Source organism: Zeus faber, assembly GCF_960531495.2.
Source record: "Zeus faber genome assembly, chromosome: 6".
Classification (NCBI taxonomy): Eukaryota; Metazoa; Chordata; class Actinopteri; order Zeiformes; family Zeidae; genus Zeus; species Zeus faber.
The window spans coordinates 24445525-24517613 of record NC_137201.1 but is presented as its reverse complement, the minus strand read 5'-3'; the positions used below and the strand labels follow the sequence as shown (position 1 = coordinate 24517613).

Here is a 72089-nt window from a genome sequence, read left to right as displayed (position 1 = left end):
CATACTATATGAGAAAATGTTTTTCAAAAGGAATAATAATGTTTTTTTGAATGGCCTTTTCAAAAGACGACTGTTTATGACAAATGATGTCTGACAAATGACAAATATTAGAGAATAAAAGATGTATTACCAATACAATTTCATTATTTTAAGAAGTAATGCCGTTTCCCCATCCCCACAGCACATATTAATAAAATATATAAACATTATTATTGATTAAAGTATGAATTATTTTCGCTCCAAAATGAATGAACTGTTGCTATAAGTGGCATCATCAAAAGTGTTCATAGGAGCTTTATAAATGATGATATTATTTATCGATCCACCCCGTCACTGATAATAGATGAAGAAAACAGTTTTGAAGTAATTTTTTTGTGATATTTATAAAAAAAAGCATGGTATTTACTGCTTATTAGTATATTATATAGTATAGTATTTTTTGCGTGGCGGCCATTCTAGGATGAAATATTCCCCCGTCACAATACATGTGTAATGGATGATAACAATAAGGCTTTTGTGCCTGAGGTGGGGAAAAAAAATTTTTTTCCGGGGAGTTTAACATTTATATGAAACGATGAAATGTCCAAAAGAAATTGAGACTGAATTAAAAAAAAAAAAACTCTGGCTGAAAAACCGGTTGAAAAGTGACTATTGTTATTCAACCGCCTGCGTTGAATCGAACTGCGATTGACACCATGCAAAACAGCATCGCCGTTCCTTGCTTTTGTTGTCACCGTCCCCGTGGCATCTCAGATTGTGTGTCTCCCCCCCCTCCTCACCGTCGCTCTACCCCCCCCGACAGCTTTCCAAAGAGCGCCAGCGTCTCCAGGCGATGCTGGCTCATCTGCACTTGCCCCCTCTAGACACCCGGCCTCCGCAATCAGACCCAGCAGCTGACCCGTGCGGCCAACAGGTAGGTGGCGTGGACGACCGACCCCAAGGCAAATGGGCCGTGAAATGCGCGGTTCTCCCGGAGTAACGCCGGCCCCCCGAAGCTGTAAGCAACAGCACGGACGGTACGCCGTGGAGTGTGAAAATAACACCTGCCTTGCTGCCTCCCCGTCTGCTTTACTCCACAATTTAGCGCCGGCGTCTCAGCACTTACCGCTGGCTGAGCTGAGGGAAAGGAGGGGGAAAAAAAAAAAGAAAAAAAAACACACACACAACACCGTGATGTTGCCAAGATTATATACCTGCCTGAGATTAAGGTCACAAACATTTGTATTCTTCGGCAATGTTTCCCGCATCACATTTTCCTCGGTCGTTTGACCGTAAGACGCCGTCCTCCCGAAACGATCCCCATTTCGGTGGCGGCAGAAAATCGCCGGCAGTCGAAATGCCAAGGCCAGATGTCGGCGCCAGCTGCTGCCTCTTCCAGGGAACAAACAGACAGGCCCAGATAATGGGGGAGCTAATCATTTGTTAATCTGCCGAATATTGTGCCGTAATCACGACACTCGCCGAACAATTTCACCCTCTGATTATCAATGCGGGCGAATCGAATCGCTGCGCTACACTCTGTTACACCCGGGGCTGACGATCTCCCCCACTTCCTTCCTTTCTTTCTCTCACCCGTTATCTTCTATCCCTCCCAATTTTTCCAACGAAAGTGTGAATTTCTTAATACAGAGCTGATTTCGTTTTATTTATTTTTTTTGCCCCCGTATATTGCCACGCTCTCCACTCTATTGCCATATTTTTATTTTTATAATTTTATTCTAATGTTTATTACGGCCTATTGTTTTTGATGGAACACGCTGGGACACTGCAATTTCCCTCTGGGGATGAATAAAGTATAGTGTCTGTCTGTCTGTCTCTCTCTCTGTCTGTCCGTCCATCCATCCATCCATCTGTTCTTTCCGTCCCTTTGCAGCTCAGCATCTCCAACGGCGTTCCGTCGCCGAGCCTCCCAGACCTCACCCACTCGACCCCCGGGGCCCCGGCCCCGCTGAGCCCCCCGGCCCAGGGTTTGGGAGTAGGGTCGCCCACCCACACAGCCTGCGCCGGGGCCGTGAGACGCCTCCATCATCCCTCCTTCTCACCTCTCTCCTCGGGTATAGAACACTTGGGCCCTGTTTACACCCGGCATTCGCATGCGTCTTGGGTGATCAGTTCACAACTGGACGGCCCTAAGTACGGGTGTAAACGCACGCAGGGCGCATTGAGGACACATTGAGATCCCATCGCTCAGACCACATTCAGAGGTTTTCTGGGCAACATATGGCCATATTCTTTTAGAAGTTTAAATCGGGTGATTGAGAAAGTCTCCCCCGTTACAGAAATGCAGGATTTATTATTTACAGGTAAAGTATTTACACAAAAGCATACAGTTTTTACTCAATTAACGCCCATAGCAACAGAAAGCAATAGGGAGACGTGCGTGACCCGGCACCGGACACACGGTGTTTTGTCTCGTTGAATTGGGAAACGGAGGAAAACAAATACATCTAAAATAAAAACACAGGAAAACCGTGTACAGCGTACCGTTGTCTAGAGGAAGAAAAAACTCCACTCCAACAAATTATGATTAAATCCCTGGAATTTCAAACATAATAACAATAAGTCGATTATTTTAGTCTTTTCAATTCATTTATTCATTTATTTATTTATATAAATATTTATTTATGTATTTATTTGTTATTTATTAATATTTTTCTTTTTTCTTTTATTTTATCTTTATTTATATTTTTAAACACATATATATTTATACATTGTTTTTTAATAAAAAATAATTAGCATTGTTAATGTGTAATAATAGAATAATGAACACAAGTGGTTACTGAGACGCATGTGGAGTCGCATTCTAATGCCAGGTGTGAACAGACGTACTGAGAGCTGTCCACTTGTGATCGGATCGCCCAAGACGCATGTTGATGCCAGGTGTACTTTTACACCAAGGGACTTTCAATGAGGTGTTTCGCGTGGTAGCATCACCTCCATGCCTTCAACCAGCCCCGTTCACATGGCTCTGGCTCATTCCTCAGTCGAAATGTGGACGGGCGGCCAGAGGCAAGCGTTTCGCACGATTGCCGCGAAAGTCCCTGATCGTCTTCTCTTTTTCGCAGAGGACGAATTCGAGTTCTACAAGAACACCGACGTCCGACCCCCTTTCACCTACGCAACCCTGATAAGACAGGTGGGTATCCCCACTATTCCACCGTGCGATCGGCACCGATACATTACCGCTGTCCAATCGGACTCCATGATCTCACGCCGACATTTGTTTTCTTCCCCCCAGGCGATAATGGAAGCCTCGGACACGCAGCTAACGCTCAACGAGATCTACAACTGGTTCACGCGCACGTTCGCGTACTTCCGACAGAACGCCGCGACCTGGAAGGTATCACACCGCAAACCACGTCGCCGTTCCCGAATGTACGCGATCGGTAAATCGTTCGGCGCGCAGCTATTTTATCCTTTTTTTTCCGCGCACGGGGCCGTCTCCGCAGAACGCCGTGCGGCACAACCTCAGCCTGCACAAGTGCTTCGTGCGCATCGAGAACGTGAAGGGAGCCGTGTGGACGGTGGACGAGGCGGAGTACCAGCGGAGGAGGTCCCAGAAGATCACCGGGTGCGGTTCCTGCGGAGTTATCCGCCGTTATTTCCATCCACGTTGGGTCAATTTACCGCGTATGCAGCCCGGCACACTATTTGTTCCTTAATGATTGAGCGAACGCCGCGACAAATCAGTAGATCAAAGATGAAATGAGTGAATGAATGGAGAGATGAACGACTGTGACAAGGCTGCTGCAGTTTTCCTGCTTTTCTTATCTTATCTTATCTTATTTTATCCATTCCAAAGTTGTCAGATTGAATCAGTGCCATGGTGGTATGGTGATGGGTGTAGTAAAATAAACAAACCCGGCGTGGAGCAGATTTTTATTCATGCGTGCGCACGTCGTTCTCCCCGTTGTTGTGCAGGAGTCCGTCTTTGATGAAGCACATGTCCTCCAGCCTGGCCTTCGGGTGTGCTTTGAACGCCGGCTCGCAGGTGAGGATCTTTCCCTCAAACATTCATGACGTCTGTTGCATGTGAACACAGCCCCGCAGTGAGTCACTAGTGTGGAGGACTTTTTGTTCTAGACGGCATTCGCGGAGGCGTCTCTTTCGAGATTCAACAAGGAGGGTGCGAGCCGGGGCTCGGCGGGCCACGGGCCGGAGAACAGGACGCTGGGCTCCTCTGCGCCGGTCCAGCAGTAAGCTTGAGCCATCCAGCAGTCTTGATGCTGGACGGGAATTCTGATGAAATCCCTGGAATTTTAAGCATATGAACAATAAGTCGATTCTTTTTGCCTTTTCAATTCATTTATTCATTTAGTTATTTATATATTTATTTATTTGTTTGTTTATGTTCAAGTTCACGTTCAAGAGATTGTTTGTCACATACATATACATACGCAGTGAAATGTCATGACACCCGGTGATTACGCACAATAAGCTCTATAAGCTCTAAATATACTAAAAAATACCAAAATGTGCGTAATCAACACAAGGTGCTCGCGCAGTGTATTTATTTATTTTTAATTATTCATTTATTAATATTTTTCTTTTTTCTTTTATCTTTTATTCATATTTTGAAATACATATATATTTATATATTGTTTTTTATAAAAAAAACAATTAGCATTGTCAATGTGTAATAATAATAGAATAATGATAGAATAATGAAAAAATAATGAAAAAAAACAAAACCTTTTGCTGTAAGTCACTGCAGGTTTCATTCGCACCTCTGCAGGTCTCTGATCCTTAAAGAAGAGCCTCTGAGTTTAGAAGAACAAGAAGCTCTGTTGTCACTGACAAACCCGACGGCGCCCGACAGCAGCGGCAGCTGTGAGCGCGGCGCAAAACCTGTGTGATCTGGGACGACGGGGCCAAAAAGAGACACATCCATGACATATCCATGACCTTTCCATACGCAAAACGCAGTTGGCTCATCATGGCAGGTAACGGACCAGTCGTCCAAAACAGACGCTGACGTGAATGTTGTTCTGATTTGTTCTTAATACGCGGCTGGTAGATGATCTCATCCATCCAAGCCGCTGTGTGTTCATGACATCGAGAAGATCTTTAGTTATCGGCGGCGCGTCACTATTCCATGAACCAAAGTAGAAAGCTGGAGCGCTGCCGTCTGTAAATATGTAAAAGCACGCGTCGTCTTTTACTGACTCAACCCTCAGAGGGTCCGAGCGGAAACGAGGGAAGAAGCCGTGGAAATGCAAATGCAAGGATTTTTGCAGCGTTTCGTTGAGTTGGTCTTTGCATCGGAGCCACGTTTTGAAAGTGTTCTCTTCTTTGTATCGTCCGTTGTCGTATCGCATCAACCTCCCGTTCCCGAGGGTCGCGCTCTTTGTTCCGTTTGATCTCTTTTGGGGTTTAAAATGAACTCTTCGACGCTGACCAACCGTGAGGCCGAGCCAGGAGCGTCACGCCCCGTTTGAACAGCGTATTAGGAAAATGTAATGTTTCACTGTAAACATTATCCACTCGCAACATTTAATAGTGATGGTTTTTTTTATGTGGAAAATAATATATTGGGGGAAAAAAAGGAAGCTGATAACAAAATACATTTGTAATTAAAAATGTGGTGAAGGAAATGTGTTTTGATGGTTCATTGTGACAACGTGCAAGTAAGTGCAGAACAAGGGTGAATATAATATTACTGCAAAAAGTCAAAATCAGTTATTTGAATTTTCAGTTTATTTATTTTAACATAATAGTGAACATAATATGTACAAATGTCTGTGTACAAGAAATTTGTAATAATATTATTATTACAAACAGTGGTCAGTTCTGTGCATCTAACCATATATGTCGTCTTTTTTTACATGCAGCGATTTTAGATTTGAGGTTTTAGAATGTATTTAAAATTGGTTTATAATTCAGTAATTTACAGCAGAGACCTCTTTCTTTGTATGTACAGTCTGCTATTACATTGTAATAAATAAGTTGATGTATTTATTACTGATTTACAGTGTGTCGCTGCATTTGATTTCATTTATAAATTATGAGTCAAATTAAATACATGAGCTTGCTGTTTATTTGCTAAAATGTCTAAAGCATGAGCAAAATAATATGAAAATAAATAATAATTTTTTTTATTATTATTTTATTTATTATTATTCATTTTTTGGATCATTTTAGTCCAAAATATAGCTGTGGTTTGACTTAAGTCCCCATCACTGTTTATTGATTAAATCACTCTGTTGTCATATTTAACCCAGACGGTCGTTCATGAATCTAAAATAAACATGTATTCATTTTTATGGATCGGAAATCCTTAAATTGTCCAGCCTTGACGTCCTATTTTGCACGTGTGTGTTAATGCAGGGGTTCTCAAACTCTCTTCAACCAAGGAGAGAATATAAAGCAAGGAGCCCCTCGTACGTCCCAAATAATAGTTTGATATGATTGGATATTTAATATGGTATTTCTCACACTGCTACGTGTGGGGAAAAACATTCAAGGGAAATGTATTAGAAATATTTGTATTGCACCATTTCAAAATACAGAATATAAAAACAATGTATTGAATTCAATTGACATCAATTAAACATAAGTAACATTATAGCGACGCAGAATATCAAACACAAATCATGAGAAATTCACTATGCAGGAGGAGGAGCACATGTCGGGATTTGTTTGTCTAAAAGGAGATAATTAGAAATTTATATGTTGTATAAAAAATAGTATTTTTCTGTACCCCTCCAAAGCACACAAAGAGAAAGTATTATTATAATTTTTTCAAAAACTTTTAACAGACGCCCCCCCTCGCTGACGCCACGGACCCCTCGGGGTCCCCGGACCCCACTTTGAGAATCACTGCCTTTAATGAAAGTGAGAATTACACCGTTTATCTCCAGGGATTTAACTTTGTAAAACGTAGAGTATAAAAACAACAAAAAAAAAAAATTTGCAAAGCTAGACAAGGCAACCTCTCCCCATCCCACAGGAACACACACACACACACACACACAGTGGAGCACAAGTCCCAGATTTTCCGAACTTATTTCATCTCTGCTGCATTTTGTTGTGATCAGTGTCATTAATTGTCGGGGCCGATAAGGAGCTGGATTTGGGGCTCCCTTTGATTCGCTGTCAGCCCATTGGATGACACCTCCCGACTGCCTCGCCTCGCACGGCGTGTTTACTGAGTGGAAGTTAGCACGCCGCCCGACAACTGGAACAGCTCCACTTACGCGGCGCTTTGATGTGCCACGCGCTCAGTCAACATGTTTGTGACAACGCAGCGAGCAGCCGCCGCCGCGAGGCCTCGTCCCCGCCCGTCTCCCCACCGACACAGCAGCCACGCCCGCCACGATCCTCGTTGAAGAATCAATTGTTTCTGCGATACACCGATTTAGCGGGCGGAGTTACTCGCCGCTTCTTTCGGTGTTTTCGACGTATTTGGAGCCCTGCACAGTGAACGGGCAGTATCCCTCTTAAAAAACAGAGGCTGGGGGTCATATGACGTAAAGGGGTCCAAGAGACCGGGAAAAATATGTTATTTTAAAATCTAAATCAAAAATAATGGTTGATTTCTTCTGGTTGAGCGTAGGCTTCGTGATATCCTGCACGCTAGGCATCTGCGAAATTATTACAGAATTTATAATAAATTTAAAAATTGATGGACAGCACTTTAACATCTCGTACATCCGTGGTGTTTCTGCTCACCCTCTGAGCTCACTGTGCCGCCAAAATCTGGACTTTTCACAATTATAGTCTGTATTTCCAGATTTTTCATACCCCCCAAAATCCCACGACCCCCAATGTTTGGTTCCATTTTCAAATTTTTCTATTTGTATTTTCGCTCATGAGGCCTCGTTAAATTCAAATTTTTGCCCATTTTCCACTATAAGTGCGTAAACAACATATTTGATATTGATATCTTCATCTTCTCAATGAGTACTCGTACTGCCATGTAATATCAACTGGTAAAAAAAAAATCTAAATGAAGAAGACGTTTTTGCCTCGTTTAACCATTTAACATTAAGCCTCTATAATGTAATATAAGTAAGTATGTCCTACTTTTTTTTTTAAGTACTAATATGGAAGAGACACTCATCAATTGTCAATCCAAGGAAGAAACAAAAGAGAAAATAGAGATCATACATCATTCTGATTGATACCTGTATGCAGACGGGGTTTATTCTAAGATAATTCTACTAAATTTAATCCAGAATTTAAAAATGCCTTTCTGAGAAGTTGCTTAATATGACAATAATTAGTTCTAGACTAAGAAGTCCTAGACTAAGGATTGGAAGGACTAGTCGGCTCCTTCTGTCTGGTCTTGGTGCTGGTCTTAGTCCAGATCATCCATGTTCCCTGTTGTCCAAGTCGACCTGGAGGCCGCGCCCATTAATCCAAAGTTTGAATTTAAGCTTCACTTAGACCTAGATTAGCTCTAATCTTCCTTCTGGAAATCAGATTGTTTCAACCAGGACTAGGACACGTCTGAGACTATTTCAAACCGTGACTGAGAGCGGATTGACACTGACACGAAATGAAAACCGTTCTGTTGGAGCGTCGTGTCGGAGCCGCGGCGGTCACGGAGCCGCGGCGGCGCTGGACTCCCCCTCCGCACGTGGGCCGGGGTGTGGAACCTGCTCTCGTGTTCCCCCGGACGCCTCGGAGCAGGGACCCGCCTCGCTTCCGGGTGGTGTTTGTGCTCCTAAGAACATGTTCTGATTCGCGCTGGAAAAAAACAAATAAATACATAAAACTCAAAGGGGTTCACGAATTCAGAGCAAAACAAAAGTGGAAGAGGATTTAAAAAAAAAAAAAAGGCGGGGGGGGGGGGTCTTTTAAAACACGGCTGATTTGCTGTTTCGCTTTCATTTGCGTGATGATGGTTTGACGGTGACTCAGGCAGGTTCATCAGCAGAGTGCCAGTGTGGATGTGTGTGTGAGCTCACACACTTGTGGGGTATGTGTCTCCATTGTGTTATGTGACTAAAAGCAGAACAGGGGAGGGAACCCAAAGTCACACAACTGAATCACAGAGGCACAAGCGGTGGAGCTTCCCTGGCTCGACAGGAGCGGGACCAGGACCAGGACCAGGACCAGGACCAGGACCCGGACCGGGACCGGGACCAGGACCGGGTTTGACGCGGGACGTGACGGTCGAGGGGATGAGCGGGTGAATGAAGAGAGCGAGTGAGCGGAATCGACCATGCGGACCAGAGATGTTGCCACGGAAACCTTCACCTGAGGCCGGCAAAGCACAGGGACCGGGCCGCTGTACCCAAGGCGAGTGGTACTGAGCTGAAACCTTTCAGAATGCCGTCTAACTGCACCAAGGTGCGGCCAAATGACATGGTAGCGAAGGAAAAAAGGAAAACACTTTTGGAAATTTAATTCATAAAATACTTTTTAACACAACCCTGTTATCACAGACTGTTCTTGTTGAGTATTAGAGAAGGTGGCAGTTAACAACGGAAATGCATTCACACAGCCCAGTGTAAAGAATACATTCAAAATAATATAATAACAATAATAATAATAATAATAATAATATTAATAATAATAGTACAATAACAATGATAATAATAATAATAATAATAATAAATAAATAAATAAATAAACAAACATAAAAGAACAATTCAATAAATAAATGAGAACTGTAAATGCAGATTTCAGAAAAAAAATATTTTGGCAGAGAAAATAAAATACCCAAAGGTTTACATGACTAACATGTAATGAAGTCTCACAAAAATATGAGCTCCAGCATAATGGGTTTTCCCGTCTATATTAATATTAACTGAACATGCATCCACAATGGGGGTGAGTCTCGCAGGATTGTTCTTGTGTTTAAAGGTGGAATGTCTCTCCATCCAGTGGAAGAAACGGCAGCAACAACAACAACAACTGCATGAACAGAAAGAAATGTCCTCCCTATTGGCGTCATTATCATTAATCACCTTCATCATTAAAAACCTTGACTGACTTTACATTAAACAATTCAGTGAATTTTGCGGTCGGACCGGAGTATTTGACACGCATCGATGAGGAATCGAGTCCCGGGTCAGAGAGAAGGAACGTCAGCTTGAAGCAGGGCAGGCTCCCACTCCTCGAATCAGACGTCAGATAAATAAACAATCCGTCGAGTTGCAAAGGATGGCATCTGAAAACCTTTCTGCAAATGCATGAAATCGTGAAAAGTTCTATTTCAAATTCTCGGGTTCAAAGTAACAACAACAACAACAGCAACAACAATAACAGCAGCAAAAACAACAGCAGCAACAGCAACAACAGCAACAGCAACAACACAGCAGCAACAACAACAACAACACAGCAGCAGCAGCAGCAGCAGCAACAACAACAGCAACAGCAACAACAGAAACAGCAGCAACAACAACAGCAATAACAACAGCAACAACAACAACTCATGAATTAAATCAAACATAAACTTTGAAATAATCAACAATAGAGCGACACCAAGAGCTAAAGGGATGTCGAAGCTTTCCAAATATTCTGCTTGTTTTTTTTTTCCTTCAGAGCAAAGTGTGACCGTTGACGCACAAAGACAGGGTTATCAAGTCCTATTTCAATGAACTGGTCAATATATGGAATATATGGGAGTTATGGATACAGAAGGTGGGGCTGGACAATGTTGGCAAAATCAAATATCACAATATTTTTTCACTGACTGTGAAAAAAATGCAGTGCTTTCATAATGTATTTACACAAGAAATATTTGAGAAACAACCATTAGAAATGTGGATATTGTGACCAAACAGGGAATCGATCAGAACATGTAGAACAGTCTATGAAGTTCAGAAAATTTTATTAATTTACCGTAATGCTCCTTAAAGACATTTAACTACATCGTGATACAACAGTAACCAAAATTCCACATGATTTCTAGTCTTATATCACAATATTGATAATATATCGATATATCACCCTGCCCTGACAGAAAAAAATATGTATACAAACAGCCAGATATTGTCTTGTATATATAGAGGCTTTTTGGCTGCATGGGAACATGGGACACTCAGGTAATTTAATCTCTTCTCTAATTCTCTGCAGCTCAGCCTGTGGCGGCTGCCGCCTCATCTCTGGAGCTTTCAGGGGGAGCGGTGGAGCTCAGCGAGGCTGAAGGCGGCCCCCAGGAGCCCTGCCCGCACTGTGGCAGACCACCCCCACCTGATCTCCCTCCACGTCTCCCTCCAGATCTCCGTCCAGGTCTCGCTCCAGGTCCTCCTCCGGGTCTCCCTCCAGGTCTCTTTCCAGGCCGGGCGAGGCCGCCGGGATCCAGTCTGTCTGTCAACAGCAGCAGTAAGAGGAGCAGGGAGGGGCTCGACAGACCTGCTGCTGTTGCACGGGACGGTGGGTGTCTCACTCGCACACACACACACAATATATATATATATAAATATATACATACAGTATATATACACTGTATATACAGTATATGTATATATACACATTTAAATCCATCCAAACAATAACACGGTAAATGACCTAAAAGCAGATGCTGTGGGAGTTTTTTTTCCAGTCGAGGACCTTTTAATCAGTTTTTAATGTGGACTCAATGCGGAACACCGAAACAATTCAAAGATGAACAACAAACAACATTTAAGGATGTCTGTTTTGTCTAATTCTGACAACCCAGTTGCAAAAAAAAAAAAAAAAACTCCCATGAAAGACAAAACAGTTTTCACGTCTGAGCGACTGACAACACCCTCTCCCCGAGAGATTCCTCTGATCCCAAAATATTGGTCATTAAAGGTGAATCCTTACGCAAGAAATATGGAACAGTAAACATTTCTGATACATATCCCCTCTTGAATATGAAGTTGATGGGTGATTTCCATATTCTTAAAATGCCTGTGTGTACGCCGGCAGTCACTTTAACAAACAACGTGACGGCTTCCAGGAAAACTGAGGAAGTCTTTCATTCCAACATTTGGGACAGAAAGCAACGTTGCCCGTTTTTCATCTCGGCGCAGCGCATGGTGACAAGCCGGTCATTCTGTTGACGCTGCCCTCGTTTCAAATGCGGCGCCTTGAATCTCAAGTTGCATCCAATATTGTGACCGGGGGTTCCCAACCCGCGGTGCTCGACCCCCACACGGGTGCCGCCAGAGATCACAGGGTGGGTCACTGGCGAGGCCTTGGACGTCTCGCGGCCCAAGTTTCTTAATTGTTAAATACTGGGTAATTTTATAACTCTACCACAAAAATAGAATAAATTTGGACAAAAATCCACCCCATCGCCAATAAATACATGGAAAAAAAAAAGTATGGCATCTAAAAAGGGAGCTTCAGATTAAATCGGTGCACGGCGACACGCACATCGCACATATACCATGAAACGTAAATGCGATAATGATGATAAACATCTGGGGGAAAAAAAACAAAACTTTCACCCGACGTCTGTCGAACCAGTGCGTTTCCAGCGCCGTGGCAGCGCGCGGCGGAGCGCCTCGCTTGCGTTGTTGCGGCCATTAAGCCACACACGGAGCACAACGCGCCCGTTTTATCGAAAGACGCACGTTTGCATAAGTTGCGCGTCGGACTCTAATTACGGAGCGATGCCGAACCCGACTCTGTGGGGAATTCACTTACTTCCCGCGGTAAAACACGATAAAACACCTTGATTTGCACGCGCCCGTGCACGATCCCGCACAAAAAACAAACAGCCGCAAAGCAGCAGGCGCCGCCTGGACCATGAGGGAAAGGGAACGTCGTGCGTAACCGGGGGTTAATACATGCAGTTTCATCCGCGCCCAATTTGGATTGGGAGGGAAGACGCAGCCGCTGACAGCTCCGCCCGCCGCGCCCGTTCTCCGCCGGCGGCCTCCCTTGGCCTCCTGTTTTCATTCTCCCCCGAGGACTGGAGCGGCTCCTGTGATTAGGTAAACACAATCACACTTGATCAGCGCAGCCCCGTTAGTTCTTCTTTTAAGTCCTACACGGCGAAGCGGATAAACATGCGCGGGACTAATTTTGGGTTAATGGGTTTGTTAATCCCTGTTGGTGACAGCTTGTTCACACGCCGCGTCGCCTCCGCTGCTTCCGAAGCGACTTCAGATGTTTTCTCGCTAAACAGAAACACGCGGCGAGGTCTCGAACTAAAGGAGCGGGCTGTGGGTGCGTAGGCCGCCGGAGAATTAGCTTCCATTGGAAGGGACACTACACTTTTGCTCCAAGACATTTTGAGGTCAATTTCTGAATTTTTTTCCCACTTTATTATATTTATCACTCACCCCTGTTCATAGTAATTGTTTTTTTTTCCCCTATCCAATTTATACCAGGGGTTCCCAATCTTTTATCCTCAGAGCCCCCCCCCCCCCCTCTAAATAAAACCTAATTCAATCTGAATCCTGGTAGAGAGTGAAAGGTTTTTAGGGCATGCAGTACATTATAACACATAGACTTTTAAATAAATATTTGACTATAAGGGAACATATTGTACGTCCAAGGCTTCGCGAGCTTCCTGTGCTCTATGGTGACCCAGGAAGTAGGAACCCATGAACCCAAGTCACTGTTTTCCAACAACCGATTTGTTTTCCAATTCCTCTTAAAAAAAATTACAAATAATGGGAATAAGCCTGTGTTGCAAGACCAAAATCGCAAGGTTGTGCAAATTCACGTGATTCATCAGCGCCGGCCAGCAAGCTTCACTGAAATGGACGAGTATCCGCAGTGATGAAAGGCTGGACTCGGTAAAACAGGTCATTCGCTTCACTCTTCGTTCATTTTAGTTTTCCCAATTGAAGATGAAGTCGCTCGGCCACTCTTGTTAAGTCCTTGCCTCCCTATGACTAGGCCGCGGCAGATGGGGGAAAAAGGTTTGGGGGGAAAAAAAAGGTTTGGAAACGGCGCTCCATCTCTCCCGCAGACTCCTGCCTCCACCTGCTGCTGGCCTGCCTGTCGTGCCAGTGCTCGGTGCTGGCGCTGGGGCTGCTGGAGGCCTGCTCCTCCTGCCTGCACGCCCTGTGCGCCTCCTGCTGCCGGGGCTGCGCGCGCTGCTGCGCCGCCCTGCGGGAGGCGCCGCTGGAGGAGCTCGACTGCCACGCGCACTGCCACTCAGTGCTGTTCGAGTCCTGCTGTGAGCACACCGAGTGTCTGGAGTTCTGCCTGGAGTGCTGCCAGATCTGCCACCACAGCTAACATGGGTGGGTGCCGAACGTCAGTTCTCCCGGATTGGATTATGTGCAGGGCGGGGTAAGGGTACGCAATATCTTTAAGGTATCCACCGAAATAACCCAACACCAAGAAGTATCGAAACTTCTCCAGTAAAACGATACCTGCATCTGATCCTTTTTGCACCCAGATTTAGATAAAATGACTTTTTGTACAGTTTTGCTCGCAGCCAGTCACAGCAAGCGTTCTTCCATTTAATGTGACGTGTGATTGGCTCGCTACCGTAGCAGCAGCTCCGACACTCTGTCAAAGGGCAGGTTCACAATTTTCAGGTCAGGTGTCCATACAGAGGTTTTCCTCACCGTTATTATTCCTTCTGTACTGGCTGTTTGTTTAAAATGACACTCCCCAAATACTTCGTTGGACATTTATTTTGCAGAGTTGTTCAATAAATATTTCAATGATTTGAACATTTTCAAAAAGTATTAGTGTAAAAATTATTTGGATGGGGAGGGGTGGTGGCATTTTACGCAGCTGTATGCTTCCAAACACATGATGGGTATAGTAGGAAAAAAAAAAAGAATCGAATGAAGAACTCTATTGGTATCATACAACTTCAAGGTACTGGTATCATCATTTTTTTTTTAAACAATACTCAGCCCTAATTATATGTCAATCATAATGTTGACTGAAACGGGTGGTCCGGGTAGCAAAAGTGAAAAAAAAAAAAAAACGAGGTTCAAAAAGTGAAACTCCACTCCGGGATTTTGAGTCAACTGCCAACACCGACCCCGAGTCCGACTGAAGGGTGGAGGCGGCCGGGTCGGAGCTCGGCTGGAGCCAGGACTTGGAGATGGGAGGTGCCGTCGATGTCCCGGAATGGGTTCTTCGGCAACTGAGAGCGGTCGTTATTTGTCAGCTCGTCCCTTTCTCAAGGGCCCAAATAAGAGCGTATCCCTCAAGCCCGAGTCACGTCGGGGAGGGGGGCCGCTCCGTGGGGGAGGGGGCCGCCCCGTGGGGGCAACAGAGGTCACGGGTGAGAGAGTGGCCGCTCGCCCCGGACGCTTGCCTGGGCCTCTCCGCCGTCGCGCACCTTCTCTTGGCAGGAAATTCGGAAAACAAAGCAAACGAGACGGACGTGCAGCCATCTTTCAATTATTAACTTCGCCATGAATATTTCAGAAGGCGCTAATTAAAGCGAGGACACAAACAGGCGCCTCGTGTTCAATTTTGCTCGGCGCGCTCGACGCCCCCCCCCCCCGAAACGGAACCGCTGTGGGAGTCATTAGAGCTTCGAGGAGACGGGGAGTGACCCGAAACACGGCCTCCCGCCGACCAAACCACGGCCGCCCGCCACAAACACAAACAACCGGACATCTGCCGGCACTCAAGTTCCACAACTGGAGTGTTTTTCAGCCCTTGGTGAGTGATTCCCAGATAAATTAAGGGGAAATGGCGTCACAGTAGAATGACTTTGAGCCGTCGGTCAGTTTAGAGGGTTTGGTCTAACTTATCCGCAGTTTCCACGAAACCAGCGAAGGAGCCGAGGAGCTTTAAAAACGCCGTGCGTGCGATAAACGCGCACCGAGGCGCTCGCAGCTCATTGCTCGACCGAGGAAGGTGGAAAACATATTTAATTCTGTGTTTTTAGGGGAAAATTTGAAATAATCGAGGGGGAGGGGCTTTTGAATATTAATAGGTCTCGGTCAAGGTCATTGGCTCTCTCTCTCTCTCGCCCTGAAATCTCTTTGGATTACAGGAAGTAAATAGATTCCATCCAATGTGAGACATTAATTATAGTGTTTTCCAGCTGAGGTCATTGTGCCTCATATTATTAAAGAGAAAACCAACAACCAACGGAATCCGCCCCGCCCCGCCGCGTTGTGTTGCCGTGTACCACCTTGAACAATGAAACGTTGTTTATTCCGCATCGCCGTGCCCACAGCACTTTATCTTTTAACGACGTTGACCCCTCGCGGTTCTCCCGGTGCGGGGCCGTCCTCCTCGGCGGGCGGGGTCACTCCGAGCAGCGTTCCCGCTTTGACGGCCTCCTCCGCCGCTCTTTGCAGCTAAGGAGCGGGTGCGACACGAGACGCGTCAGACGCTTCTTAACTCCCTTCTTTTACACGCTGAGATGAAGCTCCGGCAACATGAAAGGAACCCCCGGCTCGTTCACGCGCACGCACGCACGCACCATCTTGAAGATCGAACGCCGGCTCTTTTCAGATCTTTGCGTGGGATGACAGCAAACAGGCAGAGTAAATAGCCAAAAATAAAACAAAGCTCCACTTAAGGCAACGCTGTCAGCTCGCCGGGACGAGTGAAGAGGCTCATTTAAAACGTGTCATAGCGAGGAAATCAAATCAAAGCGTCTGTTTTGCCCACAACACATTTGAATTCTGGCGGCGACATGGAACGGCGGTGACATCTAATTTAGAGCACGGCGACCAAACACCAGCAAATAAACACTCATGTTTGTTCCGCTTGCCCCCATCCCATTTGTTGTATTTCGTCATGGCAACACTCGGGCCTAATGGCTGCATCCAAAAAGCATCACCTCCCTTGTACATAAGTACATTTGAAGCACGATGTGTGGACCGGTAGCTCTGAAATTATGTTTCGCCTTGGATGTATTTTTCCTCAGTCTTGATATACTAGAGATAAAAAAAAATAAAATTGAGATAAATCCAGAAGCAAATTCAAAAAAAGCCCAAGATTATAACTATGAGAAGTAGGGCAGCGCCGTCCAGGCCACAATGAAACAAGATACAGATCTTAATTAAACCTTTTATTAAGCTAAACGTAGATATGCGTTCTAACATTTCTGTTGCGGCCTCGCTGCAAAAAAAAAAAAAAAAAAAAAGCTACGAATAGGAATCGCGAGGGCTGGAAACCCCGCCCTGTGCTCCTCCAACAACGCGGCGTTTCTTTTTCTTTTGTTTTTTGGACTGGCAGGCGGAGACATGGCAGCGTGACCCGCTGATGAACAGTTTGTTTTAAATGCACGTCGCGTCTTGAAAAAATAAAATAAAAAACAAAAAAAAACCTTTTCCTTTCAAATTGTTTCCATTTGTATTTCCTCGCGCTCCAAATCTCAACGACAATGTTCGTAACCTTCTCAATCAAAACGGGGCTTACACGCAGCCTATGAAGTGGCGTCGACTTGAGGGGAAAAAAAAATAAAATAAAAAATGGGAGAAAAAAAGAGAAATAATAAAACAGCTAATAGTCAGTCTGTCAGATGTGCCCATTTGCTGTAAAGGAAACAAAAATAAATGTAACCAGATTTGAATATCTAACATTTGAGGCTGACAGAGAGGACAGATCAAAGGGAGGAGAGACACGTGCGCGTGTGTGTGTGGTGGGGGGGGGGGGGCGGTGGCGGCGGCAATCGTAAACACATTGTCTGATTTTAATAAGTGAGGGGAGCGGCTCCGAAGATGCCGCACGTCATCCAGCTTTATGTGGTGGTGGCGGCGGGGGACCCAAACTTAGCTAATGAGGGCTGGGTTACAAATGGGTGTGCATGAATTATTGATGGAAATCGCATTTCATCCAGGAGTGAGCGGCCTTGAGTGCACGGCCTTGAGTGTGCGCCAAATAATTGCGTCAGGAATCAGATTGATGCGCGGGGCGATCCCGCAGTGCCCAGCGATAAATATTAAACAATGAGACGCAGCGCGTTTAGGAATCACAGACAAATCAATAACTTGCCGTTATCCACCTCGTCATTAATAAATACTATTCAGACCAGTGACTCCGAAACTCGACAATTTAAAAAGTTTAAAAGTTGACTTTTTATGGCAGCCCCGACTTAACAGAAGCCATCTTGTCATTCAGGGTTTTCGGAGGTTTCATTGGCGACTCTCTTCTGCACAGGCGTGAAGTGTTCCCTTCCATATCATGCTGCATCAGCTTTCAGAAAGAAGCAATACTGATATGTTCCTTTTGGTGAGTGCAGAACTGACCCCTTCAACATGACTGTCTAATAATAAACAAACAAACAAAAAGAGTTTGAGTCGTCTCATTTAAGTACAGCATCATAACAACAAACAACATGAGACTGACGACGTGTGATGAAACCGACCAAGACAGATGTTGCACCGCTGGACAGCACGGATCAAGCGCAACATCTGGGCATTACAAGCCATTACAAATACATCCACACAGCTCATAGTTTCTTGGAATAATCACAAGTAGTTTAAACCACATTTCTACATACTGTATAGCGGAGGGCTATGTTGGAGACCCAGTCTCGGGAAATTCCCGAGAACCGTTTGGAATAGGCCGTTTATAAAAATAAACATAAGAGGAAAAAAAATAAAAATACCCGGACCGAGTGGTTTTCCACAGCAGCTCTTCCATACGTTCCTCTGGGACCCCCTCGGGTCTTACACATAACGACACGGACCCGGGACCCAAGGTAGGAGAATTGGCCGATTGGCCGTAATAACACGTGGACCGGAAGCCGCGCGGGTCCCGGGTCGGGGGTTAGACCCCTGAAGACCTCGACCGTATATACACACTGTGCTAAAAGATACACACGGACTGCAGATAAAACCGATCATTCAGGAGAATCTCTCCCTTCGTACCCACCGATAATACGGTTCATATTATGGCTTAACAGACTTTTTTCAAGGACAATAAAAACATCACACCGTTTTGCTCCTGAGTGGGTAAGTGCAAAGTGCATTGTGTCCGCTTTGCCCCTCGAAACGCCAGAGGGAGCGGGTTTAGAAGCTGTAGTGATGGCAGAACAGTGGCGTTGGCCCTGGGCCGGGGCCGGGGCTGGCCGCGGTGGGTGAACCCACTCGTCGTACTGGGTTACACTCTGGGTGGGTCGTTCGTGAAAGATGACGTTCGGGCCCGGACGCCGGCCGTCAGATCATGTAGTTCTTCTTCAGGACCTCCAGGTACTGCTGGGTGGCGCGGCTGACGGAGTCCAGCTCCGCCCGGGACGCTGAGCCCACCGGGGACATGCGGGAGGGGCCCTCGTCCAGCTCCGCTGTTAAGAGCGAGGGGCCAGAGGACCAGAAATGAGCAAACGACACCATCGAGGAGTCGGGAGATCACTGAGAAACAAAGCAGGGCGCCTTGCAGGGCCTTGAAAGTCATTAAAAAAAGGTCTTTACAATTAAAATGTGTTCTGTGGGGAAAAATTATAATAATTGTTATTTGTTTAATTATATTCCAGTTTCTATTCACTGCCCTCATGGAAGAGTTATTAGACTGATCTGGTTCACTTACTGCCTCATACTTGCAACGATAACAGGGGTCATTTGTACAAAGCGCAGCCCTAAATATTGTTAAAATGTGTCTTAAAAGGTCTTAAAAAAAGAAACCCCGTTATGAACGTCACGTACCTTTGTCGAGTTGCTTTGATATGTTTCTGTCCAATTCGCTCTGCATCTGGACAGATACAGGAAACAGGGAGGAAGGTTTAGTCAGGCGTCAGTTGCAAGTTTCACTGTAGGTTATTTATTCATCGGTCTAACATACACATTGTTACACCAAAGGCCAGTTCTATGGCTGTGAACATGCGGCAAAACATGACAATATCACAAATGACGTTTCATGTCAAGCATTAAATAAAAGATAAAACTGTCAAATAAACCACATGGAAGGCAGTTTATCTTGGAAAACAGCAGAACATGCAACCGCACCAACGCTGCTTCACTAAGGGCTCTACAGGCTCAGCGGCTTGTCACAAAATATCTCCATGATCATTTCAACGATTCTTTCATTTGATTTCTAGTAAATGTGTTGAATAATCTCAACTCTATGATATAAGCCTGTTACAAATATATGAACGTCATAATTCATCATGTCGTGTCTCTTATCTAAGCTGAGTGTTGTATTGATCAATTTCAAAGCAAAAATACAAAAAAAAAACAACAACACACCAGTCGTGTATCCATATTTTGAGAAAACGACAGACTCCAAAATAGGAATCATCTGTTTCCACAAATGGTGAACTACAAAGTCCATGGAAAGTTCCTACACATTCCTAAATTCCTCTGGCAGGATTCCCATGCTCCTCACTAAACAATTTTGCAGAACATTCTCACAAACAAACACCCTGTGCACTCGCGTCTTTTCACTTCCCCTGTTCTCCGTCTCCCTGACTCTCCGCGGCAGGTTTGTTGAACCCGTCAGGGCGGGACAACGCACAGCGCCCTTCACCGCCGACTTCCCAAATTCTGACCTCAGAAAGTTGCAGCCAATCTCTAGCCAGTCCAATCGCCCAAAACATCCGGCGGAGGGTTCCCGGAGAAGCAGGTTTTCTCAATAAATATGATGAAGGAGTATTCATTCTAAAATTTATATTGCTGGATTTAGGGGGAGGCGTTTCGCAGACGGGATTTAATTTAAATAAGATAATCCTACTGAAATTAATCCAGAATTTAAAAATGCCTTTCTGAGAAGTTGCTTAATTTAAGAATAATTAGTTGTAGACTAGGAAGTCCTCGACTAAGGTGATGAAGGACTAGTCGGCTCCTTCTGTCTGGTCTTGGTGCTGGTCTTAGTCCAGATCATCCATGTTCTCGGTTGTCCAAGTCGACCTGGAGGCCGCGCCCATTAATCCAAAAGTTTAATTTAAGCTTCACGAATACCGTTTTCACGTCAAAATCTCACCTTCACCGTCACACCTTTCCCACTGTCAGGTTCCAGTGTGATTGGGAGTAAAAACAGTAGAGGAGACAGCAACTTAAACAAACATAAAACTTGAAAAAAAAAAAATAATAATAATAATAACAAAAAAAATATATATATATATATTTCTATCCGTTCGAAGAAATCGGATCATTAAATTAACGTCCCAACACAACAGTGGAAGCAGCACGGTGCGTGCACCAGTCCTTAGGCGGCGGGGGGCTGGGACCCGGTTTGGGTGGTGCTGGAGTGCCTTGGAGCCCGGCGGGGAGTGTGGGGGTTCTCCGCTGTGGTCCACGCGGTCTGATCTCCACATTCACAACATTTCACGGTCCCCCATGCCAAAAAAAATAATTAATTTTGGATTCTAAGTGGGATATGAAATGATGGAATGATAAACGGACATTCTGTCTGCTATTTATGCAGCAGTGTCTGGAATTTCAATGCGCAATGGAGCCGATTAAAACCCGGGTCGACTGCAGGGTCATTTGTCCCAGGACTGAAACCCGGGTTTTTACCTTTCCCACTGATGACAATTCCCGGATGTTGGTGGGTGTTACCTGGTTTTTGGTGTAGTGGGAAAGTGGTTTTAGACCTAAGTTAACTCTAATCTTCTGTCTGAAAATCAGATTTTTCGGACAAGAAAAGCCATTTCAGTTACTCCAGATTAAATCGAAAATTATTTGACGACATAGATGATTTGGTCTAAGATTGGGCTTAATCTGTGTCCGTGAACCCGCCCCATAAAGAATTTTGTTGCACAGTGAATGAACTTTTCTTTTTTCCTCCATGATATTTTGGCCAATTTTCTCATATGCCATGCCTTTGCAATGACTGGAAAAAAACATTGCAAGATTGAAGGTTTTTCCAGGGCGTGGCGGAGGAATGACGAGGAGATGACAACGTCTTTTAATTGCAGTCGAGTCTGAAGATGACAGACCTGCCAACCTCGGGAAATATTTTGAATACCACAATAGTGTAACGCTTAGTTCACATGTTTTCGCACCAGTTGTCATCAATAACAGCTACAGACACTATTTGTTATCAAAAGCAGTGTACAGTGTGTGTGTGTGTGTGTGTGTGTGTATATATATATATATATATATATATTTATATATATATATATATATATATATATATATATATATATGACAGAAGTTTGGTAAAATGTAACTGAAACACTGATGTAAAGTGTCTGTAGCCCCTAAATCCAAGTACTTTAACCGCCAAACTGTGCTCAGCTGGAGTACTTTAGTACATGTATTTACTGGAAATAATTTATAAATTATAATTTATTTTCAGTGAGGCGATGTTAGTTGTAGTTAGGCAGTCAGAGGACCACCATGGGGGTCTACGTGGGGTCCTAGAGTCAGGGCAGTCGAGTACATAAAAAGAGTTGAGATGGGATTGCACACAGAGTTTTGGATGTTGTAATAAACGAGCAGTTAAATGGATATCTTATAAACCTTGTCATGTTGTCACACATGCCACCTTCCAGTGGCATGTGTGACAACATGAGCTCTGTTAGCTGTTACCAGCACAGCATATTTGCGAGGTCCCGCCAGCAAGGGGATGGATGGAGGGGATAGATGGACCGGACCCGCCAGTGATAGTAACTATAGTAACTGCATGTAGCCAGCGCTTGGCTGAGTTTGTCATCTGCTAAGCGGTAGTTACACATACTGTACATACAAACGTCCCTTTCGTCCCGGCGAAAATCTGTTCGCCCCGAACACATTTTTTTTTAATCGTCCCCGTGGAACGAGGCTTATCGCACCGTATGCAAACTACTACGGCTAACAATATAGACAAATTGATCTCATTAGGGCATTTATCTGTTAGCATTATGATTATTAATCCCCAGCTTCCCATTTCACCCCAGCAATGCAGCGTTAGGCCTCGGTGGAAAATAAAGTACTGCTGCAGATCAGTGGATGGTGAGAGAGTGAAGAGGGAGGAGAGGGGTTACAGAACCCACAAGCACAAGGTCGTAGCATCTGGTCCAATCTGAGGTTTGTAGTTTAAATACCGAATACACGTATGGTACTGCTTTTTAGTCAACTGATTGTGTTCTGGCATTTCGCACCTGCGTATTTTGACCAAGAATCGCATGAAAGGTACACAAAGTGCGTGGGGGTTGGCAGGTTGAAGAGTTTTGCGACAAAATATGACTGTCGATCAGGATTTCATGCCTGGAAACGATCTCGTTTCTCAATCTAACGGCTTCCTCGCCTGCTTTCCTCAGACTGTAGGAACCCCGTGAAGCACGAGGAAAGACGGGGCAGCAGGCTGGCCCGCTAGGCCACGCCACTCTACACACCTACACACCTGGTCACCAGTCTGGCGGGCGAGAGGAGAGGCGAGAGACCGATTTTTGGGCAAGAAGCTAAAGGGAAGTGAGAAATAGAGGAGAGGTTAGGAACAAAGCCACTGCTGCAGAGACACAGCTAGAGAAGAACGCCCGAAAGAGAAGAAGCTCGGGGAAACGAAGCACAAGAAGAAGAAGAAGAGGAGGAGGAAGAAACATATAAAAGCGCTTAGACGTGCAGTTAGAGTAGGAATGAAACTGTTAAAATAATATTTTAGCGAGCCAGTGTTCTGGTTTAATCAGTTTGATAAAGTCCTGTTTTTTTCCAATCTGAAATAGCAAATGAAAGCACTTAAAAATGATATAATTCCCTGGATGACATCCTACCAATGTTCACAGGCTTGTCACAGATACTAGGGATGGGTAAAAATATAAAAAAATAAATGAATAAAAATAAAAAAGGCGATTCTCCGACACTTCACTTCAATTCTAGTCATTGTTGATTTTAGGAACAATTTGTGATTTGTAATAACAAAACGTTGTTTGGATGATACACAACCATTTTCTGCTTAAAGGGGACCAATTACGTTTTCACCCACGTTAACATAGGTCTCTAAGGTTCCCAAAACATGTCTGGGGCGTTTTTTTGTTTTTTTTCCTGAAAATACCGCTCAGATGATGCATTCTAGCCATTCTAACATGCCTCTATAACCCGCTTGTTCCAAAACAGGTTCTTTTTTTTGTGGGAGGAGCCGCCCACCCAAGGCTCCGACATGTGTGAGCCAATGGGGTTTGAGCACAGCTTCAGAGTTTCGTTCTATTTACCTCGAACTTTCACTAGTTTCACCTAAGCAGGCCACCAATATCTGTTTCAGAACAAATTTGAGGCGAGAAATAAGCAATCCAGGTTCACTCATATTAGATCTACAAGGCCGCATTTAAAAGTGGGAGACACGGACACCGCACAGCAATGCACTAAGACTCGGACACGGGGGTTTATTGTTTCATGTAAATGTCGGAAAATAAAATTAAATAAACATATACATCTACAATAATTGTTTTCATTGGTTTTGATTCGAGATACGCACAGGGGATGGGATGGAGCAGATGACCATATAAGGAAATCCGTGACGAGCTGACGTCACCTCGTGTAGAGAGTAGAAATAACCAGTGTTCAGAGCGGTTGGAAGCCTGAGCGTTTTGCTCAAAACGATTACTTTGTCATTAGTTTACCTCATTATTTGACACTTTGGTCACGTCTAATACAAACATCCGACATGGTCACATTATATATATGGAAGAAAATAAGAAAAAGCATAATAGGTCCCCTTTAAATTAAATAAAACCATAGTTACAAATTAATTGAAATATTTACTTTCATTTGCTAAATTTTTGTAATGTACGTCGGAGGTAAACGGTAACAGTTGGTAGCAATTTTCATTGTGTATGAAATGTCAATATATCGATATAGAATTGCACCATACATCCCTTTCGATCGAAATCAAATCGTGAGATCCTGCCCAATACCCAGCCCTAACAGACAACCATGCCTAAAAAATAAATAAACAAACAAACACATCCTGTAAATTAAGACACTATGAAGAGGAGTTGTGAGTTATGAGTCAGCGGTGTTGCGCTGACTCATAAAATGGCCCAAAACTGCCCCAACAGAAACAAATCAACTGAGCGTGTTGCTGCATTGCTCACCTTAGCCAGGTAGTCCTCCACCCTGCCACTCTGTCCGTCCGTCATGGGGTTGTGGAGGGGCAGGCCCAGGCTGCGGTCGAGAGGCCCCAGAGACGAACCGTAGGAGCCCACATCCAGCGAGGGCCCGCCCAGGCTGCCGTTGAGCATGCTTCCGCCGATGAGCGACTTGCCGCGATGGCGCTCGCTCAACAGCTTGGCGTTGGCTTCTGCCAGACGGTTGTTGGCCCTAGAAACGGAGAACACGGTGGTTAATTCATCAAGTCAGGGATAATGGCCAGTGTGTCGGTTATTATCAGCAAAACAACCCCGACAGGGTGGTTATTACTTCGAAGGGGGTTATTTTGTGGTAATGACCAGCTGACTCCACATTATCCCATTTATTACACGGCTACCAACCAAACAAATTAATACATTGACACAGAACTTAGATTTGAAACAAGTGTATATCAGGTTTAACAAAAAAAAGTAACACAAATAGCTAACACAGCAACAACATAGCAAACTAACTACAAAAAATTCACGCTATATGACCCACATAAATGTAACCTATTGATGGTTATTAATGTTCAATTTATTTCACATTAATCATGAAGTGAGTCATGCTGAATGGGGCACTAGGGATTTTGGTATCAATGCCCACATTCACCTCGCCAAGTCCATCTACGTAGGTTTCTCCCCTAGTGAGTCTTAGCAAGAGAATGTAGGCAGAGATACAAGGGATGTCAAACCAGATGGAGAACTGGTTGCCCCTGGCAACGATCATTATTCAGATAAAACTGACCGCTGATCATCATCTGAAATAATCCAGGATAAAACACTGTCTATGTTCCAAGTTACTACCACAGCACAACTGCTGGTCCTTTAATAGACAACAACACAGAACAGAGCTGAATCTGCTTCATCCAGTCGTTACGATGCATTATGATCGCTACTGTATAGACTATAATATAGTATCCCAACTAGGGCTGGGTGATTCTGACAAAATCAAATATATCAGTTATTCATTGACAAATACCTCAACATCGGTAATTTGGGGATACTTTGGGGTGATTATTGTTGCTTTCATGAGATATTTACACACAAGAAATACCTGAATAACAATCATTAGTAATGTCGATATTATGACCAAACAGGCGTTGACTGTAACAGCTAGAACAGTCTGAAGCTCTGAAAATGTCATTATTTACTGTAATGCAGCCTAAAGACAACCTCATATCGCACTATATCACAATGTTACGATAACCAAAATCCCACAGGGTATCTTGTCTCGTATTACAATATTGATGATGATCGCCCAGCCCTAATCCCCACCGTACATCCAGCAGTATGCATACCACACTCAACGCCCCTTACCTGGTGAGCAGTCTACAGTCCAGAAGAGAAGGAAGAATTTGGTTACTCACACAATGTGTATTTTGTTTGTACTATTTATCTGTACTGTTTACTGTTCATTTCTGCATCCCAATTTACGTCTCTAAACTTGGCACAGGACACGGCAGGCTCACCTTTCCAGTTTGGCCGCTAAGGATTTGCGGAGGCGCAGTTCCTCCGTGTAGAGATCGCGGTAGCGTTCCAGCTCGGAGCGGGTGGAGTCCCTCTGGCTGAGGCTCTCCTGCTGGGTGGAGCGCGCCCGGCCCAGCTCGCACTCAAGCTCTCGAATCTTTAGCTCCAGCTGGGAGCGCAGGTTGGCCTCGTTTGCCAATTTGATTTGATCCAGTGCTTCCTGCGAGGCGGCCTGGGTCTGGGAGACAAACATCTGCATATTTACCAAACTGCAGTTATTTATTATGTTTTAAAAAAAATTGTATTTATTATGTTTTCCTTGTATTACATTTTCAATAGGTTACGTTTCCATGAAATACGAAAAACGTTATGTTGCTGTGCGTAATTACCATTGCATGGCTTCTATTTTTCCGACGCCTTACTGGATCTTGAATGCATCACTCAGACACACATTTCAGTGTTTAAGGGACTTGCCGACAACATTTATAGTTTTTATTCTTTTTATCCATAAATACACCAAAGTTATGTGGATCACGGATTTAAAATATCAATCTAACGGATCGAATGAATTCTACCAGGTAAGAAGCTTTATAAATTCACATGTAAATCGATAGTTTGGTAATCTCTAAAGACTACAAAGTGACCGAGTCCACGCCGCACACTGTCCAACTGGACATTCTCGTTCGGAATCTGTACATTTATATTAAAGAATATGATGACGTCCTCAAGCGTCTTACTGTAAATCTCATCTGGTTCATTTTAGAACAAGACGGGTGACGTGTCGGCTAACCAAAACCAACTGAATATTTTGGGTGAAAGTTCTTTGATTTTACGCTAATATCTGCTCCGTATGTGGATCGATTTGGATGACACTTCAACCATGAGGTCTTTCTCACAGCATGGTTCATACAACTAAGTTCATACAACTAAGTCTAAACCTATCTTCCAGATAGGTTTAGACTTAAAAATTCCAAGAATTTTTCCCGAACAATAACAATAAAGGGATGTCGAACATAACAAGGGGTCCTGCGGGAGGGACCCCTAATAATAGTAATAACAATAATAATAATAATAATAATAATAATAATAATAAGTGCAAGCTCAAACCCTAATAAAACAAACATATGAAATAAAAATTGTGACCTATAAAAAATAAAAATAAAAACAGGACAGTTTTTTCCTTGATGCGCAACGAGGCCCCCCTCGGAGAAGACAACCGGCCAGTGGCCCCCGGGTCATTAACTTTTGAGACCACTGACATAGGGCCACCAAAATGAGCCGGTCCTACCTGCAGGAAGAGGTTAACCTCCTCCAGCTTCTGCCGGATCTCTTGCCGGGCCCTCTCCTCGGCCTCACGGCGGTACTGCTCCGCCTGGGTCTGGTCCATCAGACCGGCCTCCACGTGGCGCCTCATGCCCGACAGCTCGTCCTCCAGCTGCCTGTTGCTTTTCTCCAGCCGCTCGTTGCTGCGACCCAGGCTCTTCAGAGAGGCTAGCTGATCCTCCAGCTCCCCGTTCAACCTTTCCAGATGGTTACAACGACAAGCCTCTTTCTCCAGCTGCACCATCAGCTCCTCCACCTGGTGATGGAAGGAGGACAGGGACAGGGCAGGGACATCCCAAATGTAGAATAGGAAATCAAATGTCAATTGCGGTGCAATGTACGGCGGACAAAACAAACAAAACCAAAATAATGTGCTTAACCTACCTATCACTATCGTCACAAATAAATCAAAATATTATATGTCTGTGTTAGACTGAATTTGTGCTGTGAAATATTTCCTAAATGTACGTCAGCTGGTTGGTAGCAATTATCATTGTGTAGATTCAGAGAGTTGGAGGGCTGTGCTGAAAAGAAGATATTACAATATTGGGTGAATTTATCTCATTACAACAGCTAAAAAATACGCTACTCACAAAAAGTTAGGGATATTTGGCTTTCGGGTGAAATTTATGAAAAATGTAAAAAGTTCACGCTACAGTGATATTATATCATGAAAGTAGGGCATTTAAGTAGAAGCATGCAATGGTGATTTCCTCATCTCAAACAATTTAATGAAACAAAAGCCAACAACAGCGTTGGGTTTACCACAACAAAAAATGTCAATGTCTCAATAACTTGTCATGTGCCCTTGAGCATCAATTACAGCTTGACAACCAGGTCTCATGCTGTTCACAAGTCGACTTATTGTCTGCTGAGGCCTGGCACCCCACTCTACTTGAAGGGCGGCCCTCAGGTCATTGAGGTTCTGGGGTACAGAGTTACGAGCCTCTACACGGCGACTCAGCTGATCCCATAGGGTTTATATGGGATTCAGGTCTGGAGAAAGTGCAGGCCAATCCATTTGAGGTACCCCAGTCTCCAGCAGCCGTTCCCTCATGATGCGACCTCGATGAGCTGGAGCATTGTCGTCCATGAAGATGAAATAAGGCCTGTGTTGTTCATGCAGGGGCACAATGTCTTGATAAATGATGTTATTCAGGTAGTATGGCCTTATCACTGTACCATTCACAAAGTGTAGGGCAGTTCTGTATTGACTAGACACACCTGCCCACACTGTAACACCACCACCACCACAGACTCGTCTGGTGACAACAGCGGCTGATGCATAGCGCTCTCCTTGACGTCTCCAACATCGTTGGTGGCCATCATTTCTGCTCAACGTGAATCGACTTTCATCATAGAACAGCACTGAGGCCCACTGGTCCCTCGTCCAGCGTAAATGCTCCCTGGCCCATGCAAGACAATGATGCCTGTGCCTGGTGGTGTGGTCAGGTACCCTTGCAGGTCGTCAAGCACGCAGACCACGCTGATGTAAACGGTTTTGAATGGTCTGACGTGACACTTGGTGCCTCTCAACTCCCTTTAATATGCCTGGAGTTGAGTGGCATTCATCATTTGCTTCCGCAGGGCACTGTTTACAATGAAGCGTTCATCAGTGTGGGATGTGGCCAAAGGACGTCCACTTCTATGCCTTTCTGTGACTCTTCCAGTCTCTGTATCTCTGTTGCAACCTGCTGATGACACTCTGTGACACTCTAAGCTCAGTGGCCACTTCCCTCTGAGAACATCCTGTTTGAAGCCTCGCAATGGCGAGGTACTGTTGATCAATTGTTAGGTGTCGTCTTGGTCTCATGATGTCAAAATGTGAACAGCATGATGAAGAGGACTGTTTAAATACCAATTCTAATTGAACCAGGAAATGTATTGGTCGATTCATGGATCAAACACCTGTTGTGAATTTTGCCGTTCAGCTCCTTGTTAGAGAACAGCAAGTTGTGCAAAAAGTACTGAAACATTGAACAGTTGGACATGTGCATTCACAAGTTTAGAGAAGGTCAAATTAAGTTCACCTGTAAAGGTTATAGTGCATTTTAGGTTCTTCCTGAAATTTCGCTCGAAAGACGAATATCCCTAACTTTTTGTGAGTAGTGTATATATATATATATATATATATATATATATATATATATATATATATATATATATATATATATATATGTTCCCCAGTAATCTTGTCAGAATTCAGAGGACTACAAAGCTAAGAGAACAGAGGTAAAACAAGTGAGACTTTTACCTTTGTCAGTCCTACGCTGCCCCCCGCTAGTCTGTACTTGCTGGTGTCCACCACCAGGTTCTTCGTTGGAGAGCCGAGCTCGGACGCGCCATTGTCCTGCTCCCGAAGCTTCCTCTTGGCCGTCTTCAATAAAGTACGCAACCTTAAAACCACACAGGTGGGAAAACAAACAAGTTGATCTCAAGTCAAAAACAAAAGCCTTAACACAGAAAATAATTTAATTCACACATAGTAACGACAACTACGATAAAACTATGCCACGGTCTGGTGCCAGCGGCCTGTTCTTACTTCACTTGCCCGACAGGTTGGCAGAGAGAACCAGCAGAGTAATTTCACAAGTTACATTTTGCCAGGTACGAGCTTGGTGATAGGACATGAACTCTGCTCATCTGGATGTGCCACCGCACAAACAACAGATTTTTAAGTACCGTCAAAGTATTTAAGTTTGCCCACAGTCGCCATGGCATTCTCTTGAGTTCTGCTTTTCCCGTACCTACTGTAATAAGATTAAAGTCTAAGTAGGCTTTATCGGACAACATTTTTGGGAGAAAAATGTAAAAAAAAAAAAAGTTTAGAAATAATAAAAAACGGACAAAACTATGCGATTCCAAGTATGACACAAACAATATCTTGATGCTCTAAACTGTGCATCCAAAACATGTGGTTATCAAGGATGTGATCAGAACTAGGTCTGGGTGATGTATCGATATAATATCAATATTGTGATATGAGCCAAGATATCTTCTGGGTTTTTGATTATTCTTAAATGTTGTCTTTATGGTATTAAGTCATCACATTTAAGTAAAGCAACTTTCTGAACTTCATGGACTGTTCTAGCTGGGCATAGACGTCTTGACCTGCTTGGTCATAATATCCACAATACTGATGATTTTGCCTCAATTATTTCTTGTGCGCAACTATCTAGTGAATGTACTTATATTGATCAATATCGTCAAATTATTAATATTGAGGTACCAAGTAATATTGTTAGTCTGTGTGATTTGAATTTCCTAATATTGCCCAGCCCTAATCAGGGCTGGCCACCAAAAAAAAAAAAAAAGTCAAAGACAGGACCGTCTCCTTAGATATTATTGAAAGTTGTTTTGAAAATGGCCACTGAAATAGATAGCGAAATAATAAAAAAACTTGCATGCTTGTACCAGAAACACAGAGGGGTAGATCAAAACCACTTGTGCAGGGAATGGCTGCGCTCTACTGGAATCCACGTGGAGGGACAAAACAGGAAGTGGTCTGCCACAGGAGAGGAGGAAGCTGGGAAGGAGGAGGTAAAGTGTCACCTGTACATTTCTTTTTGGAGTTCAGTGTTTCTCTTCATCTCCTGGTCCAGCCGGATGTCCATAGCCTTCTTGTGCTCTGCCATCTTCTTGGCTTTCTTCCTCTCTATCTCCATCTGGAGGACAGACCGCACATTCATTCAAAGCCCATACAGTCACTTAAAGCAGCACTATGTAACTTTTGGTATTTGGCGCCCCTACTGTTTTTGAGTGCAATTGCCTGATGAGCCCGATGGTGGAGAGCAATACGGAGAGCCGCGCCCCGTTCCTCCAAATAAAACAACTATAAAACAGCGTGGGGGCGGGGGATGGAAGAAAGGGGCACGACTCTTCGACTCGTTATGATTATTTTCTGCGCATGGCGCATGGAGAAGTGGGGGATCGGGGAGAGAATCACGGAGAAAGTGTCCCCGTTACGCACGGTTTAGTTCTATATGCAATAGCTTTGTTCCATAAAAAGACTTCAAATAAAAGAACCAACATCTAAAATAAAAACACGCTGTTTTGGCGCAGCAATCACGGGCAACCCATCACTAGCGAGCGCATCGTCGGCGCCGTTGGAGCATCACCGTCCGCGGCACCAAGTCAAAATCCTCCATCTGCTTCCTCGCTGTTGCACCTCTGCGGTCATACGTCCACATACTGTACATCTTCTCTGTGCACGCATGTGAATGAGCTCCGTCCGTCACTCCCCATGGTCCCACAGACGGACGGACGGGCGGGGGAGGCAGGTGAATTAGATAAAGCAAAGTAGCAAGTTGTGGTCAGTAAACTGTCGACAATGATGAACATTCACAAAAAAGTACGACACCTTCGGGAGAAAGAAAATCCCCACCAGGGGACCATGAAAAAGAAACAAATCGTTCAAATCAAAAGGCAAACTTTGGAGAAAAGAAAGTGACTAAGGGTGCTCTGACCAGGGTTTTTGGGGCCAGTCACTGGAAGCAGTATCGTGCCGATATCAACACGGGGTCTATTTGAAGCCTTCTATTTATCGTGTAGCTTCATTAATTAAAATATTATTAACAACGTTGTATATTAAGTATTAAAATCAAGAGATGAGAATGTATCCTCAATTTACCACTGTTTATATTATACTATTTATGTGTAACGTATTGCACTCACTCTCTCAAGCTTGAAGGGCAAAGCTTTGGATTTAGACCCTGTGTACGCCTGGCATTAACATGCGTCTTTGGTGATCCGATCACAAGTGGACAGGTCTTATGCTAGGTGTAAACGCATCCAATGCGTCCTCAATGTGGTGAGAGCCGGTCGCTCACACCACGTTCGGAGGTGGCTGCGCGCCAACCACTTCATATTAAAGTCTGGTCGGGAAGGTCTTTTGTTCTTGTTTTTCTTATTCCTTTTGATGTCAAGTCGCTATTTTCCTGTCTAGAGCTGCCTGGTTTAATGAAAGGTTAAATATCTCAAGGGAGGAGGTCACCTGGCTACTGAGCTCTCCTTTCTCCTTTTCCAGCTCGGTGAGGCGCAGACCGAGCTTGGAGCGGTTCTTCAGCTCCTCCTCCCACAGGGCCTTGGAGTCCTGAGCCGTGTGGGAAAGCAAGCTCTGCTTCTGCACCTGAGAAGACGGGCACAAAAAAGTTTCAACAATATGGTTTTGTAGAGATGATCAGCTGGCAACTAATCTGAGGGAAACATTGTCAAATTGTGAGGTCTGAAAGGTACAATTCAATTTGATTGTTTTTTCTGAATCAATTTGAAAATGTTAATATCAAAAGCGAATTCGAGCAATATATTTATTTATTTTGAAACACTGGTCAAATAAAACATTTGCTAAGTGAGTATTGCGTTTCAGTTATCTATTTTATACATTTTATATCTTTTCATAACAATAATCCGTTGAAAATATTTTTGTAATGCACATTAGATGGTAAACTGAAAAGTTGGTAGAGATTCTCATTATGTATAAAATATCAGTATATCTATACCGAACCTAATTGTGAGCATTTGTATGGAAATCCTATCCAATACCCAGCCCTATAAAATAATGGTGCTCGGATCAGGGTTTTTGGGGCCGATCACAGATCGATAGAAGCAGTACCGGCAGATACCGGTCACTGGGTCTATTTGAAGCCTTCCATTTATCCTGTGGAATTATTTATTCAACTACTCAACTCATTAAGATCCCATGTGTGATTCTGAACGGATTTCTGTCATTCAAATTTCTCTGTAATCTGCAAAGTCTGTTTGTTAATTCCTTGTGTCAATTGTGTTTTTTTATCACCAGTCAATCAAAGGTTATGATTTGAAATGTGAGTGTTGGGTTTTTTGCTGCCTATGGCACCATATTTACGTTGCGAGTCTTTCTTGTGGAAGTAGGCTATTCACCAAGATCCCGCACGTAATTATGGAGAGATTTTTGTCATTGAAACAACTCTGAATGAGTTTACTTATAAACAGCCGACTTACTAAGAAAATTTAGGTTTTAAAGCGGGCTTGGGCTCGGACAGAATGTACACATGCTCGTGTCGGGCTGATTTTCTTGGGCCTGATCTAAGCTCTAGTGTGCACGTGCTGTGCTATTCACAGACATAGGAAAGAAAATAGAAAATTTATACGTAGTGGGCTGTATTGATATTGTGGTGGGCCGCCACAAATAAATCAATGTATGGGAAAACAGTGCCGTGCATAAGGGGAAAGAGTAATTGTCTCGCGTCATCTGATGGGCCTTTATACTGATCACACTATTTAGAGCGAATATCGGCCGATCACAATCGGTGGCCGATCCATCGCAGCACCCTTACTATAAAACATTACTCAAGTTCATATTTAAAGAATAAATTACACAAATTGCCCAAATAAAACCTTGCTAAAAATGTCTTTGATCAATCAGAAAGCATGTCACACACCTCTCTGTTTAACTGGTCTTCCAGATTCATCTTACTGCCTTGAAGGTTCGTAACCAAGTCTTCTAAACGGCCTCTGACCTGAGGAAATATTAAAGAGAAATGTTTGAGAAGATGATACAGCTTGGTAAGGTTTCAAAATTACACATTTCTGTGAGGTGAGGAAAGTGCTAAGAAACGAATCAAACATAAAGAAGGCGCTCATCAGTGCTTGAAGTGGTTCCGTGCATCATGCAGCTCTATATACTGACAGGACAAAAGGCTCTCACACACCAAGTTCATGCTAGACGAAAGAAAAACACATGAGGGGAAACCATCACCTGGAAAACCCAAAGCCGTACAGGTGGGTCAAGCATTCTGTATATCTGTAGTCCCGCTGAACCGGACAGTTAGTCTAGGTTGATTTTCTATGTTGCAAAATGTGACACCTCCAACAATTGAAATTGAAAAGGATTTTTTGAGAGGTTAACCCACACGGAGAGACTACGCCTAGATCTGAAATACAAACCCCGCTTCCAGGACAGTCAGATGGCTGTGAAAAAACATTAAACACCTTGTAACAAAGCTAAAATGAGTAAATGGTAGAAATAACTGCTAAACAGCTGATGCGGTTCTTCACATTTATCCATTTTGAGTTGCGTCAATGCAGAACTGACACAGAACACCGCTGATATTTTGAGTAAAATAAGTGAGATGCTTGTTGGTTAAGTGTCACCTACCACACCTGCCTCCTGGGCTCCTTTTTGGAGAGCATCAATCTTGTTCGCCTGTTGCTTGGCAGCAGCCTCCAGCCTTGCGTTCTCTATTTCCAGCCTAATAGGATGAGACACCGACACTCAGAGCAACCACCCCCGACTCAAATATTTGTCGCATGCCTAACCTTGTACCATGTGCAGTGAAAGGCCGAAAGGCTGCGCCAGGCATAGCCGAGAATAAAGACTTATATACAGTGCGCAGAGAAATAAATACACTATTTACAGCTGTACAGTTTACGTAGATGTTCAGATTTGAAATTTGAATGCAAAAAGAAATGCGACCATGCACAAATACACGGCCTCACATTTTTACCTCTTTTCCAAATTTTTGTAAAATATTTTATTTTGGTCGATATTTCTTCAATTTGTATATTTTTACTTGAAACTATCCATGTGCATTGTTGAGAAATTTCACAAAGCATAAGCATCTCAGCGCAAACATGACACTTGCTGTAATGTTTTACGTTGACGACGGATTTTATAATAACCTGCCCCATTTTGCAATCTTGAATGAAATACATAAAGTTTTCTTTATTTTGTAAAACCCAAGACCTAAAGTGGTGGTTATGACATATTGTGGGTGATAACTTTCTATGATTCATAAGTAATAATTCAATTCAATTCACACCAAAATTGCTTTCTTCATTTATATCAAGTATCACACTTGTAGTACTGGTACTACTTGTGTAGTTCACTAGACAAAACCTGTTATGGTTTGTATCCAAGATGTTTATGGCAAAATTCAGCAATTCATTACAAACCGTCGGTGCACATTTGTAAAAGGTCAAAAGATGAACGAACGGGAGAAGTCAAGGAGGAGACACCTTGAGTAAGAGCGGGTGTATGTACCTCTGCACAGCGTCCTCCAGCTGTTTGAGGGTGGCGTCGGAGCCGGTGGTTGCCGACAGCGCCTCCTGTAGCCTCTGAGCGGCGCTGCTAAGCTCCCTCTCCCTCTCGTCCAGCGTTCCCTTCAGGAGGTTGATGCGCCGCTCGGCCTGAACGTACTGGTCTTCACTCTCTTCCAGCTACAGGACGGACAGACCGTCCCACAGGTCAGAGGTCGCCAGCTCGGTTAGAGCGTATAGTCCAACTAAACCCGAGCTCAGACTACACAACTTTAGCCCCGACTTGGCTGCTGGGGGGCGGGTTTTTGAGATCGGCGACACCCCCCGGGACCTTTGTGCTGTGAGACGATGGCGCCCCCGGCTGATCCGCCGCCCCCGCCCAAATAGATCCATCTGTAAGGGGATGCCCGTGCGTCTTCACGTTTTCTTACCTTCCCCCTGAGTCTCTCCATGTCCTTGAGGAGCCGCATCTTCTCCTCCTCCAGGTCGTTGCGGTATCGAGTGTTGACTTCCAGCGAGGCTTCACTCATGGAGAGCTTCTTCAGCGAGTCTGCGAGCTCCTGCTGCAGCTGCCGTATACTGACCTGGGATGGGGGGAGGGTCCACATGGTGGTTCAAAAATAATACAAATTTTCTCCGGGAATTCCGTATTTCAAGGTGTTTTAGATGACGTGAACTCATCATTTCTCACACATTTATTACATCACTTAAGATAACACCCCAGGGGGATTCTTTATAATTACGTTTTTTATTACACTTTTATTAATCCCCACAAGATTAATAAAAGTTTTAAAATATATAAATAATTTGTAATTACAGGTACTTTGTTACTTTCTACCACAGGTTAAGACCGACGGAAAGTGAGCACAGAAGCAAAACATGCCGCTGGAGGAGAGAGGTCGTCTAATCCTCTTTACCTCCTTTCCCCGCCCCTCACCTCTCTGCTGTTCCTTTCCTCCTCCAGCTTGTAGACTTGCTCTCTGAGTTCAGCCGCCTTGCTGGCCAGCTCCTTGCTCCTTTCCTCCACCAGCTGCACCCTCTCCTCGCAGTCCAAGCGCAGTTTGGACACAATGTCGCCAAAGCGCTCCTGTGCGTCCGTCACAGCGCGCTCCTTGGCCACGCCTTTGTTCTGCACCTCCTCCAGCTGCTGCCGCAGCAGCATGGCCTCGCTCTGCGCGTGGGCCAGCCGCTCCTGCGTGGCCTCTTGGCGGGCACCGCTACGCGTGGCCAGTTCCTTCTCCGACCGCAAGGCCGCCTCCAGCTCCTGGGCGCGAGCGGCCGCCTGGTCCTTCTCGCGCTGGAGGCTCTCCAGCAGCAGGCTCTTCTCCGTCAGATGCAGTGTCGCCCGGTGAACCTCGTTCTCCATGCTGTTTGCGCGGTGCTCCGCCTTGGACAGCTTCTGGGACAGGCTGCTGGTGGCCTCGCGCTGACTGGACACATGGTCTGGAAAGGAGGAGTCACTCAAGATCAAACCACAAACTGGAGCCATATCGTGTTGCACATCTAACCACATAATCAATACAAATTAGACACACTGAGCTGTAGGTTGTTTTTTTAATATATATATATTCTTGTGTTTCCCTAAGAATTGTGAGGGAATCATTTAAATTCTAATTGAGCTAGGCTTGGGCGATCGTGTAAAATTCCAATCGCGATATACGATTTTATCGGGGGAACGTGCGTGCACACGGTGGGAGTCGCCCGTGCATAGCACGTTATGTAATGTGGCAAATGCGGTCTCTATTTCTTTTCTATTTCTATTTTTTATTTACAAGTAAATTATTTACACAAAAAACAGTTTTTACTAAATTAAGTCCCATAGCAACGGAAAGCAACGGGGAGACGTGCGTCCCGACAGTGGGGATGTATGGGTTTTCTTTGGAACAGTACCGAGTAGGGACTTGGACAGTCCCTTAACTCAGATATGTTTCAAAATAGAGTTTCATACATGTAGGAAAAAACACTAAAATAAATAGATTTCAAATAAAAAGACAGGCACGGGAGCCGGCACACACGGATGTCTGGAGGAGAAACCAAAAAAAAAAATCTTTTAAAAAACGAAGGAAGTCGATCATCGATAAGACAATTTAATCGTAAATCGGCCCAAGCCTAAATCGAGCAAATTGTGATTCTCATTTAATCCACAACCGTGCAGCCCTTGTTGGCTAGCAATTAAGCAGAAAATATAATTACACCACCTACTCCTCACTGAAAACCTATTTTCTGGAACAATTTGTATTCTGACAGAGTAGAATTACATAAAATAGGATGAAATAGTATTCTCTGTTATGTGAAAGACCAACGTTTCAATGTTTACCAAAGTTGAAGAGTCGGGGTGACTAAATCTCACTACCAACTCCACTGATTGATCTAACATGATATTCATCCTCCTCCTTACTGGTGTATTTGTCTTTCACGCGCTGATGCTCCTCCTTCTCTCTGAGCAGGGCTTTCTCCGCATCTGTGCGCTCTGCCTGGCAGCGCTCGGCCTCCTGCAGTGCCCCAGCCAGCCGGGCTCGTGCCGACTCCACCTCCATGTCCAGCGTCTCGCGGGCCTGCCGCTCGTGCTCCAGACGCCCAGTGGCGACGACCAACTCCGACTTCACGGTGTTCAGCTGGCTGTTGTACTGGAAGATAGTCTGGGCGAGGGCCTCCTCGCCGAGTCGGAGGTCACGGCGAGCGTCCTCCAGCCGCTCCTTGAGGGCCTCCACCTCCTCGCTGAGGCGGCTCTCCTCCAGGGTGTTGTTGGTGCGGGAGTGATCAAACTCAGTCTTCAGGATGCTCCGCTCCTCTTGCAGGGCGGCGATCTGCTGGAGCAGCTCCTTCTCACGGTCACTGGCCTCGGTGAGTTGAGATAAAGCCTGCAGACGGCAGGATGGAAATGAAAGCCATGGCTCAGATTTCCCAGTCTGTGGCGTCCAGTATATAGAAAAGGCTGCACTGCTGTGAGAATGAAACCACCTACTAACTACATGAGGGGTGAGTATAAAACAGGGATAAAGTTCCAAAAAATCAGAACTATTCCTTTAAGGCTAGTTATGGGCAAAAAAAATAATAAAAATACAAAATAAAACACTTTTCTTTTTAAAAGTGCTGAAGGTGGAGGCCGACCTCATTGCTTCTGGAGATGCTCCTCCTGCTCTCCTCCTCAATCTCTAGCTGCCGGCGGAGGTGACTGCTGAGCAGATTTTCTTGCAGGGCTCGGGCGCTGCGCTCCTGGGTGAGCAGCCGCTGAGTCTCATTGCGATCCTCTTCCAGCTGGATCAACGTTATGCACATCAGGAAAAACATTGTTTTTGACTAAACATGCAAGGGTAAATATCTTACAACATCACTTGAAACTAGTTTTCATTAAAAACTAGTTTTCATTAAAACTTAATGAGAAAAAAAAAAAAAAAAAAAATTGGTTTTCTTATCTTTTTGGCTGTCAATTTACCGCGTTCATTTTGTTAATTAATGATAAAAAAAATAACACAATTAATACATTTCCCCCTCACCCCGTGATGGGCAGGTTACACCTGCACAATGCCCGCGCAAAGCGCTGATCGCTGAAATATCTTCATTTGGGGGCAGTTCCCAGCAAATATTGATATATGCCATTATTCGTGATTAATTTGATGAACTAAATATATAATTAATTTGATTACATTTTTAATCAATTGGCAGCCCTATTGCCCTATGGAATTTCTGAGGATTACTTGAGGTAAATTGGATAAGAAAGCCATACATTTAACATACGCTTGGACACATAACAATAACAAGCTTTATTTATTCAGGAAGTGTCAAGTGAAAATACATGCCAGGCCAAGCTCGTGCATTTTAACGTGCAGGTTTAAATTTCATGAGCTTGACATCGCCGCTATGTGAGCACAAGCTGGATCATTTGTGATGCAGCAATACTCAAATAATTGTACGATAAAGACTAAAAAGGAGTTAGAATTATGCTGTAATTCAACTACTCGGCCATTTTTAAAACTAAGCTCAAACAATAAAGAGAGAAAGCCCTAAAAAGGTTGAAGAACAAACCTGCTTCATGTTGTTAACCAGCGTCCTCATCTCCAGCTCTACGTTCCTGAGGGTGAGCTCCACCTTCTGTCGCTCCTCCACCTCCCCCTGCTGCTGCACCTCCATCCTCCTCAGCTTCTCCCTGCTGCTGTTGTACATCATGGTGGCATTGCGACGGTTCTCCTGCTCCTGTTTCAGCTGGAAACTGGAATGGGCCCAAAGGGCGGATGGCGCGTTCAAAAAAATGTCCGATGTTCAGCTTGAACAAACCGAAACGTCGACAGGCAAAAGCACGAGACGGAGGGAAGAGGAGGAGGAGGAGGGAAAGAAAAGTGGACGAGGCCAAACCAGGACAGGAGGTTCCGTTAAGGAACCCTCTGTCCCAAATCGTCCCCTCGTTCTCACCCAATGCTCTAACCCCTAAGCCACCTCATCAATAGCAAATTTGATCGATATTGAACTGAATCGTGAAGCTTTGTGTCTCTGAATCGATTCGAAAGATCCTACCCGATACCCACCCCTATTATTAAGTCCGCAAAATTTATGTTTAGTAAATGCGAAACCATTGTATGCTCGAATAGTATTTGGAAAATACCAGTATGACGTACATAAAATGTCATAGCTGGTGGTACTTGTACTCCCCTCCTCCCTCAGCCCTTCTGCCCCTCGTGTCCCTCTGCTGCCGTTTCATAACAAGAACAGCGCTCCAAAGCAGTGGCTAGATCTTTAAGCAGCAGGGGAGACGGGTCCTCACTTGAGGTTGTTCACTTCGGTCTGCAGCTCCAACTGGTGGCTCTCCAGGGCCGACTTCATGCCTTCCACTTCCTCCAGAGTACTCCTCAGCTCGCCGCGCTCCAACTCCAGCTGGCTCAACTTGTCGGCCAGGTGCCCGTGGCGACTCCTCAACTTCTGGATGGAGTGCTCGTACTCGTGGAAGATGTTTTGCAGCTTCACCATGCTCCTAGAGTCTGAGAGATGACGCGGGTAGGGTTATTGGTAAGGGAAGTCATAGCAAAATTGACTTTTTTTTTTTTTTTGCGCTGAGGTGCAACCTCTGTCTCTCTCTATGTCATAGAAAAAGCTCTTTCAAAGCTGCACATACCAAAGGTAGCGGAGTCCAGCTTTTGGATGAGCAGGGAGGCGTGGTGATAGCCTGACATGGGAAAGTCTGTGTCATCTGTGGCTGTGTCGGACGACTGGGTGAGCTCGTCAAAGTCTTCTGCGGTCTCAATTTCCACAGGGTTCTTAATTCAGGGAAAAATGTCAAACAAAGACCTCAGCATTTTAGGTGTCATTTATCAGATACACAAGGTAGAGACACACAGTCCAAGCCCGAGTTTGTGCGAATCGATAAAAGACAAATCCACTAAATAAAAATGTAGCAGAGGAAGGACAGTGATTTTTACCTCATCGTTCTGCTCAGGCCCTGGTGAAGACCTAGCACAAGACAAAGACAGGACAAAATGAAAGGTGTTGATTGTGAAATTAAAAACAATGATTGGCATCGGGTTATTTTAAATTAATCCGGTATAGAATTGCCAAAAAAGTGAAGCCATGCACCCAAAATTGACACTTTGAAAGTTTGGCACAAAAATGACACATCAAAAGTTTTCCTTTAATGAGACAATCTACTCTTAAAACAACTGATTCTTTTGGAGATAAGTGGGGACATTTATCTCCAAAAGAATCGAAGGTAAGTCATCAAAATATATATATAAATATTTTTACTAATGCCATGATTTTATTCAGATTCCTTACAGCTATCTTGCACTTATAGCTGGTGGAATTTAGAAACAGGAGCTCATGCACTTAGGCTGGAGGTTGCTCCAACAGTTGACGTATGCTTTGATTGTAGCCCCTCATATAAGTCGCTTTGGACAAAAGCATCTGATAAATGAATAAACGTAATGAAAAAGAAGGAAACTTAGTCCTTCAAACAATTGATGAGGTCCTGATTATATCCTGCCACAGATGAGCGCGATGGGACTTGTTCAGGAAAAAAAGGACATTGATTACAAAGAGCAGAGTACTGGAAACGCAGCATAGTGCGTATACCTTCCTTCATCATCTGACGCCTCACTTATAGTGCTATCCTCAAACACAGACAGGGGGTCTCCGTTAACGCGGGCGGGGGTCTGAGGGGCTCTGCTGCTTCGCGCCCCTCTGACCAACTCCAACTGTGGGGTCCCCTCTACTGCCCTCCCCTCACGCCTGTCCTTACTGGGGGTCTGCTGGAGGGGGGCTTGTAGTAGCACCGGTGCCCAGTTGACACTATGGAAAGCAATACACTGGGTGGTGAATGGTGAAGCCCGTAACATTCTACACCTAAGCCTGCGGTCGAGCAGGGCCTCAGCACAAAAACAATCAAAACTGCTTCCTCATTTAGGTTTAAAGCAGCACCTCAGGAAGAGCAGCAAACTGATGGAATATCATTAGCTCACTGACTTACTCTCTCATTCCTTATTTCAGAAGACGTGAAACAAGTCATTACCACTACATTACAATTTCTCTCCTAAACCAGTGAGTGAGAATGTCTGCATTATAAACCAGCAGGGTTATTTCATAAAGTGGTCCAAATATGGAACTATTGTCTTTACAAATCCCTTTTTGAATTCACAAAACCCGCCAACTCTTTAAAGGTAGGACACCAAGTTTTGTAGCATGAAGCAAAAATATTGAGTTGGTAGACCCACATCATGCAGTGTTTCTCACATGGGGGTACTTTGGGGTACTCCAACTCTCTACGAATGCCACTGAAGGGGGTACCCTGCTGAAAAAAGATCTAAGAGGGGGTACACTACTTAAAAAGTTTGAAAACCACCAATGTAGCGTATACAACAAAGAGTGGAGTTGTTCATGTAAAACTAGTCAACCAAAGGTTAAATAAAACAATTACTGTAAACTTATACAACTTAAAGGCATTTTGAAAAAACATTTTTAGTCTATAGACCTCTGATAAACAATAACCAGCTTGAGTGACAGAGTCTAAAAGTTGCGTGCGTACCTCTTTAGACTTCTAGACTGCAGGCCTTGGGTCATGCTTTCATCTGCTGTGGCTCCATTTCTGCCATCATGCTCCTCTAGACTTCCCGAACTAGTTTCGAGTTTCTCAGACTCCATGACTTCCTCTGGAGCTCTTCTAGCATCCCATGAAGCACTGGGTTTTTGCTCTGCCGTTTCGGTTTTACCTTTTTCAAACTTAAAAAGAAAAAAAAAAGAAAAAGAAAAAGGAATAATGATTGATGCTCCCGTTTTCAGGGATGAAGTAATGGGAGGCAGATTTTGGTCAGCCCTTAAAATGTGTTTTTGAACAGGTATACTGTATAATGCCATACACAATTCAGTGTCACCCCTCCCTTTCGGGAGACCTAACACCTAAGTGCGGTTACTCCGTCAATTACACAGAGATTATTTGCACTATGTACACTCACAATAACATCACTATATTATCACGTAGATACACATCACACTATGGACGGACGAGTATCACAATTTGGATATTCAATGTAATTCACAACCAAATTGCCCCAAAAACACAGCATTTAAAAGGCTGGATTTTTTTTCATGGAGTGAAATCCCATAATAATGGCGAATACTAGAGACTACATACAAAACAACATGCAGAAAACAGACCAAAACACGATCCCAAAAGAGCTTCTTTCATATGAAAGAAGAGCCTTAACCATGGCAAATTCAGCAAATGCAAACTAGTGCACCAAAATGAAACTTGCACGCATGACAGACTAGAAAAAAATAAAACCAAAAACACACTATAAAATGAGATGAAGGATGGCCATGTGGTTTTGAACAGTATTCCAACTAGACTACAAATTTGAACAAAGGCCCAAAGGTTCCTAGTTCTCTTCTGTGTAGCAGCAGAGAATGTTGACGTCACAAAAAAAAAAAAATAAATAAAAATAAAAATAGACCAATTTTGACGAAGATATACAGTATGCTATTGATAAATCAGACAAAATGTTTATGTTGAAATTAAGAACTCAGAAATTATAATTCAAGACTACTTTGTTTTAAAGGTCTAATACTTGTAAAACTGAATGCAAGACATTTCAAGACTGTCAGTTTGGGCCTCCTCTCATTTCATTATGAAATGAAAACAGAATAGAGAGAAACAGGCGATCTAGAAAGGGCACTACGAGAGGAGAGGCGAGGCGCGGCCATCCGTTTTTTGGCAAGTCCAGGAACACAACCCTCAGGATCCCTACCTCCTGTCCAAACCTCTGCACGTCCTCTTCCATCTCCTCGCCTGAAACACCCGTGCTAAGATGAGCAGGCGGTGCAAACTCCTCAGATTCTTCCCCGGAACCAGTGGTGCTTCTCACCGCGGTGTTTTCTAAAAAGGATTTGTCGACCTCCATCTTCATCTCTGGCTCGGGTCTGGCCTCCTTCTCGAAGGACGGACCTAGGCTGCCGTTGTCAGACAGGAGTGCCGCACGGCGATCTTTATAGGTTTTGGTCGGGTCATCGGGGACATTTGAAGGTCCCCGTGTGACGGAGATCTCCGGAGAGAGATCTCCGGAGAGAGCGCTCGGTCCGAGGGGATCCGGGTCTGCACCGTCACACCGTGGCGGCTCGCAGGCCCGAGTCTGACGCTCTAGGGGAGAGTTCTCGGCTGACTCGCTGGCTGAGTCGTCCAGTCCAGACTCCCTCTGCTCATGTATGGTCAGCAGCGCTGGGCTCCTGGGCCTGGCCCTGGCCGTCGGCCGCACTATCGGCTCCCCTTCCTCTTCGTCACTCGATGCTTCATCTCCGGGGAGATATTCTCCTTTGGTCTGCTCTTCTAGAGGGCAACTGCTGAGTGGAGCTAGCTTCTCCTTCAGCTCACTAGCTACATCCTTGAAAGTGGACGTGGCCTCTTTTTTCTCCACCTCCACCCACAGCTTTTCATATATTTTCTCCCAGGGTAGTTTGTCAGCTGACCCGTGCTGTTCTTTGGGACGTTCAGAAGGTCTAAATGTGTCAGAGCTGCTTGGGGTGTTTGGTACTGACGCAGATGCATTCAATTCATTTTGTCTCTCCTTTGATGGCATGAGTGTGGTAGACAACAAAATGCACAAAGACAAAGAAATTACACAAACCAAGTTTTTACATAAATAAAAAAAAAAAAAAAAAAAAAAAAAAAAAAGACCTACGACTCAAATTGATCCAAATGAAACAAACAAATGTTCACAAGTGTGGAAGCTGTGCACTATGTAGTTCTTATCAATTCATATTTCTCATAGAATCTTTATACAAAGACTTTTTTTTTTTTTTATATCTCGGAAAATCAAGCAAAAGCTCTCCGATTTGGCACAACATAAATACCTTCATATATAGATGTCACAATTTTGTACAAAGATTGTTTGATTTACATAGAGAAACAGTTCAACACAAAAGGCAGAGCAGTGAAATTAATCACTTATTCGGCATTGGAGGATGAGATATGAAAGGGTACATTTTCAACAGTGAGTCACCATTTGAAGTAGTACCTTGGGCTCCAGACTGCTCCTACTGCCCCTTGCCGTTGGAGGAGGCTGGTCGACAGGAGAACCTGCAGGGACACAGGAAACAGGCGGCGTTAAACCAGAACAGAGGGCATGTGTACACAAATAGTACTGCTTAATGAGCCGCAGGGTGCCTTACCCCTTTGTACCACAGTCTGAGTCTCGGGTATATTTGGCTGCAGATTGTCTGTTTGAGCTGGACTGGAAGGAGAGGTTACATGGTCTGAATCCCAATCAGACTCTGAAAGAAGAGGATTTAAAAGTTGTCAGCTACCAGAGTTATTCTAGGCATTTTTAATAAAATGTAAGAATGATCTTTGGACAAATCATCTTTCTCTTGCTTATTAAATACAGTATTGTAGGTAATATTTTGTGCAGGGCAGAAGCTAGTTTTAGGTAGAAGCAGGGAAGGTTATGAACTAGATGATTATTTGAATTGGTATTATAACAGTTTTCTCACTGGAATAAATCTAAAAAGTATTGTTTTTGTTCGCAGAACTTTGGACCGGTGAGTGCAAGGATTTTCTTGGATTTCTCTGTACAGGTGAGAAGAAAGTGGGTTGGTGAGTTGAATCAGCATCTTCCCTCCAGGCAGTGTAGCAGGCAAGTGGAAATGATGTTGAAATTAACCCCATGAATCAAATTTAACAATATTAAATTACTTTTAAGGTCTAATATTTGTTAAATGTAAGTGTTTCCAAGGACTCAAAACAGCCCAAACCTTCCGCTGATATGTCAGGTATAGATTAGTCTCACATTTAAAACTTCAAAGTTATATATTTAATATTTCAAATGTAAGTTAAAAAATTTTTTTTAGCTTTAATTATACTCTAAAATGGGTTCAATGACCTTGAAATAACATAATAGTTCTGTGTCTTTCCAAAGTTAATGTCAGTTTCCAATTTCCACTAAAGGCAGTTTCAAAGCAACCCAGCACACCTTTTTGAAAATACAAATTGCAGCCTCACTTATTTTAGTTTAGACTACTTCTGCACACAAACTCCAGATCCTTTCAAGAGCTTACAACAATTTCCATCCCCCCCCCCCCAAAAAAAACCCAAACACAAATGTGCTTTACCCTCCTCGCTCTCTGGCTTCAGAGGCAGGGTCTTCCTTGGCCGGGCCTGGGGGAGTGAGCGGGAGGTCAGGGAGCGTGGACTGGGCAGCGGTGAAACTCTCTTGGCAGGTGACGCCCTGACGCCCTGAAGGCTTATAGAAGCTGCCGGGGGTGGTTTCTTCTCCAGAAGAGATGGAGTGGGGGTCTCTGCCAGCTCCTCGACCCCAGGGGAGGCCACCTTCCGGCCGGGGAGGGTTCTCCGACTGGTGGTGCTGGCCGAGTCCCAGTCTGAAGCATCTGGAAGGGAAGACGGCGTAGAAATGTTAAAACAAGAGGTCTGGTGGTCTCATTTTGTGCCATAGTGTGTTGAATGTGGGTCAACGGCAGAGGTCAGCAACCTGTGGCTCCTCAACCTCTCAGTTCAGGGGTTGAAAAATAAATGAAATGTAATCTTTGAAAAAGGTAGATTGCAACATTATCCTTTGATTATTCACCTTATGCAGCCGTTATTTTGAAAAGAGAAACAAAAAAATTTAACAAAACCGCTCCAGGGCCGTATCAGATATGGCTCTCTCTCTGATGCACGGTCTTGTGAATGATACAGTGAATATAAATACGCTTTTGTCCACATGAAAGAGCTCAAATATTTGGAGCGGCTCTGTCAAAACATTATATAAAAAAAAACATTTATGTATATTCAAAAGCCTGTTCCAGTACTAAAGGTTGCCAACCCCTGGTCTGGGGGGGTTTAACTACACAACTGACGTCACAAAGACATATCTACATCCAATCAGGAAAACTCTTTATTCGTGTGCACTGACCTGCTTTTTGAGCTTCATTACAGTTTTATAAAAGAAAAAGTGACATTTCAATATTTAGTTGTGGGCTTATTTCAATACAGCCAAAATGTCGATAAGGAGACCGACTTTGGTGGAGTTTACCTTCAAGATCGTCAAGGTCACCTAGGCCGAGCTCTTCCATCAGATCTACAAAATAAGGTCAGGTGACTGGGTGAAACTAGCCTGATAACTAAAAAAAAAACTAAACATCTGTAAAAGGTTAAGGTTTCAAAATCTACCTGTCTTTCTATTAATGTCCAATACCCCTTCAAGCTTATTAAGAATAGATAGCGGTTCCCATTTTCCCTTTGCAATCTGTCAAAAAGAGGAAAAACATTAAAACATGATATAAAACATCACCTCACAGGATATCACAATTTCATAATTCATTTTCCAACCTCTTTCTGTGGAGTGCCCTCGTCACCGCCATCACTGTTGTTGCCACTGCCATCATTACTGCTGCGTGCAGCTGCAAAAGTTTCAGACGGTTAATGTATATCACTGAACTGTAATGAAGCACAAGAGTGTGTTAAAAGAGATGCAACAATGGGTGCAGTCAAGCCGGTGTGCAGTGCGTTTTGCCAGATTCCTCATGCGATGGAATGCCTGGTTTTTTAATAAACAAAATATATAGTTAACATGGAGGATGAGCATGAGCATGGTTAGGCAATACACAAGGACCATGTTCTCCTGATACAAGTTTCAGAAAGAGGTTGAATGTTAGTTTGGGAAAGCGAACGGTTTCCATCCATTTATAAAAACTTTAGGATTCCAAAAGGATTTAACAATATTTTTTAATAATTCCTCAAGTTGCTGCTACCTTGGCAAATGTGTTAGTTCAAGGATTATTGAAAATATATATTTTTTGTCAGGACGTCTACACAACAAATGGCTTAAAATAAATGACTTAAATGATGATTTAAGACCGATCTGTCAGGTTCAGCAATCTCAGACACAAGTACGCCAAGCAGATCATGGGTCCACTGAGGGAGCACGATAAGGAGACGGGGTGGAAGGTCAGGGGGGAGCGCTTCATGCACGTCATCATAATGATCGTGAAGTAATGGTGGCTCCTCTGGGATGATCAACATGCTTTCCCCGAGACCTATATGAGACGAGACAGGCATTCCTACCCACTCCCTGGCTGCCTCTTGGCCTGCCTATACTCCTCTGAGGCTCTAGAACTGTCATCCTATTGCCTTCTTCCCCTCTTAAGCAAGAGGGAATATAAAAGTCTACAAAAGAAATGTAACATGTAGGTTATATTTTTTTCAGAGATTAAAAAACCCTCCAAATACTTTGTGCAAAAAATAATAAGTAAATAAGTAAGTAAGTAAGTAAGTAAATAAATAAACAAATAAAAGAGAAGAAGAAATGAGTCACTACCAGAAGAATTAACTTAGGTCACTTTCTGAAGCATGGAATGATCGCTGGAATGATTTCAAATAAAGCAAAGCTATGACCGTTAAGACAGTTGTTTTTCGAACCCAATAATGAGAAAAAAAAAAAAAAAAAAAAAAAGAATACAATTACCTTCTCTGTTCTTCTTTTCATTGATGGATATCGTTTTGTGATCCTCTCCTTTCGTCTCATGTGTGATTTTGGGACTTTCTGAGCGCGACTGGAAAAATGAAGAAATCCCATATATGACACAAATCTATTCCTACGGGGTGTTTAAAGTAAAAAATAAAAAACAAAGAAAGAAAAAAAAATGTCGATTTTCTTTTAATTACACGAGAGATTGCACAGATCTGATACCATCATATCGAACCAATACCACCAAAAAAACACTGTATCGGAAAACGGATGATCCTCTAAAAAATCTAGCTTGAAAAATCATGGGAAGACTTTCGCGACATTGCTGTTGGGACACAACGTAAAGATTAGCAAATCGGGCTACGTGATAACAACAGTATCCCTGCATGGCCTCACATTACTATAGCAACAAGGTCGGCTGTGTGGCAATACTTCACACGAAAAGGCAGAGAAAAGCTTTTTCAGGCTACAGCTGCCCTCTGCACGTAACTGTACCTCAGAGTCCCAGGTGTCTTCTCCATCTTCTTCCTTCTCCAGGCCCAGCTCTGACAGAAAATCTAGGAAGAGAGCAAACGTCGCACACATTTTATTTGTCTTTCCGCTGAAGGTCTTGTTGTATTTTCATCCTTCACTCCTTACCCCTCTGATTGTCTTTTGATCCTTCATGGTCTTGAACACCCGATGTCGCAATATGGGAGGCTTTCTCCCCATTTTCAGGCTGATGTTCTCCAGCAGTGTCCTCTTCTTCATCATCGTCATCATTATGATCACTCTGCTCCTCATCTCCCTCAGTGAATTCCTCTTCCTGTGCGAGAATGAAAGAATAGCCGAGTGAAATATTTATCGAAATACACTTTTTATATTTTTCCATATTTTAAGTTAAAGGAAAACTCTGGTATTTTTTTTGTCCAAGCTTTTTTAATCACTGGGAGTCAAACTGAATGATTGGCATCAGAATCTTGTAAATTGATCCAGCATTGAGAGAGAAGCATCAGCCAAATTCCGTAGACAGGGGCAATCGGGCGCACCCAAGAAAAAGGTCACGACTGCCCCATTGTACTATTTACAGTATTGCAGCTTGGTGCGCAGCGGCGATTATCTCAATACTGGATCTACTTTTTAAGATTCTGATGCTGGGGTTGACTCGCAACGATCGAAAAATAGGTTTTCCTTTGAAAAATGCTTGATTAACAACCACTAGACTAACTTGCTGGAAACAATTAACAACAGCACGAAAAAACAAACAAACAAAACAAAAACTACCTACTTTTCACACTACACAGCAAGGTGTACCTGATCTACAATGTCTCCAGTGTTTCTGAATTCTGGACTTTCCCCATAAGGATTCTCTAGCTCCAGGGGCGAGTCTACATCCACTTCATCAATGTCTGTATGGGGTAACTCCTCCTCCTCCCCGTCCTTCACCTCAGTAGAGCCATATTTGCATGACTGCACTGTCTTGACGGGTTTTTTACTGTGGCCGTCTGCCGCCGTCGCCGCGGGTTCGACTCCATCTTCATCCCCTCGCGATACATAAGACGTTAATCGAGGCTCGCGCCCCTCGACCGACCCCTCCGCTTCACCTTCGCCCACACCTCCGTTTTCATTGTTGTCAGAGTCGTCACCGGTCTCGGGCACTTTGATCCTGGCGCTGGCAAAATCGTATCTCAGCTTCGGGTCCTGGCTGTCAGAATCCTCACTTTTCTCCCCGTCTAGGACAGAGCTGTTTTTTGTATTGTTAGTCGTCTCTTTTTGATTCTGGCCGCCGCCCTCGACACACTCATCCTCTAAGATCCTCGATGCAGGAGCCTCGTCTTCGTCCACCTCATCACTTTGCTTGTCGTCGTCCTGGTCACTTACACTTGCTGGCCTTGAAATTGGCAACGGCATATTCTTTGGTGTAGAAAACCTGCTCTTTACGACTTCTTCATGGTCAACATCCTTGTCTGGTCTTGCTTTGTGCACAAGGGAAATTGGGGCTGTATTCCTTTGTGACAAGCTCTCTGCCTCATCTTGGGAAGGATGTGTAGTTGTTCCTGCCTCGTAACCATTATCCTCATTCTCATCCCAACTATTATCATCAACATCATCCTCATCGTCATTTTGACGATCCACTTTTCCTACCATTTCTGCAGGCCGAGTAATTAATTCAACTTTATCTAACGCTTGGAAATTGCTCGTCTCTTCACCCTTAGGCTGTGGAGACACTGTACGGGAGACGCCCTCATTTAACGCTTTGCCATTTCCATCATTTTCCCACGAGTCGTCAGAACATGGACGCTCTTCATCCTGGTTTTCTAGGAGAGCGACATGCGTACTAGCTGACGGAAGCATTCCCTGCACAGAATGAGCAACCTTGAACACTTCGCCTTTGGTGGAGGAGGGAGCATCTTTTAAATCGTCATCATCCGAAGATGAATCCCATTTTGATTCATCGACAATCACTTTAGACGGATCCAACGAGGATTGCAAGTTTTTCACATTTGGTTTTGGCGATGTGCTTTCTGAGGGGGGAGCAGCTCCTCCTGGCCGAATGTTTGATCCTTGATCGCCACCTTCCTGATCAGAAGAATCAGTGTCCACCTTATCCTCTCCTCCACCACTGTCTGTTCCCTCTAACGAAGAGCCCCAGGATGACCGGCAGTTTGCTGGCGCATCTGAGGGATTATCTGAACGGTCGCCCCCCGAGTCCTCAAGCGACACGTTGCTCCGCTTTGCAAGTGCTGTGCTGCGACCAGGTCCCCCTTCCCCATCACCCTCGTCATCGGTGCTGTCATTCCACACGGCATCCTCAGGATCCGGCTTATCGCTACAAGAGTCACATAGATCTTCGTCATCAACATCCTCTTCATCAAAATCCTCTCTCTCAACTTGGACAGGTAAAGGGGCAGCTGCGCCATGTCGAGGTGTCACGGCGTGTCCTGATGGACCTGGATGGGATCTCATGTTCTGATCCGGTGAACAAACGCTTTCCCTCCCAAGACTGTCTTCATCATCAGAAAGCTGAGATTGGACACGAATAGCCGATACAACACAGTCGTCCTCTATATCTAGTGTCACCGGTATTGTGTGCTGTGATACATCCTTAGGGATTTCAGCCTCTGCATCAGCTCTCTGACTCACTGGAGGCTCTACGCTCTCAGCAGGACCAGGATGCACTACTTTGTCACCAGAACAGTCAATATCAGGTTCACTTTGTACATTATCAACACAAATTACCTCAAGGCCATTTAAGCCTGAGGGCTTTGGGTCATTTTCAACGCTAATAGAGTCGTCCGGGTCTGAAGCGACAACATTGTCACCCTCCTCATCCCCTTCGTCTCCTTCACTTTCCTCGTCTTCTTCACTTTCCTCGTCTTCTTCACTTTCCTCGTCATCTTCCTCATCTTCATCTTCCTCATCCTCCTCTTCCTCCTCTTCTGAGTTGTAGGTTTCTGGGCTTCCCTCCGGAGACTCCGACCTTTGATTACTACTCGAAGCCTTCTCTGACAGTTTACCCAGCTCAGCTCCACTCTCTCCTTTTCAGCATAGAAAAAAAAATAAAAAAATACGTATAGGAGAAAAAAAGAAAAAGGGGACAAGAGATGTAACACAAAAACCAAATAGCACAGTTCCAACACACGGTTACCTTTTTTGCGTTTTGGAGAGGGGTGGAAGCCATCTGGGGAGTTTTGGAGGCTAAGGAGGCGGGGAAAGGGGCTACTGGGTGATGGGGATCTTTGCTGGGAAGTAAGGCCTTAGGGAGGGAGGAGACTCTCTGGACTCTATCGCCGCTGTCAGGCTCAGACTCTGTAGTACTTGGGGATCTGTTAAGCGTTGCTAAAGGTACAGGGAAGGCAGGGATCAAAGGTTACGATGACAAATGACGCAGGGATAGTGACAAGTAAATGTAGTAAAACAATTACCAGCATTCTTTTTAGAACCAATCAGCTTCTTTAGGTTTACTTTCAGTAGTTTCTGGGTTAAAAAAAAAAGACAACAAAAAAAAAAAAAAGAAGAAAAACACGGGCAAAGACATCAGGATCACATTCGGGATCATGTCGGAATACAATCATGTAAAAGGCAGGTGGGAAACTATCTGAAAAACAGATGAAGGATTACCTTTGGGATTAGATCAAGTCCATCATCATCATCATCTTCTGATGATGGCCAATCATCGCAAGCACTTTTTGAAGCTCTACACAGTGAAGAGGAGTGTTAAAGTAAACCAAACATGTTGGTTTTCCAAAAGGCACAGAAACAACATTTTAAAGGGCTTACCTACTAACTGATTCTGATTGAGAAATGTCATCATCACCTGCAATATAGTACAGAACACTGTATTTTCACATTTCATTATTTATCGTATGGGAATTTTGAAGGAAATTCAGAACTTCACATCACAAGATTTCAAGTGTACAGACTTTAAACAAATAGGTTAACTGAATATCGTAAAATGTGGCAAAAGAAAATTCCATATGAGTACGACTATAACAATTCCGTATTAGGTCAAGAAAAGCCTGAAAAGCAAACAGCTGAATTTGAAACAAGTTATATCTACACATAATACCTCTCCCTGCTTGATTTGCTCCATGTTCTACATCCAGTGAAGAAGAATTGCATGAGGGATAAACAAAATAATCAAGGTCAAAAGTGAAGTAGTTCAACAACGACACTTTAGTCTGAATTCAAATAACTAGGCAACAATATCTGCATTATAAGGCAATTGTCTTACTGTATTTGTCAGTGGCTGGTCCTATAAGAGAGAAGCCAGCTTCTACTCTCTGGGACGGACTCTCCAACAGGGTTTTTTTCTTTATTTTGCCTGGGACTTGATGTGCAGGGGAAGGCATAGTGTTCTTCTTGGTGCCATGCTCAATGATTAAGTGGGAACAACTGAAACGGAGTTAAATTGAAAATGTCAGTGCGATTTCTTATACTTTCGTCTTCGAGACAGACTCTGCACATTATTGCATGTATCAAATTAATTTATTTTCTTCTCGAAAAACAAGACATGGGCACTGTTTAAACACCATTCCTATGGGTTAACATGCGGGAAAGGGAAAAGGAACACAGCTTACGCATGGTGTCCATTAATTATTGCATGATCGTCAGCAGACCATCCATTGCTATCCTTGAGGGTGATGTCTGCGTCGTACTGCAGGAGCAGCCGCAGCATACTGATTTGTCCATTGCCAGCAGCCATCATCAGTGGGGACCTAAAAGTTACACCGATAACGGCAACATGATAAAGTGTACATTTACAATCAAATACAATCCACTTTATTCTACCTCGGTGAAAAACAGACTTGCTTACTAAACAACTACCTTTGCCCCTGGTCCCTGATGTTTCCATCAGCGCCCTCCTTGAGGAGAAATTCGGACATCTCCACATGGTTCTCACGGACTGCCACACTTAGGGGAGTAAATCCTTCCTGAAAGCAATTCAATATTAATTGGTTGAAAGACTTAACCAGAATAGAGGCACTTCAGTATTATACTTCATGAGCATCCCATTCGCAATTACCAAACAGCAAACATAAACATTTGACACAAATATAACATAATACTGCAATATGACAGTGACGACAGTGTCTGCTCGACCCCCACGTTGATGCAACAGGGCCCAGAAAATGGGCTCTACCACACGACCCAGAGAGGCTGACCTTATTCTGGGTATTGATGTCTGCCTCATGCTCGAGAAGCAGCGTGGTAGTGGAGCTAGAAGGAATGTTCGCAGCCAAGTGGAGCGCCGCGTTGCCATTGATGTCCACCAGATTGGGATCGGCCCGATTCTCCAGCAGTATGCTCACGCAGTGCTCATGCTGACACTGCACCGCCTGCCATGATCAAGAATTAACATGAGTCTGGAGTACGGAACACAAACAAGACACGCAACGACAGACTGGACGTCCGTGTCCAATAACCCTTCATTTTACTTTAAAAGAGATAATCTCTCTCTCTCTCTCTCTCTCTCTCATCACCCAGGATTACCTTCATCAAGGGGGATCTGTTTTGATTGTCGCATAGGTTAAGCTTGGCTTTACTCTCCACCAGGAACTGAACCACTTCAGCATGTCCACCCGCACAGGCAATATGAAGTGCCGTTCTGTAACGAGAAGATTGATAATATTCAACATGCAGTTTTTCCTAAAGTTAGTGACCAGTTAAATTGATAACAAAAAAAAAAAAATAGACATTAACACCAATAACAAATATTATCTATAGCTTCACAGTCACATTTTCATTTACTTGCTGACTGTTATGATTGCTATTATTAGTGATCGTATGTTAGACACGAAATTGCTTATTTTTCAGATTTCGAACATGCATGTTAAATTCCACTAAAGTCATTTGCCCACTGAAACAATTCACTAGTTTTGATGACAGCCTGCTTACACCGTCAAGTACATCTGCCACAAAGTATTGGGACAAAAGTAACTGGATCCTTCCTTGAAACATGAGTAGAAAGGAAAAGTAGAAAAAAGTGCCCCGTAAATGATGCCAGGAAACTGTGTATGCCATTAAACACAACGGTTATTGCCGCTATTAAGAATAAACGCCAATGAGATTAAATAGTTTCTGGATGCAGTGTTTGAGGGGTGATGGGAGCATGGGCGATACACAGCTATGACATTCATCACCCAGATGGTTGAAACAATTGTATCACAGGCATCAATTTAGCAATGGGTTCAATTAGAAATGTTGGCTGGGGCCCACTTACCTGTTCTCCTTGTCCAGCTGATTGACATCGTTCTTCTTTGCAAGCTGCTTCAGCTTGGCCACATCTCCCTGCCAGGCAGCCTTGTGGACCTTCCCCAGGTCCTTTTCCTTCAGGTCATAGCCGACGGAGACCACACTGCCGCTGTCAGACGCGTTGCCGGGGAACTTCTTCTTCTTGGTGAAGTTGAATATCTTCTTCATCGTGTAGAGCCGACGGGGAACGCCACTTCATTCCCTGCGCACGGTCACATGCCGCTGCTGCTGGGCCGCGGAGGGGTTATCGCCACAGGCGGCTCTGCCATCCCTAGAAATAGGACGAGCAAAGCGGATCAGCCACCCCATGTAGAGCCGGGTCGCCCTCAGCCGAGCAGCGGATCATATTAAGACACCGAGACATTAAAAAAAAAAAAAAAAAAGATGATGTGGAGCGGAGCACCGCCTACCATCGGTCAGGAGTCGTGCACGCCGACATAGCAGAAATGACACCTAATCGCGAGCGGCGGTGCGCAGGTAAAGCCTTCTGTTGAACGGACGCTTATCCCGGCTTGTTACTATGACAACTAGAGCTGCGCTTACGTAAGTCCAAACCCGCTTTGGATTTCGATGACGAGCCGCCGCATCAAATGCAAAGCGCACCGAGCTTTTTTCCTGGTTAACTGCGTACCACCAATTTGTTTTATTTGTTATTTTTTCGATTTGTTGTATATTGCCTATGTCGTTTTTGTTTATTTATAAATGAATAGTATGCCCCCTTTTTTTTTTGTAAATGTTACGTTTATTGCATAGTACCAGCTGTATATCGCTATTTTTATTATCCCATTATTATTATTGCCTTTTATGTTGACGTGTGCTGCCGCACCACCCTCATTTCCTGTCTCTCTCTCCGTCTACATCGCATACATCGCAAGCGCGCGCGTAAGACGGGATAATCCGTTGCCCGGCAACAGAAGTGCGCCGCTCGCTTCCCGTGTCGAGCCGTCGCCTCGGTCTGGACCTCGCTGCGCCACCCACGTCGTCACTTTACGAGGCACGCAAAGCCGCCACATTTGAATCGATACCGCGAGCGGAACGCCAACTCCGCGGGCGCGGCGCGGCGCGGCGCGGTGCGGCGCGGTGCGGCGCGGCCGAGCTTCGCGCGGTTTCAGGCCGTTCCGCGCAGGAGACGCGCGACCAACGTCGTGCCGCGACGCGGGCAAACTTCACGCAGCTAACTTAAAGAGCTAACTGTTAATAAGCGAGTGTCAAGAGAAGCGCAGTGACGCGGGTAGTTCACTTGAACGTTGGGTGAATGGTGGGGAGGGTGTCGACCGAGGCCGCCGGCGCCGGGTCCACGTCCCTAATGAACGACTTAATCCGGTTCCCGTGCGGAGCGGAGACCGAACGCCGCGACGCTGGTTTTTTTCCCACCGCCGGCGGGGCGGTCGCTGCTTCCGCTCCCCGAAACACGGCGGGCTGCGGGGGGGGGGGGGGGGGGGGTGGGGGGGGGATGGGGGGGGGCGGAGCCCGCGTCGAATTACCGCCTTACCACGTGGTCGTGACGTCAGACGCTTCGACCGTCTCCCCGAAACCACCGGAACCGGAAGTTGTTGTTTTTTGGTTTTTTCTTGGAGGGGGGGGGGGGTTTGGCGGACGTTTCGGCGCGATCCCGCCGAACCGCTCCTCCGTCCCGGTTCGATCCCGAGACGCTCCCTTCGCCGTGTAAGTGGCGGTCGTTCCCAAGTGCTACGGGTTTGAAGAGGGAAAGGAGAGTAAACGGCCCCGGCCTTTTTTTTTTTTATGTTTTAAGTTGTAATTTTGAAGCTGCCCTCTGTCGTCACTTCCTGTTTACATGGCACGTTCCCATTCAGCTGGGGATTTAAAAATAAATAAAAAAAATAAAATATATATATGTATGTGATTCTTATTTAGTTATATCCTTGATTTCTGACTTCTGGGCCTTTAAGAAACTCAAAAATATCGCAAACACTTTGCACACGTCAGTCCCAGTGTGTCATTTGATACTCTATGGGTCCCATGCATGGGCGTGTCAAAATGGCCGCTTATGCCCCCCCCCCCCCTCGAAAATAAAAGAATTATCTTGACCTGTTGACTTTTTTCCAAGAAAACTCCCGAAATTCGGCACACATAGGTAACCTCACTAGACTTAGAAAGGTATATGTTTCCACCACGACTGAAACCCAACAGGAAGTCGGGCATTTTTAATTTTCCTGACTTTTTAGTCATATTTATGCTTTGTACTTTCGCCAACTCCTCCTGGGCGATTTATCGGATCGACTTCAAACTTGACGAGTGTCTACAAGACACCTTCACAGCTAAAAGTTATTAAAATATCGTTTGGGTTTTTTTGGCACACGGTGGGGGCGTGGCAACACGTTAAATTTTATGTTCCAAAAGACACTTGGAAATTCAGGAAACTTTGCGCACTCGTCAGTCCCAGTGTGGCAAATAATATTCTATGACAACTCTGAGAAATGTCTTTTATGCTTTTCACACCTGTCATCAGAAACATTTATTTGAGGTATACCGCTTGTAGACACGGATTACAACGTGTATGTCGCCACAGTCACTTATTGCCATTGTTTACGTGTCTACGTAGACCACAGGGAAAACAAACAAGATCGTAAGATAAATGACAGAATGAGATTTTTCCACCGAGAAATGCAATGCTGGCAAAGGTACGACTGGGAATTAGTACAGAGTTATGATGAATGTCATTACGAGGAGGATGAGGATTGAGGATATACTGTGGACATTAATATACTTACTTTACTTTATAGTAGATTGCCACTTTCTGTACTGCTGCTGTGACGCCCATTGCAACATTGCTGCCTGTACTTACTGTACTTGCTCTAGTGCCACTGTCATTTTCCCACATTGGGCTCACTAGTTTGCATAGGGCGACATAGTGTTAGCTATGTTGATAGATGTGTACATTTGCTTTTTAATTCATCTTCTCATCCCTTTCTTAAGACTTTGAACTGTTTTGTTTTTTTCTTTTGCTGCTGTAACATCAGAATTTCCCCGCAGGGATGAATAAAGTGTTATCTTATTTCGTCTTATTTCGGCATTAACGGGCGGCAGCTTGGTTTGGGGTTTTATGGATTTCTCTAACCGACTGAACAAAATAACTGACCGCCGCAATCGATTGTGACGCCACCACCTTCGCGACGGCCTCCAAACGCTCAATTTTATAGCGGCAGAGTTGTGACATCACAAAGACATCATACGACGATAGCCCTGGGACGATCTACTCGGGCATTTTGCCCTCTAGCTCTGCATCTACCAGAATGGTTTTGCTCTGTCGCACAAGCACATTCCAAAAAAACCCTCTATGGTACATTGCTACTTTATCTTTTCCCATTTATTCCCCCAAACATTGATTATATATATATATATATATATATATAGCACAATCACATTCTCCAATCAGAAGAAATACTTGACACATAAACGTAAAGCATGAAGGAAAATTACATGAACCCAGTACCTGCCGTTTCTTATTATATTATATGATTCAATTGATTGTGGCTTATACTGCCACCATTCTGCTTTTATTAAAAACAATAACTTACCATACTCATTAGACAGGCCATTTACACATTTTTATTGAAGCATATCAACATAGACTGTACTATATCGTCTCGTTGCGGGGTAACTGAACGGGTGGCGAAGAACAGCGAGGAGACGTTCGATACCTTAACCGAGCCCGGTTTTATTACCTTGCCGCAGCAACAGCTAACCCAAGGTTGAGGTGCCCCCGGTAACAAAGTGAAACGGGGGCTATCTCGCTGGCTCTCTCCTTGGTTCTCGTCACTCCCCTTCCGCCCAGACGCACTTCCACTTAACCCCCAACTATCTCCCCCCGGAAGAACTTCCCAGAGAATTACCCACTACGGCGAACACCTCCCTCAATAAAACATGGCAAAACAACAATAGATTCTTTCTAAATCTCCCCGTCCCGAGGAGCTAACTTCAGTCCAGTTAACGCCGGGGAAGCCTATGCGGTCTTCTGGCTCGAGGAATCCCTCTCAATCTCACTTCCCCCCTAATTCCTGTGTGGGGACAGCTGCTCCAAGCGGTGTGACTTGAACCTCAATCTGCTGTCGGCCAGAAGAACGCCGTGGTCTCCTTGGAACACACTGTGGGAAAAAGGGCCCCCTCTCCAGGAGGTGTCCGAGCAGCCGGAGTGGACCAGCGCCCGTGATTGTAGTTTGGATGGCTCGTTCCCTGGTAGGGTGCTAAACTGCCACGGTGTATCACCACAGCTCGTCCCCGTCTGGGCAGCTTCACCCGATAAACCACCCCCCACACCCGTTCCAAGGCCTGGCAGGGTCCGATCCAATTACTCTGCAGTTTAGGCCACTTCCGCCTCGGTGCGTTTAAGGGCATAGATCCACATTAAATCTTCTGCACTGAAGTGAGTCCCTTTTGTGTGCTGGTCATCGGCTCTCTTTTGCAGAGCCCCTGCAGTCTCAGCTTGCCTCCTTGCAAACTCGTGGGCCAGGTGTAATCTCTCCCTAAAATGGGGGGGGGGGTATCTGGGGTCCACCAGTATGCTAGAGTGGGTGGAGTCCGGAGCTCTCTACCTCGCATCAATAAGGCCGGTGTGCACCCAGTGGCCTCCTGTGTCACTGAGCGGCAAGCCATTGGGACTAACGGTAACTGCAGATCCCAGTCCTTCTGATCATTCGCCACTACAACAGCTAATTGTGCCCCCAGAGTGCAGTTAACCCCTAACCCCTAACCCCAACCCCAACCCACACCTTAACCCTAACCCCAACCCCAACCCTCACCCTTACCCTAACCCTCTCCACCAGCCCGTCACTCTGGGGGTGGAGAGGTGTGGTTCTGGTCTTGTGAATTCCGAGCTGCTTGCACATTTCCTTGAACAGCTGGGCCTCAAAATTCCTTCCCTGATCGGGATATAGCTCGGCCCGGGACTCCAAAGCAACCGAACATCCCTTCAATGAGTACCTCACAGACGGTTGCCGCCTCTTGATCCAAAACCGCCACAGCCTCTGGCCCTTTTATAAAGTAGTCCAGCGCCACCACTACATGGCGAATTCCACGTGGTGTGTGGGGTAAAAGGCTCAGTATGTCAACAGCCACTCTGTCCATTGGTGCCCCCGCCTGATACTGCTGCAGGGGTGCTCTACTTTGGCCTGTAGGGCCCTTGCGAGCAACACAGGGATCACATCTTTGACAGTAGGCTTCCACATCCCGCCTACATGTGCTCCAATAGAACCCTGGTCGCACACTAGCGTTTCATTGACGGAAAAGTGCCCTACTCCCGGTGGACCGTGACGGAAAACTAAGCACCTCCTCCTGTCGGCTCTTTGGCACCACCTCCTGGCTTCTCTCCCTTCCCGACGCCGGCTCCCTCCAACATCTAGACAGCGCTCCGTCACGAGGAGTCCGGCCCTCCCACTGTGACCACAGGCCCCTCAAGGATGGTCCCGCCGCATGGGGTGTCTGACCACTGTGGTTGCCGGTCGAACTCCAGCCACTTTAATACTGTACTTGGCTCCGGGTCGCCCTGCTGCTCCCTGGCCCAGTCGGCTGTGTCCTCAGGCCGCAGGGCCAGGCATCTCCCTGCTAACTCTCTCACCGCCTCTGTGTCTCATCTCTCCCCTTTGGACACACTTCCAAGCCCATTTAACCCACTACGTTGAACACCTCCCTAAATAAAACGTCGCAAAACAACAATAGATAAACAGGGACTCATACCCAGCGTTACAATATGTATTTAAATCACTTTAATAATTGAACACGAATATCACAAGGTCAAAATGAAAACACAAAACCTTGTACGTTTATATTGTAAACATCTGAGATCGAAACCGAAAACGCAGGCTCCAGAATGGAGCGTCTGTTACGACCCCTGCGGACCACCAGGTGTCGCTGTGCCCTCGATTTCCAATGCCCCGGAGCGTCGGCTCTATTTTTAGCACAGAACGGGAGACGCGCCGCTCCGTCGAGCCAATCAGGGACGCGCTCTCCGCACCGATCTCCGCTGACCAATAGGCGACCTCGGTAGAAAAAGTTTTTTCTTTGGGGGGGGGGGGGGGGGGACGCGCACGTTGACTGTTTGTTTTGACGCCCTGTGCGCAAATTGCTCCTCAGTTGCCGTTACCAACACGAGGCGCTCATTAACAGCTCGTAAGGGTTGGAAACCCCCCCAAAAAGGTCCCCGCAATAAAGAGGGAAAACCTCTCCAGGATAAAATGTTTCTTTGTGTTGAAATGTTTTATATCAGGATTACGACTTCTTTAGGGATTTGCCATTTTTTTTATAGAATGGCCTAATAGAATGATGATGGTAAACAATGTGCATCCCTTCCTGTGTGTGTGTGTGTGTGTGTGTGCGTGCGGTTCTCTGCAACATGTTGGATGACGCTAAATTTAGCATTCACTAACTGGATCCAAAAGCTCAGGCCTTAATTATGAAAAGTGGTCTTTATTTTGAACACAGTCTATTTTTTTTTTTTTTTTTTTTTTTTTTACTGTCAGCTATATGTAGGAATTAATTTGCCAGCTTTAAAAAAAAAAAAAAGAGGGGCACTGTAATTTAAAGTGACGAGTGGAGAGTGAAGAGTGAAGATGTGTGAACGGAGCTTTAATCAGTCTGTTTGGTCTCGTCCCGCCCTGACGCTTTCTTTGGATTGCAAATTCATAAAAACCCAATCTTGGTGCACTGCAGTGCTAAAGGAAAATTCCCTGCTTCTGCATGATACTCGTGGTTCTATGGTAACGCTCTGGGGTCTGGAACCTTTTATAGCCCTCAGTAATTCAGGTTTTATTTCCCAAATAAAATTTTATGAATGTATTGTTGCCAAATTTCTCGTGGCAATTTCATTTTGTGTTATTGCTGTCAGATATACAGTGGGCTTTACCGTGCGAAGAAACATGTACGGTGAAACAAGCGTGTATAAAATATCACATCCCTTTAAAAAAAAAACCTAATTATTGAATGGCTTCAGACAAACAGTGAATATAGAGAGGAGATAATTATATTTAATTGAGTGGATAATTACTGTTTTGGCACACATCCTGTAATGTTTCCTTAGCATATAAATATGTCTCCTTACTTGATATTACAGACAGAAGCCAAGTGAAAAACGCCTCTTGTGAATAACACATTAAGATGCACCTGAAAAAAATACCATTCAGCAATAAACTTTTACTGATCTTTATCTCACCTCTGAACAATGCTGAAGGCATCTGCATATGGCAAGCCGTTCTAACATTTCATCCATAGGATGAACTAGTCACTTTTTGCAAGTGACTAGTACTTATATTTTAGTTACTAGTTGCTATTTCAACAGTTACCAGTAATTATTTTAGTTTTACTGTTCACAATGTATTAGGTACTAGTACATATAACAAAATATTGTTACCAGTAACAATTTGGACAATTTTGTCTATGATATGAATACTATGAGGCTTTGTGTTTGAGATATAAAATATTTGCCTCTGACTAGTATCTATCCCCATTGTTACTAGTATCTATTTAAATGTACTCATTAATTGAGTACTAGTACTTTTTTTTCATTAGTGACTAGTGCCTTTTCCTTTTTTTACTAGTAACATTATTTGTTTTACCGGTAACAATGTAATATTTACATTGCTTACATAACATTTTGTTGATAGTTTAATTTAAAATGTTATTTAATGCAATTGGAATAGTAACTTGTATCTATAAATAAACACTAGTACCTAATACATTTTGACAGTAAAAGTAAAATAGTTACTAGTAACTGTTGAAATAGCAACTCGGAACTAAATCACACACTGATCAGCCACAACATTAAAACCACTGACAGGTGAAGTGATAACATTGCATAACATTGCATCATCTGGTTCCAATGGCACCTGTCAAGGGGTGGGATATATTAGGCAGCAAGTGAACAGTCAGTTCTTGAAGCTGATGTGTTGTAAGCAGGAAAAATGGTCAAGCGTAAGGATCTGAGCCACTTTGACAAGGACCAAATTGTGACGGCTAGACGACTGGGTCAGAGCATCTCCAAAACGGAAAGTCTTGTGGGGTGTTCCCGGTATGCAGTGGTTAGTACCTACCAAAAGTGGTCCAAGGAAGGACAACCGGTGAACCGGCGACAGGGTCATGGGCGCCCAAGGCTCATTGATGTGCGTGGGGAGTGAAGACTAGTCCGTCTGGTTCGATCCCAAGAAGAGCTACTGCAGCACGAATTGCTGAAAAAAAGTTAATGCTGCTCTGATAGAAAGGTGTCAGAACACAAAGCTCCATACACAGCTTTCTGTGTATGGAGCTGTGTAGCTGCAGACCGGGCAGAGTGTCCATGCTGACCCCTGTCCACTGCTGAAAGCACCTACAATGGACATGTGAGCGTCAGAACTGGACCAATGGAAGGAGGTGGCCTGGTCTGATGAATCACGTTTTCTTCTACATCATGTGGATGGGCGGGGTTAGAGTACAATCCAATCAAGCACCTGTGGGATGTGCTGGAACAACAAGCCCGATCCATGGGGGCCCCACCTCTCAACTTCCAGGACTTAAAGGATCCGCTGCTAACGTCTTGGTGCCTGATACCACAGGACTCCTTCAGAGGTCTTGTGGAGTCCAGGCCTCCACGGGTCACAGCTGTTTTGGCCACACCAGAGGGAGATACACAACATTAGTGGTGATTAGTGGTGGTTTTAATGTTGTGACTGATCAGTGTCAGCACTAGTAACTTTGAAAATAATGACTAGTTCACCCTATGAATTAAATGTTAAAACAGCTCCACGGAACACTGTCTGGGTAGAAATACGCTGCATGCCTGGTATAAGTACTTAGAATAGTTTACAATAGTTTAGAATGCTTGCTAGATTTGGGAACAAAGTTTAAACCCGTTGCTTGTAATATTTACATCTTATGTGCTTCACACTCTCAACCATTTAAGTGCTCGGAACTTGTGTTTAAATATCATTCTTAGCTATTCAAAGCAAACGTGATAACTCATGTTAACCCTCAATACGGTGGAAATGAAAAATTAATCCTATAATTAATTCGATCATGTGATTAATCACATATAGTTGAGTCCCCTTCGCCTTTAAAGTTACTTTACTGTCGTGGTTTGTTTGTATTATAAAAGTTTCCATTCGAACCTGTCACATCGAGTCCAATTCTTCAGTTTGTGCAGATGGGGAGTCCATCATATTGGACACGTTGGGCACTCAGTGGTGCTCACATTGTGGATGGATGTTGCGCCTCCTCATTTGCATCCTAGCACTCAAAATAAACTGTCTGAATATGACAACCTCAAATCAATCCTCTTGTTATTAAGCGTTTTTTTTGTTTCCCCCTTCGCGACACTGAATGAAACGATGATATTCTGAAACCTCTGGATGGAGCCTCCACTTGCTGATCAGTCGTCCTGCTTTGACGGAATCGCAATCTTTCCCTCTCCCGCCATGAATGGTAAAATATATAATATTATGTTTACAGGAAGGGATGTTTACTTCCAAAACGGTGCAAATTGCTATACACGACACTGTTTCGTATGTCCCTGTGTGCACATTTACCTTGGATACCATTCACATGATACTGTCAATCTATCTTTTCTATATTTACATTGTATACATTGTATGGACCTTTATGTGAATCAGAATCAGTTTATTCCAGCGGGTACAATTACACGGACTAGGAATTTGTTCCGGTGAGGGTTGGTGCGTTACACTGCAGATCATAAGCGTTAAAAGAAGCTTTAACAGTCCAAAAAAAAAATGGAGGATAAAAATAATAATTAAATAAAATAGTATAAAAAAAAGTGGAGTAAAATTAAAAGTAAAATAAAAATGTAATTGTCCAATGCTAATAAAAAATAAATACAAGACAGAAATAATCTGATAAATATAGATATACAAATATACAAAATGTGATACTATGCACAGGATACATTATTGTTATGGGGTATAAATTATAAATATGAATTATATTCTATATACTGTATATATTTTGATATTTATATGTATGTACTCTGCGATTGTTTATGGCAAACCTCCCTGTAGCCGTGGCATTAAACTTCACATCCCATCTTTGAGACAAAGAGGGAAAGATAAAAACTCTGAGGTGATCTATCGAGAGAGAGAGAGAGCACAGCCGTTCACACTTGCTGCCTTTGTGCTGCGGCAGGTAAACATTTCGGAGCTATTTTGGGAAGAGGAGCCCCGCCGTGCCATTGCGCCCGTAAAGTTTCCGTGTATATAACTCTGAGGAAGGAAATGGATATGACTAGTTTTTCACCATTAATGCAAAGCCAAGTATAGTCCTCCGCTGAAGCGGCGGCGCCGAAGATATGGCTTTGAGAAACTCCGCCGCGTCCGATGATTTCAATCAAGTCATGAAGGGGAAACGCATGTGAAAATAATGTTGGCTGGACTGGAATTATCCAAGCGGGAAAAAATGCACTCCCCCATCTGAAAAAGCTGGCATGGAGAACGATGGAAAACACACAAACATAGCCGGCTGCTGATGTTATTGAGCGTGCCAAGAACACGAGGATGTATAGTAAGTGTAATAGGTGCAACAATTAAATGGAGAGGGGTTTAAAACGTGTCGGTGATTTTGACCGCTGCATTACCTACAGCATAGGGATTAAATGACATTAACTTTTGCCCGGGGACTCATTTCATTATTGTAAATTAGACACTGGCACCGCAAGGGAGAAACCTGGAAAGCAGGGTATACATGAAAAAATATATATAAGCATTAAAACATCCATATATAAGCGGTGAAATTATGACATTTTTCATTGTCTGATTTAAGAATATCCTCCCGCAGTGGTCGTACATATTGTGGTTCTCTAAAAAGACAGACAGCATGTGGTCAGACTGCTAGAATTAGGATTCAGATAAAGCCTCTTCATCTCCGCACAAGTATGATTAGGTTCAATGACACACTTCATTGCAGCAATGTAGAATAAAAGCCTGATGCCTTAATATGATACAGTTTTACACTCTATTACCCCGACAACAGTTCTTCACGTCGTATTTTGTGACTTTTCCCGCTGTTGATTACGATTTAACTGTCTTAGCCCCGGACAAAAGACCTCTCTGACACAACCTCGTCCTCCCGACATTATCATCGCGCGGCGAGACATTATATCTATCTTCAGAGAATTCGGCCGTAAATCCCGAATGAACCCAGCTTTTAAAGGACAGCACTTTGGGCCGCTAATTATCAAAGCACCGGGATGTTAGAGCGTGCTCGCGTTCACATTCATGTTTGCTCCCATCGGGGGTCTCGTTCTATGGATTAATAGTCCCTTTAGTTTATTCATTAAATCATTAAAATCGTATTGATATTATACAAATATGTATTTAACTTAGTTTAAAAAATGAGATATTATTCAGTTTTAAATATTTCGATGTATATATTTATTTCAATATTTGGATAATATGTTAAAATCCCTTTCTGTCAGCACTTTGACAAGGTGAGTTCAGTCCAGTTCATTGTCTTAATCGTCGCACACAGGCGTGCAGCGTGGCTCATGCGCGTCCATTAAGGCAAATGGTTGATATTCCATTTTGTAGGAAATTCTCCCTCCAATTCCCAAACTTGGAATTGGAATCCAATTAAAAAAGGCTTTGATGTCGACTCCGCAAAGATAATAACAAAAAAATACAGCGCCGCGCTGCCTTCAAATCGCAGAATTTCCTCAGCGACTACCACAGGAAGTTTCCCTCCAGACTGTCAGCGGCGAGTGAACGTGAACATTTATTTATTTTTATTTTTTAATTTGATCTCCTCTGCGTGAGCTATAAAATTATAGAAGAAAAATAGAAACCGCGGGTTCTGAATCGGGTCCTCACTCTCCGCCCGCCTGCTCCCTCGCTGGCCCAGTGGATCATTCTTGATTGGAATGAGCATGTGCAGAAACTCCAGAAAAGGAGACAAGGAGAAAATGCCGCTCTCTCAAGCGAACGGACACGCAGCCATTTTGTGCTTCCGAAAAACAAAACGCACTCGCTCAAAAAGAGAGTAAAGGTTTGCCTTTTAGGATAGGGTGACCACATTTTGAAACCCCCGAACCGGGGCCGTTAAGTGTACTGTATGATTGGCACCGTTGTGCACGGCGATTTTTTTTTTGGTTTCGTTCAATGAGGTCACGGAGTGAAATGTTTTTTTTATTTTAATTTGCTTCATTTGGAGGAACAGGGCAGGGGAGCAGCCCCCCCCCCACTACACACACACACACACACACACACACACACACACACACACACACACACACACACACACAGACACACACACAGACACACACACAGACACACACACAGGCACAGATACACACACAGACACACACAGACACACACACAGACACAGATACACACACAGACACACACACACACACACACACACACACACACACACACAGACACACACACACACATACACACACACAAACACACACACACACACACACACAGACACACACACACACACACACACACACACATGCTCACACACACACACACACACACACACACACACACACACACACACACACACACACACACACACACACACACACACTCCTGCACCCCACACAATTCACAGCAACAAGTGGGCCCACTCGCTTGCCTGCTTCTGGTGTGTATGTGTGTGTGTGTGTGTGTGCGTGTGTCTGTTTGTGTGAGTGCGTGTGCATGTGTATGTGTGTGTGTGTGTGTGTGTGTGTGTGTGTGTCTGTTTGTGTGTGTATGTGTGTGCGTGTGCATATGTATGTATGTGTGTGTGTGTGTGTGTGTGCACTCGCGTGTGTGTGTGTGTGGGATTTGCATGTAAACACAGAGCCCCATTGATCGCCCCGCGAGCCTCTCCAGGAGCAAATCGACGCCTCGTCAAAATGACTGACGGGACTGGGAGAGGTGTTTCGCGTGGAGCGTCGGATCTTTACGCCGTCGTTTGAATCGAGAGAAAACTTCACTTTTCCGTTGACTCTGAGCAGCTGCACCCCGACGGCGCGATGGCGCTCCCTCAAGTGGAAAGTGAAATGTAAGATGTTTTCGTAGGGCAGCACCTCTCTCTCTCTCTCTCTCTCTCTCTCTCTCTCTCACACACACACACACACACACACACATACACACACACACACACACACAGTCAACCATCAGTTTTTGAGCACATTTCACAGGATGACATACAGTGTACTCAATTAATAAGTCAAGTTTTAGAATACACTGTATGTACTGTATGGTCCTTTTTATTTGAATGGATTTGATTACATAAACAACAAATCTGACATTTGCCTCAACAGTAAACTTCATCTATGAATGATGCGTTAATCACATTCTTGCTCCTGTAACTCTCCACTATATTTTAAAGAGTTGGCTTGTAAAATTGAAAACTGGCTATAACCGGATTTTTTGCAAGTCTAAACTCTCAATTAAATAACTCAGTTCTATGTAACAAGTACTCATACTTGTCAGCAGTCGAGCTTTAAGCAGGAAGCCAAAAACAAAAAGTTCCTTATCTGGGCCATCAGATGTTTCCCTGTGGGACGCCTGATGATATATGCGAATGTCGACGGTGCATCCTATGGTACGTTTAATTAAAAAAAGGCGCTTGAGGCCGTGGCGCTTTCGGGGCAGGATATAGTTTGAGGAAATTCTTGCAGAAATATCCCCTTCCACTCATTGTCCAGAAAGAATTCAGAGAGCAGGAGAACTTCTTGTAATGAATTTCAAGGGCGACGTTATCTCATCCTCAATAAAAACAGTTGTTTTTTTTCATTTTCATTTGTGTACATTTGTATTTGTATTATATCTTACTATGTCATGTATTTATTTATTTATTTATTTACACATTTTTTATTTTTTTATTTTTTCATTTATCTTTTTATTGGCTGTGCATTCGCCGTGCATTCCAAACGGAGAGCTGCGACAGAAAGGGCTTGAGTCCGCCCTACCTTTGACTCTTGAGAGTCTCGAAGGTAATTCGTCTTCATCACACAGTCCTCCTGTTTGTTATCGTGGACACATCGCCCCACGGCGAGAGAACAGTCATTTGTAATCAAACAAATAGTTGTCATCTTATTTTTTTTTTTTTTTTGTCGCACCCACTTCTTTCTTATTCATAGGATATTACCCACGATCCTTGTTGTGATTGTTCCGTTGTCATTTCAATTTTAGATTCCTAACATGAGGGCTTTGTGGAAGGCTCTGGCTGATAAATGAGTTATTTTCCCTCCTTCCCGCTGCTCTGGTTACCAAGAGGTGATTTGCAAGGATGAACATAAACACTGAATCTTTCCTTCGATTCTGCTTAACAGGTCAAAGCTGCCCGAGCACGGTTGAAAGGAGCCAAATGTGCAGCCCCCCCACATGTTAATGTAGGGGGGCCGGCAGCGGTAAGGGCTCCATGCGCACGACAGGCGCGTCCAAACTCTACGGTATGTGTACTTTCACATTGTTGAGACTCGCTGCACTTTTGTCACTTTCCATTTTTCCATGCAGGAAGTGGATTCTGAAAAAGGACTTCCGTGGCCTTATATGTGGGTCTGATTGTTTTGGGATTGCAAAATACCTATTCGTGATTTATAACGGCCCGCGGTCGTGTTTGGACATATATGAACCTGAGTAAGCAGAAAATGGTGTTCTTTTGAGAAGACGGATGGTGCTCAGATGTCTCTTGAGTTGAGTTTGGGGAGGTATATCCGTAGATCACAACGTTGGCTGCAAATTCTGCGGATCGAGTGCATTAAAATCTCTTCAGATGAATTCCACAAGCCCTTTTCTTTGTTTGCGCAAAGACTAAATGTGCAACAACAGCCGATCCATTTCAGACTGAAAAACAACTGAAGAAAGTTCACGATGGAGTCAGTTTAAGATTCATTATTCAGTTACTATTCATTTCCTGTCACTTTCTTGTTACTTCTTGCTCATGGTAGAATAGAAGCTGCCATTTGAAATTTATTGTAATTATAAACAAATTACATGTATGACCATCTAAGGACAGATAAAGATCATAACGCCTGGGGGTTCTCCAAGCATTGGTCAATTATTATGGCCTCACAGGCAGAGTCACACAGACAGCTGGGTGTTCCACAGATTGCATATACTGTAGCTGACATGTTTTTTCCACTTTGAAAAAAAAATTGGTCAGTCCGTCAGTCAAAACAAAATGATGAAACCATGGCTTGGAAAAAACCCCCCCCAAAAAAAAAAGCCTGTTTCTTCACTTGAATTGCATTATTCCAATGAACCAATTGGCCGAAAAAGAATGCGATGTGTTATCAGTGCGTAAGTCTAATCATCAACATTCAGTCAGCCTAAACACGGGAAAGTGTTTTGTCATCAGCATTTGGAAATAAGTCTGTGACCCCAAACAGGAAACAGGTTCCCTCGCAGAAGTTGAAAACGTGAGAGTTACGCAAGAGCTGCAATCCGCAAGGGGCTGATATGAAAAACTGAGGGGGTCTAATTCTCTCCATAACGGATGAGATTCGCACTGTCGCCGAGGGGGACTACAGCGTCCGAGTAATGAATCCTCCAGGGTGCCCCTCCTCGAAAAACGCCGGGCCGCGCGGCGCCACACGTCACTTCATACACAAAGGTACATTTCAGCTGAAATCCTGCTGATGCATTCGATGGAATGGGTTTGCCGGGCCGGGCGGTGAACCACATTTGTGCTTAATGCGGTCATCCCGCGTTTTGGGATCCGCTGGCGTGACAATTTGCGACGCCGGGAGACAAAGGCGCCTCGTTTTCATTTGAAAACTCGCGTCGCACTCGGCTCGTTAAAAACCGCCGCGATGCTCTCACGGTGTGTACTTAATAACTCAGGAGTTATTAACGGTACACACCGACACAGCGAGAACCAGAACACCGACGCGGCGGGATTCAACCGTCTGTGACACACTCACTGGATAGTTTCCTGGCCGAGTATCTATTAAACAACGTTCTTTCTGTAATTTCAATAATGCCTGAGCCTGGTGTCAAGTTTTTTGTTTGTTTGGGTTTTTTTGTTGCTTTGTTCTGTTTTATTCTTTGCTGTAAATTCGGGGGGACATTTTGACATTGGGTGGGATGATGTTATTTGAACTAAAACTAATTGAATTGCTTTTTTAACTAAAGAGTCCATAGACGTCTTTCAAGATTTAGTGGGGTCAGACGCGCGTGCGTATATTCTCACTTTTCGAGTGGGTATTGGACCGGTCTTGTTGCTGTAGAAAAATAAAAGCTTTTTCTTTTTTTGTATTTTAGGATCCCAGATTAATAGGCCGTCTCGTCTAAAACATCTGGAAAATATTGAACTGCTTCTCATCATCTGCTTGGCTCGGAGCCTCTGCTTCCAGGCAAGAGAGCACAGTGGTTCTCTGGGTCACGTCAGCTGAGAATTGCGAGGTGAAGAAGTCTACAAGCTCATAATTACTCCAAGGAACCATTAACATTCAACAACTATATAAGTTCTATTAGTGTACATTATTATTATTATTATTATTATTATTATTATTATTCTACATTATTATCATTACTCTACATTTGGAGCATTAAAAGTGTCTGAAACGCAGCAATCACTGGTCCCGCGGACACGGTTGGGGTCTCATTAGAACCTGGACACCTCAGGCATCTCGTGGCTCAAGTTTCAACCATATCGATCTACATTTCGGGAAAAACGAATTAGTGAAAAACCGATGGAATTTGACCAGAAGTAGCTGAACTTGCATCGCTGATACACCAAACTTCTAAAACGTCTATTCAGTGGTGGTGCGAGATGAGTTTGTAGGGCTCTTTGTGACATCATCATCCAATTCGTTATGCACTGATCAGCCACAACATTAAAACCACCACTAATAACTACTAATATTGTGTAGCTCCCCCTGG

The 72089-nt window shown here is 44.2% G+C and overlaps 1 protein-coding gene across 1 annotated transcript; it reads right to left on the bottom strand.

Moving 5' to 3' along the window:
* Positions 1-17965: 17965 nt before the first annotated feature.
* On the bottom strand, positions 17966-55443 carry ankrd26 (ankyrin repeat domain containing 26; the record flags this gene model as incomplete). Its single annotated transcript, XM_080002895.1, has 42 exons — positions 17966-19096; positions 19455-19500; positions 24761-24986; positions 26266-26501; positions 27552-27842; positions 29841-29982; positions 31139-31251; positions 32580-32714; positions 34006-34083; positions 34511-34534; positions 34722-34815; positions 35607-35782; positions 36034-36186; positions 36540-37045; positions 38001-38463; positions 38714-38860; positions 39629-39812; positions 40362-40575; positions 40710-40851; positions 41014-41044; positions 42612-42805; positions 45094-45155; positions 45248-45349; positions 46187-46462; positions 47107-47151; positions 47244-47319; positions 47403-47473; positions 48138-48239; positions 48538-48625; positions 49036-49097; positions 49180-49345; positions 52169-52359; positions 52446-52497; positions 52642-52717; positions 52801-52837; positions 53090-53116; positions 53255-53415; positions 53601-53738; positions 53848-53954; positions 54186-54359; positions 54514-54628; positions 55244-55443. The coding sequence occupies 42 exons, from the start codon at positions 55441-55443 to the stop codon at positions 18972-18974; spliced, it is 6048 nt and encodes a 2015-aa protein (XP_079859021.1). The 3' UTR covers positions 17966-18971.
* Positions 55444-72089: the final 16646 nt, after the last annotated feature.